The 71,003-nt window shown below is 37.1% G+C and overlaps 5 protein-coding genes across 11 annotated transcripts; 2 read left to right on the forward strand and 3 right to left on the reverse strand.

Moving 5' to 3' along the window:
- Positions 1–4,365: 4,365 nt before the first annotated feature.
- On the reverse strand, positions 4,366–11,910 carry ubfd1 (ubiquitin family domain containing 1). 3 transcript variants are annotated; one of them, XM_039686343.2, is made up of 7 exons: positions 11,755–11,910; positions 10,536–10,817; positions 9,749–9,957; positions 9,558–9,623; positions 6,740–6,845; positions 6,582–6,664; positions 4,366–5,283 (listed from the first exon to the last, which is right to left on the reverse strand). In XM_039686343.2, the coding sequence occupies exons 1-7, from the start codon at positions 11,768–11,770 to the stop codon at positions 5,173–5,175; spliced, it is 873 nt and encodes a 290-aa protein (XP_039542277.1). In that variant the 5' UTR covers positions 11,771–11,910; the 3' UTR covers positions 4,366–5,172. The 3 variants fall into 3 exon arrangements, with proteins under 3 accessions (XP_039542277.1, XP_088984875.1, XP_088984876.1); XM_089128749.1 differs by lacking the exon at positions 11,755–11,910 and adding an exon at positions 11,404–11,539; XM_089128750.1 differs by lacking the exon at positions 11,755–11,910 and adding an exon at positions 11,037–11,174.
- A 997-nt stretch (positions 11,911–12,907) lies between these two features.
- On the forward strand, positions 12,908–22,580 carry LOC120489485 (UNC93-like protein MFSD11). The gene is made up of 14 exons (XM_039686342.2): positions 12,908–13,143; positions 13,574–13,753; positions 15,183–15,238; positions 16,150–16,257; positions 16,342–16,421; positions 16,825–16,921; positions 18,638–18,696; positions 18,864–19,008; positions 19,312–19,361; positions 19,464–19,529; positions 19,615–19,740; positions 19,834–20,008; positions 21,269–21,404; positions 21,935–22,580. The coding sequence occupies exons 2-14, from the start codon at positions 13,664–13,666 to the stop codon at positions 22,085–22,087; spliced, it is 1,341 nt and encodes a 446-aa protein (XP_039542276.1). The 5' UTR covers positions 12,908–13,143; positions 13,574–13,663; the 3' UTR covers positions 22,088–22,580.
- A 6,356-nt stretch (positions 22,581–28,936) lies between these two features.
- Positions 28,937–32,878, reverse strand: il4r.1 (interleukin 4 receptor, tandem duplicate 1). 3 transcript variants are annotated; one of them, XM_089128748.1, is made up of 11 exons: positions 32,750–32,878; positions 32,556–32,609; positions 32,393–32,466; positions 31,849–31,975; positions 31,602–31,756; positions 31,343–31,488; positions 31,100–31,256; positions 30,917–31,010; positions 30,734–30,800; positions 30,546–30,631; positions 28,937–30,453 (listed from the first exon to the last, which is right to left on the reverse strand). In XM_089128748.1, the coding sequence occupies exons 3-11, from the start codon at positions 32,454–32,456 to the stop codon at positions 29,634–29,636; spliced, it is 1,716 nt and encodes a 571-aa protein (XP_088984874.1). In that variant the 5' UTR covers positions 32,457–32,466; positions 32,556–32,609; positions 32,750–32,878; the 3' UTR covers positions 28,937–29,633. The 3 variants fall into 3 exon arrangements, with proteins under 3 accessions (XP_088984874.1, XP_039543156.2, XP_088984873.1); XM_039687222.2 differs by having other exon boundaries at positions 32,556–32,656; positions 32,750–32,854; XM_089128747.1 differs by having other exon boundaries at positions 31,343–31,392; positions 32,750–32,784.
- Positions 32,879–34,410: 1,532 nt separating this feature from the next.
- Positions 34,411–39,290, forward strand: nsmce1 (NSE1 component of SMC5/6 complex). 2 transcript variants are annotated; one of them, XM_089128751.1, is made up of 8 exons: positions 34,411–34,507; positions 35,815–35,956; positions 36,658–36,779; positions 36,945–37,022; positions 37,549–37,695; positions 37,783–37,899; positions 38,292–38,418; positions 38,846–39,290. In XM_089128751.1, exons 2-8 carry the CDS (start codon positions 35,839–35,841, stop codon positions 38,941–38,943), a joined length of 807 nt encoding a protein of 268 aa, XP_088984877.1. In that variant the 5' UTR covers positions 34,411–34,507; positions 35,815–35,838; the 3' UTR covers positions 38,944–39,290. The 2 variants fall into 2 exon arrangements, with proteins under 2 accessions (XP_088984877.1, XP_039543149.2); XM_039687215.2 differs by lacking the exon at positions 34,411–34,507 and adding an exon at positions 34,774–35,266 and having other exon boundaries at positions 35,818–35,956.
- A 1,138-nt stretch (positions 39,291–40,428) lies between these two features.
- kdm8 (lysine (K)-specific demethylase 8) lies at positions 40,429–47,027 on the reverse strand. Of its 2 annotated transcripts, none has more exons than XM_039687214.2 (7): positions 46,311–47,026; positions 45,342–45,514; positions 45,129–45,261; positions 44,982–45,029; positions 42,267–42,416; positions 42,079–42,171; positions 40,429–40,627 (listed from the first exon to the last, which is right to left on the reverse strand). In XM_039687214.2, the coding sequence occupies exons 1-7, from the start codon at positions 46,758–46,760 to the stop codon at positions 40,463–40,465; spliced, it is 1,212 nt and encodes a 403-aa protein (XP_039543148.2). In that variant the 5' UTR covers positions 46,761–47,026; the 3' UTR covers positions 40,429–40,462. The 2 variants fall into 2 exon arrangements, with proteins under 2 accessions (XP_039543148.2, XP_088984878.1); XM_089128752.1 differs by lacking the exon at positions 40,429–40,627 and adding an exon at positions 40,639–41,205 and having other exon boundaries at positions 46,311–47,027.
- Between the last annotated feature and the right edge of the window lie 23,976 nt (positions 47,028–71,003).

The raw sequence follows: 71,003 nt of genomic DNA on the forward strand, positions 1-71,003 counted from the left end.
TTAGTACATCGTTGTTGTGTAAAGGTATGAAAACATGATAAACAAACAAGATTGATTTCAGAAAGTATACAATTTACTTTTTCCGACACAGTTTACCATATCTTTTTTAAACATCAGCTGTCCTGTTATGTAGGGAACACAAAACAGGTACATCTTGTAATTCATGTTTAAGGTATTTTAGGGCAGGTGTCACTTCATTCTATGAAGATTAACCTCACATATTAAACATTCATAACATTACACCTTATATCTAGAAACTGTTATTTAAAAAATAGGTTGCGGTTAGGATGACAACTTGAGCTGACTGTTTGCAGATGACAGGGATGAATTTGCATCTGGTATGAATGGTTCCGTTTCAAAGTAAAAAACGAAACAAAAATAAAAGTAAAATAAAATAAATTGCAAATGATGAACCTCCTTTGAAAGTCGCCCTGGATAAAATGAATTGCATATCAAATGACATAAAATGAATATATGGTATAGAAGAACTAAAGAAAAGTTTGTTTTATTAGAATTTAAAGGTCCCATGAAATGTTCACTTTCTGAGGTTTTTTAACATTAATATGAGTTCTCCTATCTTGAATCTCCTCTGAATGATGTCATACGGAGGAAAGGTTTAGCCTACAATTTGATTATTTCAATGCAGCTTTACAGTAACAGGAAAATAATGCTTCTAAAAAATAAAGTTTGCTTCTCATGTACAGCAGATATAGAAGAAAATATTGTCATAATCTAGCTTAAGTATGTTCAGTGATGGTTTATTTTGTTGTAAAAAAAAAATATTAATTTATTATATTTTTTGCTTCCGATTGATGGTGTAGTCATCAGGCTGGAGGAAGTATGTTATAATTGACAAACTTAAAATGAACAAAGCCATGGGCGGGATAGAAAAATTGCAGAACATTTGAAATACGCAAGTCTATTTCAGTTTTACTTCCTTTATGCTTTTCTGGGTTAACGAAGCATGACATACTTTCTGGATCATGTTATCTGCCTTGCCTGTACCTTTAGTTAAACATAAGACTGGTTTATTAACTACTATAGACCTATTGCACTTGCAAGTACATTATCTAAGGTACTGGAAGGGATCCTTATAGATGGCTTGCAGAATACATAGTGTCAAAAGATAATCAGTATGGTTTTCAATAACATGCATTGAACTGATCTGCATATTTATGCACTTAAAGAAATTGTCCATAGGTACAGATCACGCAATAGCAGTCTTCATGTGTTTGAGGATTGTGAGAACTGCTGAAAAAAATAATTGGTGTGTCACTGCCACGTATTCAGGACATCTACACAGAGCGTTGTGTGCATAGAGCAAATTGTATTATTAAAGACTTTACTCATTTCTCATGTGTCACGTTCATATACTCCTTTACTCTGGTAAAAGATATGAAGTATCAGGGCAAGAACTAGTAGGTTATTAAACAGCTTTTCCCCCACAGCTATTAGACTGCTTAACCAGAGATTATTCATTTTATTTTTAATTCTTTTTAGTGTATTCTAGTATTTAAATTGTGCTACTTTGATTAGTTACTACTGCACTGAATTACTGAATAGTGGATGTGTGAAACACAATTTTTTTTTTTTATTTACACACCATGAAAATGACAAATAAAGGAGTCTGAACCTGTCTTTAGGATACTCTTACCTATTTAGGATACTGCAGTTTTGGTACTCTCACATGTACATGGTATATATATCGAAGGAGCTAAAGGGCTGTTGGACCGGCTGATTGGCGTATAGTCTCATAATAATCATATGCTTTATGCTGATGATTTTGGTGGTACTGTCTCCCTCCAGTGCTGGCCTGCAGAAACTGAATATGCTCTCAATATGGGCTAATGTTTAATAAAAAAATTAACTCAACGAAGAGTATGGTACTGGCAGGTGAACCACTAGGTTGTAAAGAAAGTTAAATATCTGGGACATGTGAAAATAGATGACCTCTGTGATGATGATGTGCAGCGTGAGCGTGGAAAGCTGTATGGGCAGCCAAACATGCTGGCACGTAAATTGCACATGTGCACTCCTAAAACCTATTGCACTCCACTGTATACTACCCACCTGTGGTGTAATTTTAATGAGTTAAAAAATATTTTAGTGAGTAAAAAAAAAAAAAGTGTCTTATAATGATGCACTGAGAATTGTGCTTAAAATTTCAAGGTGGATTAGTGTCAGTGAAATGTATGTACCTACTTTTAACACTGTTTTAAGAATTTTTTATGTTTAAATTAATGTGCAGACTGACAAGGGTCTAAGATTATGATCATTGTGCCCATTGCTGATGTTTCAAAGAGAGACACAAGGTATACATCTTGCTTTTGGAACCATTGGACCCGAAGCCTGTATATGCTTTATAAATGATGCCTCATCCGCATCATTCTTAATTGTTTTGTATTGTTTTACATTTATATATATCTGTGCTGTGTTGTCTCTATGGACCTCTGTGTCTTGAACAAAAGTTGATTGATTGATTCTTCAGGGTCTAAATGAAAAGTTTGTAATATACTTTAATTAAAAATTCTCATTAGTATTGTAAGAAAATACTATACCTCATTTTACCTGGTCAAAAACAGCTGTTTTCAGCATGCCATTTAAGTGCATGTGTCTTTAAATGATAATGAGTTTCACTCACTCCACCCCTCTGTTCTGTGGGGCATTTTGATGCGTGTAGCCTCACAGTATATAATAATACAATAACCATTACGCGTTGTTCATTATAAACGTGGGATGAGAGGCAGAAGAAATACACTGCTTTATTCCTTGAGTAATAACCCTTGCTAAATTTTACTCAAGTACAAGTACAGAGGTCTACTCAAATAAAAGTACTTGAGTATCAAGAGTATAAGAGTACATTTTCTAAATATTGCATAACTACTGCCACAGTGCTTACATTTATGGACAGAAACAGAAAGTTATGAAAAATGTTAATACCTGGGAGAATGTAAAAGGAATTGAAAGTAAAATCAAGTCATATTCATCTTTTTATTATGTTGCTTTTTTTAACATTTAAGAACATTTCTGAAAATTCAGAAAATTGAAATAGTCTTGCGAGGTGGGGCCACTAGTTGGCACATTCCCGGGATGGACCTGCTGCGTCGTCATCCATTGTTTCGTCTCTTATCTAAATCTGACCATGGAGTTTACTTTGGCGGAAAGCTGAAGGTGATTGTTGATAGCCTGTCCATATCAGTGGCGCCTGCACAATCCAATCACGTTTGAGAGGGAAACAACAAATTGAGGGTTTCCAAGAGTTTTCTTTTTTCCATTTAAAAAAAAAAAAAACTGTTGGAACTAAGTTGTTTTTAAAATTTTAGGTTGATAACTCAAAAAATGAGCTTTTAGTGAGATTTTGTTTGGGCGCAGTACCGAACGCTTCCACTAGGGCACAACCAGACTCCATTACTGCCCATATAAGCGCGCCTTGGCAATCGTGGGAGGGGCATCCGACCTTATGATGTCACATGTCGAACGGCTCGATTTGAGATGGGAAAAACATATAAAGGAGATTAAAAAATAAACACTGGATGGATTTTTATCATTATATGATGGTTGTATACATGCACTGACAACATATTTCAGTACAATCAACTTGTAAAAGTGCATGTATCATTATATGATGCCTTTAAACGAAGATCTACACCTGTGATGCATGACGAAAGCAGCAATATGACTTCTAAAACCAAGCACTAAAATGCATATTCAATTTATTTAATAGCAATTGTAATACTACATCTGATAAATGCATTTAATAAGGACCTCTTTTAAGATTTGAGGCAAAACAAATTTGTGATCTGTGAAGGAGAAATGACCAGTTGAAGTAAAACTAATATGCCTCATCATTATATTTCTAGACGTCTGTTATCAACTGAAATTAGGCTTGTCTATGATATGGGGTTATAGAAATATGACTTGGAAAAAAAAGCGAGAACATGACGCTTGCATTTCAAATAAATATATGAACATAAGAAAGTACTTATTAAAGCATAATCCCATTCCAAAGTCTTCTTTTGCTTCATATATTTGCTATCCAGCAGTGTAATGCTTTAATATTAAAAAAAATTGAATGCAGTGAAACTATTTTTCACATATTGCAACAGTACTCATATTCCCATTCATCACTAATAGTTGAGACTGGCACACTTTACCCCTCAGTTACCCGTTCACATACCAAAATGCTCAACTACAGGCAGCTGTATTCTTTCCATATATGACAAATAATAGGTTACTTAAAAACAAAAATTATGTAGCTTACTTGATCTAAATACACACTGTACCGTATTTGCTAAAATGTGTGATTTAGGAGGAATGTTAACATTGAGTTTACATTTTTTTTAAATAAAATGTCAGTATTCAGAGTTCACTGAAATTATTCCTTCCTTTGGGCTTTATTGAAATAAAAATTTGGTTAGCACCGTTTGAAAAAAACAACAACATGCATGATCAAAATAGCCACTCATTAGGCAACTTAGTTGTACGATTGTGTATTAAGGGCATTGCAACACTGTTCTCCCTAATGTTACATCTGATTTGATATATTAAAAAGATATTGCATTCTTCAAAGGATCAATGTGTCGAAAGCACAGAGGCAGAGCATATGTACTCTTGGCTTTAGGGTTGAAATTCTGCAACAAGCCTCGAGCTTAACCACTTGAAATCCAACAATGTTCTTTTAACCTGGATTAAATCCATATTTGAGCATTATACCATTGCTGTTTTACATGTAAACTATAATCTGTGCAATGACAAAAGCTGATTGTAAAATCAACAACTTTGCGAAACGTCGACTTTGGCAAGTTTGCTCGAGTTGTACGGTAAACCGAGGAATACGCTAGATAAAATCTTTCTACTGCATTGATCATTTTCCTTAAATAATTTTTATTTCTTTCAGAATAACTACGAGAAATGTATATGCAAGTTCTGTACAATTTTCTGTTTATGCTTGAGATTGCTCTAAAAAAAAAAAAAAAAAACGAATGATGAAACAGTTTTGAAAAACGGGATGCTGACACTTAGTGCACTTAAAACCCCCAAAATATTGTCCAACAGCAATCCTTCGGTTTGCTCTGGATATACTTCAGAAAAATCAGTTCTTCAGATTATTGTGTTGGCTCCAGTTAATCTTTTGCTCTGAATCCCAATTCTTCAGTGTCTAATAGAGGCACGTTAAAAATACTGCCATTTCCCGAGAACTGTGTCTTTGATTGCATCAACAAACTGTGCAGGCACCCAGTAGACCCAATATTGTGAGGCTTCTGTTGGACCCAGCTGAAATGCCTATGGTGAAGAAAAAAAAATGCTTATAAATATAAATAGTGCCGTGCAAAAATATTCACGCCCTTCTTTTTTTTTCTTTTTTCAAAATTGTTGTTGCTACCTTAAATTACTTTTTTTCCTCCCTATACTACATACACCATAATGACAAGCAAAAAAAAAAAAACTTTTTAAAATGTATTTTACTGACATAAGTACATTGCACAAGTATTTGTACCCTAACTAAGTACTTAGTTGAAGCTCCTTTACAGCCTCAAGACTTTTTGGGTATGATGCGACAAGCGTTGCACATCTGCATTTGCATTTCCTGCCATTCTTCCCCTCATATGCTTTGTCAGGTTGGACAGCTATTTACAGCTTTCTCCAGAGAGGTTTGATTGGGCTCAAGCACAGACTCTGGCTAGGCCACTCAAGGACATTCAGAGTTGTCCGTAAGCATTGACTTGCTGTGTGCTTAAGGTCATTGTCCAGTTGGAAGGTGAACCTTCTGCCCTGTCTGAGGTTCTGAATGCTCAGGACTAGGTTTTCATTAAGGCTCTTTCTATATTTTGCTGTGTTGAGCTTTCCTTCTACCCTGACGAGAAAAACACCCCCACAGCAGGACGCTGCGTTTATCACACTTTACTGTTGGGATGGTATTGTGAAAGTGATGAGCAGTGCCTGGTTTCCTCCATACATGCTTGGAACTGAGGTTCATTAGACCAGATAATCTTGTCCCTCTATTTTTTTTGTGCAAATTCCAAGTGGGTTTTCATGCGTCTCCACCAAGGAGAGGCTTGAGTCTGGCCACTCTGCCATAAGTAGAGCGATAAGTGAAGTGATGTTCGTCCTTCTGTAGATTTCTCCCGTCTCCATATATAGTCATGGAGCTTAACCAGAGTGACCATCAGCTTCTTCATTACCACTCTTTATAAACATTTTCAGCTGTTATACCTTCAATTGAGAGGTGTGTGACTTTCCAAATCCTACCCATTCATCTACACGCAAAAGTGGAATACTCCTGAGCTACATTTCATGTCCCAGAAGAGGGCACAAATGCAATTTTTGTTTTCTTTATTTCTACTAAATTTGTTGTCACAAATCTGTTTTTTGCTTTGTCATTATAGTATATGGAGTGTAGAGTGATGTGAAAAAAATAACTTAGTTTAACAATGCAGGAACATAACAAAATGTGGAAAAAAAGGGGTGTGAATACTTTCGCAAAGCACTGTATATGTAAAATGTTACAAAATCCTGGTTGAAAATGACCAATATAAGGATATAATGCATAGCTTGTTGGAAATGTTGCGATAGACACATACCATCATGTGATAGTCCTCGTGACCCTCTATTGGCTCAGTCACAACATTTTTGATGGAACCCATCGGGATTTTTTCTGTTCTTTCTGCAGGCCAGAAAACATCAAGATCAGCATAAAGCAAGCATAACGAATACATTTTCATTCAAAAGATGAAATCACCCTTTGTTCCGATCCACAACTGATCCTGCTCCAGTTTGAAAGTGAGTCGTACTTTTCCGCCAGATTTGTTGTACATTCCCGATAAAGGCACTGTTGGCAGACGCTCCTGTTTGACAAGTCAGAGATCACTTGGATGTCATTAGCATGCACAAGGAACTTATTCTGTCTCCTTGAAAAGAGCTTTACAGTTCCGGACATGATCATTAAACTGGCATCCTTTGCATTAAAACACACACAGGGGTTGAACAATAAAACTGAGACACTGGCCAATATAGTGTTGGAGGTTTCACGCCTATATATGCTTGAAAAATCTCCACTGATTTTACATTCCATCATTAAAGTTGATGGTTGAGTTAGCAGCGGTAACAGCTGTACATAAACTATAGCAATCCACACAACAGAATGGGACACAGAGTTCAAAAGTGGACAAATTGTTGGTTTGCGTCAAATTGTTGGTTAGCATGATAAATGCTCCAATTCACACAGCAAGACTTGTGACAGAATGGTTTGATGAACATGGAAGTGAAGTTGAACATCTCCCATGGCCTGCACAGTCACCAGATCGAAATATTTTTGACCCTCTTTGGGGAATTTTGGAGGACCAAGTCAGAAAACGTTTTCATCCAACAGTATCAAATTCTGGAATAGGAATGGCTCAAAACCCCTCTGGCCGCTGTGAAGTACTTGTATCCAGATGAATTGTTGCCGTATTGGAGGGCTGAAGGAGGCCCTACACCAGGGGTCTTCAACACGTCGCTCGCGAGCTACCAGTAGCTTGTGGCCTGATTGGAGGTAGCTCGTTCCAAGGGGACATTCACATCGCGTCTTTTGCGTGTTCAAGTTTGTTATTTCAAATGTAGGTGCGCGGCAAGCTAATTGAAGCAACTCCCACATTTTTTCCAGGCGTAGCGAGATGAAAAACAGCTAATTTTCAGAATGCCGCAAGCGCGCAGCAGGTCATGTGACAAGAAACAACCAATCAGCCTCACCCTTTCCATAACAACATTGAAAGCTCAGTCAACATGAAGGATTGGGGTGCACCCAAACACTACGGGGGGGTTTTCTCTTCTCCATAAATAAATCTTGTAGCAGAGCTACCTTGTGGAGAGCGCAGGCATGATTGCATTGCAACAACAGACCACGGCAAAATCGGGCCGAATTTATTACTATTAATAATAAAAGATAAGCTAACGCGCACTGTAAAATATTAGTCCGTTCTTTTTATAAAAAATAATTTCAAGGCTGAAATATGTGAGGTTTATCTACTATAAAATCTTTTTTGTCAAAATTTAATTTGAGCTAGTTAGTAGATAACATGTTGCAAGATAGTCCTTTAAAATCTGGCCATCATTTGTAATATTATTATTTTAATGTTTATGTAAACAGTGCATTTTTGTTATTTGCTGGTTTTCAACATAAAACTTGGTGAATTGATTTTATTGTGTAGTATTAGTACTAGGGATGTTAACCGATGACCGTTTGACCGCATCAAAGTTGTCGTTAAAAAACAAAAAACCAAAAAAAAAAACCATTTGGCACGAGGTCACAGCATTTGGGTTTACGCGCTCACAAGATTTGCGAAAAGTAAAGACTTCAGGCTAAAACACTCGAGGTTAGAGCCATGGCAGACGACAGGATTAAGCGTGGAAAGAAAATAGTGTGTGGGACCATTTCACCTAAAAGAATGACACAGATGTAAGTTGCTGGGCTTAGATTCGGAAATATATTACATCTACATTTCAGTGGTAACAGATAAGTTGATGATCATCATCTTTCTTTATTATTGTTAGCACTAACGTTAACGTTACTTCAAACTAAAGTGGCGACTCTTCGGAGATGACATTTTCTTAAATGAGCCACGGCAATGTTTCAAATGAGCTTCTAACGCTAGACAAACGCCTTTATTTTCAACACGATCACCTTGTACCCAAACCATTTCGAAACTAAAAAGGAGGCATTTGTCCTCCGATTCCGGCGCTGTATGGGGATTTTAAAAAAAGTGACATGAGTAGAAGGGCGGTGCCGGGGCAGTGTGTGTGTGTGTGTGTGTGAGTGGGATGCAGAGCGGCAGAGAGATGCGAAAGAGTTGTGAAATTGCAGGCGCGGCTCAAAATGGCTGTTATTTCAAATAGCGTAGCATATTTTAAACCAATCGCTTCACCGGTTTCAACCGGCTAATGAGGCTCGGTGGTCGGTCAAGAACATTTTTAGTTTTCACCATCCCAAATTAGTACTTTTTGAACAGGATTCTGTGATAACCGTGATCATTTTGGTCACTATAATTATGAAATGTTCATGCTCTAGTTATGATGCACTATAAAATAAACTATAATTGACTTAATAATCGACTATAATTACAGTATAATATGCTAAGTACAAATTTCTATAAATGCATCTCTGTCATTTAAGGGTGACACATACAGGCTTACAAAAACTATTTTAGGTCTAAAACAGTTTGGATTGCTGTTAATATGAGAATTATGAGACATTATTTAAGAGATTTAAGTATTGTATTACATGAGTAGCTCTCGGCCACTTTCATTTTTAAAAAGTAGCTCTCAAGTGAAAAAAGGTTGGAGACCCCTGCCCTACACCATACTAATCAATTATTGTGGTCTGAAAATCTAATTTCAGTTTAATTGTCCAACCCCATACAAATGCCATATGAAATATCACATTTAGTGAGGTCCTAAACTCTGAGACCACAAGTGGAAATTCAGTTTAAAATGTATTGCATTAAAAGTAATTTTTATGGCATGTGTGCTGTAATCTGGTACAATCTAATAATTATATTTTATGTTTCATAGGTTCTGCTTACCTTAGTTCCTTTTACTGATGGCATAACATCATCTGGTTTTCCTTTGTCCAAAACTTTTCTATGTTGCTGAGAAAAAGTATCCAAAAGTACATTTATAAATTATAAGGACATCAGCATAAGTATAAGCATATTAAGTATATACCATTGCAATTTAAATGCTAAATTTCACATTATGCAAACCAGTTTCCCACCTTTTGCCTGCACAATGGCTCCTTTTTGTTCTCCTCAGCTTTAACCTCTTGCTGAATAACTTCTTTCGGTGTATTTACAGCTAGTACATCATTTATTGTAGATCCAACCACCATAATCTTTGCACCATTTGTAACTTTGATTTCTCTAAGCGTCTTGTCCTCTGGTAGCAGTCCTTTGTACATCACTTTCTGCATAGCAGGTGGAAGACCTAATGATAATTAAAAAACTGTATTAGGTATTTAATTTCAAAATCCGATCCTTATATACCATGTTGGTTTTCATATCATACAACATTATAAAGTCAATTTCTTACCATGGCGCATTTTATTGACATGTCACATCTTCCACATTTAAAATCAATATAGTGTTTTATATCATTATGTTCATGTATACTGGAAACTGTCGTCTACTCTTCAATATTGGAAGAATTTCATGGAGACGAGAGTCACATTTTATAATTGTTTTTGTGCCCTCATAACCTCATAATTCATGTGCCCTCATCTTTAATCAAAACGTTCCCTCCATCATGCAGCGTCATCTCTTCTCTGATGATGTGTTTACTGGCGTGAGGGAGGGGCAATCTGTCACTCACTTTAGATCAACCAACAGCAAACCACTAACATCCAATCAATTCCCGGCCTCCATTTTTTCCAGTTCGAGAAGCCGTTTCACTCAGATATACCTCACAATGAGTAGGAAAAGACTGTGGCAACTTATCTTTCATGCTGACTTTAAAACATATATGCTGTAAAACCCACAATTTTCATGATAAGAGAGTTACATTACCAGTGAGAGTGTGAATCTTCTCTTTCAGCTTAGCACCGGTGCCGTCTAAAGGAATTTTAAGATCATATTTGTTTTTGTTCCAAATGATTTTCACTTCCACCATCTCTTTCCCCTCATCACTTTCCTCTCCATTGCTCACAGCCGTGGTCAGAGTTGATGTGCTTTCACCATCGGTAAGAGATGCTTGTTCAGTCCCTGCTACATCTCCATGTCCCGCAGCTTCACACAACACTTCTGGTACCTTCTGCGTGACCTCAGCCTCCATTCCTTCTACCTCACTTCCTGTGGGAACAATTACAGATGAGAGGTCATCAATCAAAAGTTGTTTTGAACAGGAAATTACTGTTTAACAGTAGAGTACTGATGTGACCATGACAAGTTAATGACAATGTCAATTCAAACAGTATAAAAATAAAACAAACAAATCCTCCTGGGACATAAATAAAACACTAATGTTTATAACACTAATGCGAAACCTAGGTAACTATTCAAATCTCACACCATTATTAGCAGGATTTATGCTAGCTTCCTATCCTCTGCCACAGATGCCAGTTTAGATATATTACTTAATAAATATCATAACTAAATTATCTCTTGTATAGATAGTTTGTAAAGCTAATCTATTATCCAGAGTCCAGTCCAGAAAGTCCCAGAAACATCAAGTTAATTCCCCCCTCGTTATTTGAACCCAACTGTTGAACTAAGACCAATAACCGTTCCCATGACGGGCCGAATAACTTAGAGGCTGTGTGTTGTAATCGTACACAACTGACTCAACGGTAACTTAGCCAGCCCGCTGTGCTAATATTCGCAAGCTCACATCAAGACTGTGTCTCAAAAGTCAGCGAGCTGCCTATATAGACATCACCTTTGGTGTCCAATTGAAATGGGCTCGATTGAAACCTTTGTTTAAACGTTGCAAACGCTCCCGTGATTCCCATGATCGAACGTTCTAGAAACGTTTCAAACGCACTCAATTCTTCCCCTGAATGCCATCTAGGTAGACAGTTCAGAAGATTTTGTGACACAGCCGAAGTTTTTGAGATGGCTGTTTGGGCTAATCACAAAATATCTAGCTATTATTAAACCCTGACAAGTTAAAGCAACATCCATTCACTGTAATACAAGTTCCAAATTACTGTAACGGATGTTATACGCATATGAACAACACCGCAAAGACAGGGGAAATGGCATTTAAGTACATTTTCATGCTACCTACCATCCTGCGCCGCCATGATGATTGTGTACAATATGAGGAAAGGCTTCTGGGAAAGAGCGTGCTGTCAGTGAATGAGCTCTGCAGCTTCCCGTAGTGACTTTGCGATTTTAAAATCTGTGGCCGGTTGCATAAACCGCTTAAACTAGTCTTAAAAGTATGGACTGTCACTGTATACAAATTATAAAAAAGACCCATATTTTGCTAGTTGATCAAACTTGTGACACAGTCTTAACACATGTGGCTAAATTTATGCAACGGGCCTGGTGTTGCACCGGGTTTTCTTTTTTTTTTTTTGTAATCATAAATGCAGTGAAAGTTCTGTAATCTTCGACAAACAGTTTCTTCTGACCAAACAAAGTTGTTTTTTGTTGTTGTTGTAGTAAATTATTCATAACTGTTATCCAGTAAACTATAAACTTTCAAATGTTAATGGCTGTATTTCACCCAAGAAACTAGGCTTTTTTTTATTTTTATATATTTTTCTTTTTCACATTATCTGTCACTGTCCTTTTTGGCAATAAATGTAAAAACCCTAGTCTTTAGCAGATGAAATTATGAAACAGTTATGAAAGTGTAAATGTACTTTAAATCAAATGTACTAAATATTTGATCATATATATATATATATATATATATATATATATATATATATATATATATATAACTTTGAAGTTGATAACACAAAAATTGAATTTCGTAGGTAGGAATTTCGAGGTTTGGTTTTAGCGCTGTACTGAAAATAGCCATGTGTCATTTTAATTATGAATTCTCCTAACATTTCTGTCAAATTGTCACTTCTATCACAAAATATGTAACCTTGAATCTAGATATGCGATATGTTTTGATTAAAGTCATTAAAATAAATTTTGTAAATAAAGAAAGATGTCGAATATGTATGAATGTAACTTGTGTGTGTAATGTAAGACTCCTCTAGTGTTATTCTGTAAACTTAGATTTTCATGTATTGCAATTAACTCTCTTTGAATATTGAAAATAATATATTTTTGTCTGTAGAGGTTGAAGTGAAATTTTTTAAAAATAATATTACGACTATTCCAGATGTGACGTTCGATGTGACGTTCGCCTTTTACCGTTCGATGATTTCCAAATAATGGTGATTGACATGCCCTGTGAGGATAGTGCTTATAGATCTACAGTTGATCTACGTGCAAACCTTACCTTGACGGTTTGGCGATCTCTTAGCGCTTACACAATCTACAACCTTTGAAAGAAAAATGTAAACAAGTCAACGGAACTAATAATTTCATTATTGAACATTCTATTCACAAGAATCTATTCTATTGCTGGTTTCAAAGATCGCACGTGACGTATACAGCAGCAGCAACTAAGTTACGTGTTTACAGTAAAGTTTACAGTCTGTGATTTTGGGTAAGTTATTGCAATGTCACAGTGTTATTAACAGACTGTGTAACTAGCACAATGCTGTAGCTAACCTAGAATAACTGGTCGCCCTTAATGATACGTTAAACTGAGAATGTATCAAGTTTAGCTCAACGATGCAACGAAAATGTATTAGGTCATCCGCTTCAGTTCGGTATTCCCTTACATATATAAGTAGGCTATTATAGCAATTATTGTGAAGTAGTTGCCACGGAAACTATCACATGGATTTTGCATTCTAGCTATTTTCATCTCATTCTTGAGGAGGGTCCATAGGGAGGGTCACGAGACGCGTGCACTTCTGTGACCACGAACTTTGTATTCGCAACCGTTTAATGCAATAATACTTATAATGCAATAATACAACATGCTGTAGATTACCAAGTAGCTGCTCAACTTCTATTTCCCCCCCTAACAGTTTCCTGGATGTTGTTTTTATTCACATGGATCAAGAATCACTGACTGAAACTGGCATCTTAGGCTACACGAGGATTTAAATGAGGCGAGGATGGCGGACATTAGGACATACAATGTTGTTGTTTTGGGAATAGGATTTTTGTTCATTTTTACAGCCTTCACCACTTGTGGTAATATCGAAGTAAGTTATCTTGCATTCATACTGCATGATATTAACTATAGTTTAAGATGATTCTACAAAGACATGCTGTGTTAAAACTTGTTTCAGCTTTTGCTCTACGGAAATTTTCGCAGAAAAATGTAGTTTAGCAATAGTGTCTACTAAAATATGGCACATACTATTTATTTTACAACTATACAATGTACTTCAGACAATTCTATCATTTTATTCACACAGTTGTACTGCAGTAAAGAATTTTTGTAAGGCAATTTTTCAGCTTTATTTCAGTATTTTATATTCATTGTGGAAAAAAAAAACGACATTCAATAAAACTGAAAACTATCAGTCCATTGTTGAAGTAAATCCGGGTCAGGCGCATCTCGTGTTTTTGATTTCCCCCATCAGTCAATGAATTATCCTGCATGACTAATAGGAGGAACAAATTCGAATGTCAAGGTGGACTTATGTTAACCACAGTCACTCCACACAGAATAACCCCCAAACTACAGTATGTAACTATGAAAAAGGATGCCTTGCATATTTGAGATTCAACAAATATTCCAAATGTGTTGATAATTCTAGTGCAAAATTAACCATTTCTTAAATATTCACAATGATGCTTCATGTAGCCTACAACTATTTTCAAGTTTTATTATTTTAATACATGCTGTTTTTATTACTTTGTCACTGTCCTGGTCGCAGCAAAGATGGAACTGGATCTTAGTGCTGTAGTCTTTATTAATAATTAACTCAAACTAACTGTAGATAACATGAGTGAGGTATCTCACTATGGGAACGCCTCTGGCCGTGACAGATCCTGGAAGCACCAACGTCTGTCAGTTGTCAGACCAATCACGACAGTGATACAGGAGTCCCATAGTCCCATAACCTCCCTAATGTATACCACTGCCGGTGGGCCCTACTTCATTCTCTGCTTATCTCTTCTCTGTGTACTGCAAGGAGGGAAGTGTGGTGGGATACCTCACTCATGTTATCAGAGAACCGGGGTTACCTAAAGTTCTCTTTCAAACATTTGCTCGGTATCTCACTATGGGATATAGACAACTCCCGTATTGCAGATATGTTATCTGAATCTGAGTGATGTTTGTAAATACAACACAAATAAGAGAGGGCAAATGAACTATACAATACACACAGAACTAACTCAATCAATAACCACAGAATCAAACGGAAAGAACAGATTAGCCAATTAATTTTGAACCAATTAAAAGACTAGAAGTTTATCAAGGAGATTCATACATGAACAGAACAGAGAAACAATAAAAAAAATATATATATATCAACAAATAAACTCAAAACGTCCCAGAAACACAACTTCATATTGATTGACAGACTACATTAAATATAAAAAATACAATGTTTGAAAATTTATTTGTATACTATTTAGGTGAACAGCAAGACATGTATTTGTTTATTTATTTCCTTTTAGCAAACAGTGGTGAAAAGCCTAAACAGCACTAACTTCACTGGAAGTGGGTATCACAGGTAAGATTTATTCCCCGAGTCCTTCCACCTTTTTTAGATTTATGATAGACATATAGCCTAAATATAATACAATTCACTGTAAAGCATCTTTGTTTCAGTATAATTTAACGGCTGTCACTGTACCAAAATTTCATACCAGTAAAATTGTATAGTTCTCGGTATCTATTTCACAAAAACTGTTGAATTAAAGGAGTAGTTCACTTTTAAAAAAACTTTTGCTGATAATTTACTCACCCCCATGTCATCCAAGATATCCATATCATTCTTTTTTCAGTCGAAAAGAAATTAAGGTTTTTGATGAAAACATTCCAGGATTTTTCTCCATATAATGGATTTCAGTGGGAACCAAACAGTTCAAGGTTCAAAAGACAGATTCATTGCAAACTGTTCAAAGGGCTTTAAATGATTTCAGACGATGAATAAGGGTCTTATCAAGCGAAACAATCGCTCATTTAAAAAAAATAACAAAGTTTAAGTTTTATAAGCTCAAATGGTCGTCTTGATCTGTTCTGTGATGCACGTTCGTGACTCTCCTGTTCAAACTCGTTTATCAAAATGAACAAATCTTATTTCGTGTCATTTGGTTCATTCAATGAACGAAATCAACGAGTTGACTCTAAAGATTCATTCATTTTGATTAACTGATTAACACTGTAGGTTGGCAACTTGGAATTGTATAAATATTTTCAATTTTAGTTAGTTGAACACTTCTGGAGTTTGTAATTGTTACAATCAAATGCATGAGAGATATGCAGATTAGTTACTAATTTATTATAAGAGTAGATGCTAAAATGTCACATTTTCCAATGTCAGAAACAGAAGGTGCTTGCTACACAAAACATGAAGAACTTAATTTAAGAGCAAAATAAACTCTGATATATAAAATCTTCCACTTTTTTTTCTTTTCACAGCCTTGGAATAATATATGGAGTTTTTTCCTTCTGTAATGTGCTAGCTCCCACTATCGTTGCAATAATTGGACCACGGTTTGCAATGTTTTTCAGTGGGATTCTTTATAGGCAAGTATCACAGATGTTTTTGTGACTGTACATAAGTAATTGTGCAACAATTGTCTGTATTGTTTACTTCTGTGTGTTTTTCAGTGGGTATATAGCTGTATTCATCATTCCATCCACATGGTCCCTTTATTTTACATCAGTGGTAATTGGCATTGGAGCAGCCAGTAAGTAGATATTTGAAACACACAATCATATACGTTGTATATGTTTATAAAGAAATAAATGGTTTTGGCAAAAAGCTGACAATTGACTGGAACATCTTTATGCGTCTGAGTCTTTTATGTACAGTAAATACTTCTACAGCTGATGAGATTCTACATGTTTTAATGTAGAGGCCATTTCTGTCATAAAATAAATGACAGAATGGCATTTTTGGTCAATCAATCATTCTCTGTCAAAATGAATCAAATGTGATGATTTAATTGATAGTTAAAGGTTTTTATCATTCATTTTTTAAGAGGATATTTATATTATATTAAGTAGTGCAAAATTCCTCATATTAGCTCTCAATTCATTTAAATATAATCCAATGTAATATAATGCAACCTGCCCCTTTTCTATCCACAGTGCTTTGGACAGCCCAAGGGCACTTTCTAGTTGAGAACTCGGATGCTGACACCATCAACAGGAACACGGGAGTGTTTTGGGCTTTACTGCAGTGCAGGTACCAGAAACGATAGCAGCAAACGTTTACAGAGAGCTCAGCCTGATTCACAGTTGTCCAACAATGATTCTTCACACTAACATATTACTCTCAATCAGGTGTGATTATCAACAGTGAACTAACATGGAATATTAAAGGCCAGGTTCATTAAACGGGGCAATTTATCATTAAAAACCGCAATCACATTAAAGTGTTGATGGGAATGTGAAGTTCTGTGAGTAAAGTTCTACAAATTAAAGAACACAGAGCTCATTTCCATTATGACCAATGCAGGCAAATGATATGTTTTAGATAATGTGTTCCTCTGGCATTCAAATTACGTAACCATGGAACACATAGCACGTGCGTGGGGGGGATATGCATATCGTGGCCACAAATTAACAGTTTGTTCCCACAACTTAAGCCGGGTGCACACCTCACAATTTATAATAGTCCTTTACGACTGTTGCGCGTCAGATTGTATAAACTTGTATAAACTCATATTGATGGATCTCAGTCGTCTTTAAACGGCAGTCAAGACGCGTTAAAAACAGAAGAAAACGTACTCGGTTACTAACGTAGAAGAGGGAACGTGGGAAAACCTCTTTTCTGCAAGATGTTGAAGCCAAAAAATTATCCTTAATTTTGTATTATTGTAAAACGCGCTGCAGCAGTGTACAGATCTAGGCAGGCGAGCTCGCGTGCCCATTGGCTGTCCGGCAGCAACTGCAGCAGCCTATCGAGAGAGACCCTTTCATGACACCAGTCCAATGAGTGCGTCACGTCCCGCCAAGACGGGCGTGGCCTGGGCCTATAATACCGCTCGAAGGCTGATACAATCTGGTTTTTCATCGAAAAAGCGAACCAAAACATGTTGCACGCATGGCAAGAAACAAAGTACTCGTTCCTTCTTCTAGAGAGAACCGAGGTTACGTAACCGAGTATGTTCTCTTCACGAGGTTCTTTCGTTCTGCGTAATATCTTACGCTAGGGCTGTCAACTTTAGTCGTTTAGTCGACTAATCGGTCGATGCCGTCTTGGTCGACTGACATTCTTATTGATTCCTACCTGTGGCTGGCTGTGCTGCTGCTTCGCGCTCAGTAAGGTTTGCTGTATTCATTCAGTTAGAACGCTGCTTTTTTTGGCTTTAGTCGACAAAATGTCCAAGAAATCTAAATCTTTTGTTTGGCTGCATTTTAAAACAAAGACAACAAGACTGTGGAGGGAGGCGACGGCGTTGAAATGGTGGTGAGCAAACAAAAACAATCTTTAGCGTTAATTTCGATATTAGTTTTTTTTTGAAAAGAAAAGTGAAAAAAAACAAAAAAACAGGTGGTGTGTGGAGCAAGTGTTGGTTTGTTTTTGTCTCACTAATTGCATCATCAGGTTCTGCGCTTTGAATTGGTTTTTGATTTGACGTTATCGCATGAGACGTCACCTTACAGGACTGTGCATCAAATCTTCTGATACTGCCAGAATTTCACCTGAGACATGTTAATTGGAGATGTCATACTAGCGATCAAAGACTGGCCTAGGATCAGAGGAATCTTTTAGGATTCCCAATTTTGCCCCTGCCCCTCGGAGGTCTGTGCATGCCACTGTCTTTTGGTTTAACTGAATAAAGAAAGCCATATTGGAATAGTTATGCAAACGTACTAACCAAATCAGCAATACCAATTGTATTATGAATACTATATAATTGGATTACCCATATGAAAATTTGTGTTTTCTTTCCAGTATGTTGTTTGGCAATCTATACGTTTATTTTGATTGGAAAGGAAAAACTGAAATTTCAGGTAACATCATATTTGATTGTTTATGCTAATCAGCACTCATTTAATCACTACTAAACGCAATATATCCTGTCTATTTACTTACTCTCAAATGACAATATTTCAAAATTAGATTTTTTTTTCTTCCAATTTTGTCCATTTTTGTTTTTGTTTCTATCACTTTATTGCAGACAAAGACAGGAAGATCATGTTTACGGCTCTGCTGGTTATCTCTGCACTCGGGACACTAAGTTTTCTTGCCTTGAGGAAGGTCTGTCAGGAGGAAGAGGCTCTGTCTGAAGAGGAGGGTCAGTCTCTGTTATCGGCAAGATTAATGTAAGTTATGTACCGAAATTATGAATGATCTCTTACACAGATCCAACAATACGAATTCTGGCCAGATATTAAGATTAATACTTGTCCTGCTGATATTTGTACCCACCACAATAATAAGGTACATATTATGATATTCCACATTTTAACCAAAAATATTAGCATTTTTTGCATCTCCATGATAACCCAGGCTATAAACACAAGCAATAGACAAAAAAAACTATAAAACACAAAAATGGTGATACTGATTGTTTTTGATTTTTCATTGGAAGCTTATATATTTTGTTGTGTAATGTTGTATTTTAGATATACACAAAGAGCAACGTCTGCTGTAACGGAAGCTAAAACAGAGTTTAGTAAGTTGGCTTAATTCCCTATTTGTAATTATTATGAAATCGGGCTATTGTTGTAGTGGTTCATCAGTTATAATTGATTTTCTTTTGTCTGTTTTCTTTCAGAGACGATTGTGGAACTCTTCAAAACAAAAACCATAATGTTATTAAGTTTCTGCATGGCATACAGTGGTAAAGACATCACTAAAGGAAACATCCGTTAATTTGAGGATTTGAGAATGATGAAAATGTTTTGAGTCCTGTCATCTCATTGAAGGTTTGGAGCTGTCATTTTACAGTGGCGTTTATGGAACCTGCATTGGAGCTACGACACACTTTGGCGATGCAGCAAAAGGCTTAATCGGCATTTCAGGCATTGTGGTGGGAATCGGAGAAATAATTGGTAAGTCCCTTTCAGTTTTGGTATTATGGTCATCCAATCCCAATATACTTTTATAAGACTGAAGCTTGATTAGATGTTGTCTTTTGTCTGCAGGGGGAGGATTGTTTGGACTTGTATTGAAAAATAACCGTTTCAGACGCACTTCAGTTGTCTTCTTAGGGATGGTTGTGCACTTTGTGGCCTTCTACTTGATATTCCTCAACATACCAGATGATGCACCTGTGGTTTTTCAAACAAGCTCACAGCACAAGCCATATCTGGTGCCAAGGTATAACAATACGTAATAATATAAGTGGTGTGATATTTCCCTCAAACCAGTTCTGTGGAAATCCTGCCCTGCAGCCAATTTCATTGGTGGGATGGGCAACTCCGGTCCTTCAGGGCCACTGTCCTGCAGAGTTCACTTCCAACCCTTGTTAAAAACACCTGAACAAGCTAATCAATGTTTTCAGGATTACGAAAAAAACATTTTTGTCAGGGTTAGAGCTAAAGTCTGCAGGACAGTGGCCCTCAAGGACCGAAGTTGCCCATTCCTGGGTTAAGGTTAGGGTGAAAGATAAGGTTATCAAAGTGTTGGGCGTACTGCTGTGCATGGCATAAAACAGCTGTGGAAATAGTGTTAGAGTGTCTGAATGGTTGTTTGCTCTCTGCCTTTTTTAGCAGCACGGGATGCCAAATCCTCTAAAATGTCCTTCTTCAGACCATTGACTTTCAGTAAGATTTTGTTTGGGCACAGTATCAAAAGTTTCCACTGGAAGAAATTTGTTGGTTTCCAATGTGGTAATTTTGACCACAAATAGTGTAAGTGTGACTTTTTTTTTTAGGACTATTTAACCTTTCAAATCATGTCCATAAAGTTAACATAGGAAGTGTGAAAACCTTTACTAAGTTTTGTACCATTATGATGTAGTAAAAAAAATAAAAAGTATGTTTACTGTACGAGGTAAAAAAAAAAAAAACTTTACATTTACATTTTTTAGAGAAATTATTTGGTAGTCAGAGGTGGGGTGGGGTTAGCTTTTGGTGTAGCATTGTGAAGGCAATCAGCAGTGTAATTGACACGACCAATGAAACAATAAGAAATGGCTGCTGGGCAAAATTTGCTCTGAACTTGTTTTTTTTTTTTGGGGGGGGGGGATGCATATAAGTGAAATCTACAACACAGTGTTGATAAGCTGAGATTTTGACATACCACATTTCCTTCTCTCCCCTTTTCCTTTCCCCTCCGTATTCTACATATCCCTTTTTTTCTGTTGTTTATATGTGGACAGTTGTCATGGCATCTGTATGTATATAGTTCGATATGTTCCTGGTATGGTAAATAAAATATAAAAATTTGATCACAAAAAAACAAAAACAAAGCAGTGTTGCCAAGATCATGGGTTTGATTCCCATAGAATGAATGAAATGATAAAAATTGATACCTTGAATGCAATTTAAGCTGCTTTAGATGATCTGCTGAGCTACATTTTTTTCCTAAATAGTGCAGTGTTGCATAGTTGATGGTGAACTTTATTCTCTCTTGTAGTGTGTCCATAGCCCTGCTGTGTAGCTTCTTGCTGGGTCTTGGGGACAGCTGTTTCAACACTCAACTCTACAGCATTCTGGGACGGGCATATGCTGAGCAGAGTGCACCAGCCTTTGCTATCTTTAAATTCATACAGGTAAAGAGTCAGTTTTGACATCACAGGAACGAATTAAAAAATATTTTTTATAATATTGTTGTAATTAACAATATTACTGTTTTTACTGTATTTTTGATCACACAAATTCAACCTTGTTGAACATTCTTTCAAAAACATTTAAAAATCTTACCAACTCCAAAGCTGCGTGTGTGAATTTATATAAATAAATACAATACATAAATAAAAAAACACATGAATCAAAACTGAATCAAATTTACACACACATATGTTTGTGCATCTACTGTATGCATTTATGTGCATCTAATCGTTAGATTAATGCCTAGCCGTCATTCTACTTCCATGGAAGATGGTATTTGATATGATTGTACGGTAGTCTGATGATAATACAAGGTATTTTGAGCATTTGAAGACTGCTGGTTTACGTCAGAGGAATATCTGATTAGTATTAGGGGATTGGACTTGTAAAATCTGTTTAAGTGAATATATGCCTTATATTTCTTAATGAATAAAATGCATTCAGTAAGGTGAATTGGCTGTTTCTCTCTCAGTCTATTTTTGCAGCTGTGGCGTTCTTCTACAGTGGTTATATACTGCTGACGTGGCAGCTCCTCGTTATGGTCATCATGGGCTTCATAGGAACGCTGTGTTTTTTCATGGTGGAGAGGATGGAGAATATGTCAGCTGATACACTGGAGTATTAGATTGGAGCCTCAACCAGGACACATTTCAGTAAGCGTTGTACTACTTGCACTATTTGTTTGTTGTAATTAAGATTTAATTAGTAGGATAAGCACTACTTGGGAGTTATGAGAAGGTGCCTTTTGTGTTTGTATTTTTTTTTTTGGAGTTTTGCGACATTAAAATATATATGGAATTAATATTATTACTTTTAATTTCTCTATGTAAATGCTTTGGTAAAATATTGTTTGTTGAAATTGCATTGCGATATCCCAAATATGTAATGGAATTGTATTATGATAAAATTATACTTCAAAACGATATTACATTAAAGGTGCACTCAGGTTTTGTTTCTGTTTCTAGATGAAACTAGTATTTAACTGGTCATGCGATTTCAGCTTTGCCGCCCTCATGAGGTGATGTGTATTATGTGTAAAACAAAAACATATAATGAGGAAAAAATTATGAGTGCACCTTTTAAGATATATATATATATATATATATATATATATATATATATATATATATATATATATATATATATATATATATTGAAATGCCACACAAAGAGGAGCTATATAATTTCAGTTTAGTTTAAGGTGCCCTAGAATGTGAAATTGAATTTATTTTGGCATAGTTAAATAACAAGGTTTGTTCAGTACATGGACATGACATACAGTGAGTCTCAAACACCATTGTTTTATACTTATTACTTAATTCTCGTTTTTGAAAAACACCCCTGTAAAATAGGCGAATCTCCACATAACACCGACTGTGACGTAACAGTCGGTATCATTAATATGTATGACTCCAAATATTTGCATATGCCAGCCCATGTTCAGTGACAGGCGGGACTGCGCAGCCAAAGCATGGCCGTTGCTCAGTGTTCGGATGTACACATGAACACTAAAGTATTTTTAGTTCCTTAATCCGAGCCTCTGAAGAAACGATGGGTTAATTTCATTTTCTCTGGATATTTCCAAACATTTCACCGACGACTGTTTCCTCAACTTGGGCCAAGATCTGGCCTCGGATCGAGCTACCAAGCAATACTTTGTGATGTTTAATTGTTCATGTTCAGACATCTTTCTCTCAAAATCGTTCAATACTGTTTATGCATCAGTAAGTCAAGCCAGTGACTAAAATATCAACTTCACATCGTTTCTTTTAGTAGGATGAAAAAAAAAAAACTTTTTTAAATTGTGAATAAATTACATACGGAAAGCGATTAAAGAACAATCTTTCCACACAGCGCGAGTTTATCTGGACACTTGCCAAACTCGTTATGAATTCAATGACGCACGTTACACAAGCTCTTACCGTATTTACATGATCGTATCTGCATTGGTGAAAGCATTAAAGAAAGCAGAAACTGCGGATCTTCATTCTCGCGATCGACAGACTGTCCTCTGCTTGCTTAATGCTCATCACGGCTACATTTTATGTGATGGGAAGAGATCTAAATACTTCAAAAACATCTCACGATTCGTTAATCTCGATCGCTGTAATTGTAAAAACGTATAATACCTGTAGTAAAAGTATTCGAGAGAGTCTCACATGTAATACATAGCTATTTCATATGCAAGCATGTCAGCCAATCACAGCAGTGGGCGGTTCCACTGAATCCCACAGCAGGCACGCCCCTTCAAACAGAGCTTTCAAATCAGAGGCTAAAATCAGGCTTGGAAAAATGCCTTTTATTTCTAAATTATGACTTTTTGATCTAAAAACCATACTAACATTATAAGGGCAACCCAGGAAACATTATAAAATAATTAAAAAAAAACCTTTAAGAAAGCATTTCTCTCAGGGTCCTGCTGATGACATGAGCTAATGACATGCCAATCCAATTTATTCTCTAAAATGATTTTACACTGTATGTACACTGTCTGTTCTTCTTTATTGTGAAACTTTTAACTTTAACTGTACAGTCATTACCAGGAAACCATACCAGATAAGCTGGTTTAGATAACGAAAGTATTACCCATAGTTATTTGACCATTGACCTGAGGATTTTGTCAAAAAACAGACCGAACCGGTTTAAATAAGAATCTTTACACACAGCGGTCTTAAAGACACAAGTCTTCTTGACACACACACACACACATATATATATATATATATATATATGTCTTGTTATGACACAGCTGTTTGTTGGGAAGCGAAGACCAGGAGACTTGTTTGTATCTTAAGCAGGATTATTTATGGAGAACACAAGCTGTCGGTATCTGCAGTCATCAAGTCTGACTATGCAGTATACATTGTAGTTTATATACATTCCAAGGAGGAGGAATTTACTGTACAGAGAGGTGGCATGTAAATGAAGTTCATGAGCAAGTTTCCCAGCCCCGATCTCATAAGCATAAGTGTCATTCAAATGCATCGATGTTAATCCAATCAGATTCATTTAACTTATAATAGAGAGAACAGGCAGAATTCGTATGCTTAACAGCTGATATCATCATCATCATAACCTTATATGCTAAATTCAATTTACTCTACCTTAGTTTTTCATTTTATGTTATATAAGGACATAAGATCAGCAGATCTTAAACAGATAAGAAAATTTGTAATCCCACAGTTGTAAACCAATATTGTGTTGTTTATAAAGTAATGTATGTTATCTTTACAGGTCTATTGTATTTCGAGCTGTATTTGATTTGTTTTAATGTTTGTTCCGCAAAATGTGCATCTTTGGATGTTTGGATGACGTTACTTCATGTCTTTACTACACACTAGCCAATCAGCCTACATTTCATTAGATTGTAGATATGCAATAATTTATGTGTCATTGATAGGATAAGGATTTGTTTTAGATTTGGTCTCAGACAAAAGTCTGATTTTTGAATTTGTCAAATGACAATCAACATGAAACATTCTAACCTTTTTGGCTTATTTGATGCTTTTAACATTTCAATAAATAAAAAAACTAAATGTGTTCATTTGTGGTCATTTATTTCTATTTACGTGGTCATATTCACTGACCAATAGGTTGTTGTAGTATATTTATATTACCTATAAGTATGTATTATTTGCGTCAATATTTTAGTTTCAGTGCTCATAATTTAGTAATTATTACTACATCTCTGCATTTCACATCATTATCATGAATTGAGACTTATGCTTATTAACTCTGCCTGAGAAAAGGTATTGTGATGAAGCCTTTCACTTTGTGAAAAAAAAGATTAGGTAATTAGTTATTTTTATAGTTATCAAATCATCTTTTATTTTATTTTCTGAAGTTTTGATGTGCCTGGGTTGCTGGTAAAAAGTAATCAATGGCAGATGCTAATATAAATTAAATATTCCATCATCGCTGATAAGTGAGGCTTATCACTTAAATGGTTATACAGGACCTCTTCAAGCACTTAAGACATCGTGCAACCTCTTATTGTTGCCATGGCCCCCTGAAGGGTCGTCTTCGCCATGGCCGCCCGAAGGGTCGTCACCATGGCCGCCCGAAGGGTCGTCTCCACCATGGCCGCCCGAAGGGCTGTCGCCATGGCCACCCGATGTGTCGTCTCCGCCATGGCCACCCGAAGGGTCATCTCCACCATTGCCGCCCGAAGGGTTGTCGCCATGGCCACCCAAAGGGTCGTCTTCGCCATGGCCGCCCGAAGGGTTGGTGCCATGACCACCCGAAGGGTCGTCTCCCCCATGGCCGCCCGAAGGGTCGTCTCCGCCATGGCCGCCCGAAGGGTTGTCGCCATGGCCGCCTGAAGGGTCGCCTCCGCCATGGCCCCCTGAAGGGTCGTCTTCACCATGGCCACCCGAAGGGTCGTCTCCGCCATGGCCGCCCGAAGGGTTGTCGCCATGGCCACCCGAAGGGTCGTCTCCGCCATGGCCGCCCGAAGGGTCGACTCCGCCATGGCCGCCCGAAGGGTTGTCGCCATGCCCCCCCGAAGGGTCGTCTCCGCCATGGCCGCCCAAAGGGTCGTCTCCGCCATGCCCCCCGAAGGGTCGTCTCCGCCATGGCCGCACGAAGGGTCGTCTCCGCCATGGCCGCCCGAAGGGTCTTCTCAACCATGGCCGCCCAAAGAGCCGTCTCCACCCTTTTTGTGCTTGAATGTACTTGGCCCCTGAATGTAATGTGGCACTTTAATGGCCCGTTTAAATAAATCCTAGAACCGCCACTGATTTTGTTGTTGAAGATGTCGAAATGCTTAAACAGAACTATAAGGCTCATTCAATAAATAAATTATACACATTCTGTAGAAATGTCTGATGTCATTTCAGGTCGTTTCATAAATGAGAATGCAAGTTAATGACCCGTAGATAGCACTGCAATTGTCCAAATGACTAATCTACAACATTTTTCTTTCGCTTGACAAGAACAACATTTAACATGCCAAATGTCCACAATTGTTTTTCATCTTTTACAGTTGGACCATTAGCTCTATATTGTTATACACAGTCTAATTCTTACTGCTTTAAAGCTGCAATACCTACGATTTAGATGCCGCTAGAGGGCGCTACATTCAAAACAACAACAACGGCTTTGCTTGATGACGACGTGGAGGAACGCGGAATGATGGGAACTGTTGTTTTCAACTCCACCGTGGATAAATCAGTCAGACGGGAATCGAAAATTAGTTGTCATGGATGAGGTAAAGTTTGATTTCTATAAACGTTGCGTTTAATGACATGCTTGTTTTTCATTAAACTGAAATAACCGCAAGAAAAGTCAGGTTTAAAAGTAAATTACTTACTGTACGAGTCACTGGACGAAGCTATGGTGGAGGGTTTGAAGGGGCAGGTCTCTTGCAAGGAGTTGACGTGGCTGGTCCTCCTTGGTAACTTTATAAAAATAAAAAATCAATTTAATGTACATTTCACACATCTTTTCATGTCGTGTAAGTATTCAACCACAGCTACAGTTTCACAAAATTAACGTTAAGGGGGTCGCACACCGGACGAGAAGCTGCAGCGCCGCGTCGCGCCACATTCCGGCAGCGCCATTCGGCGTCTGTCCGCGGCGCCCAGCAACAACGCCTCAGGACCGTGTTCAAAATCCTGCTGCGCCACAGAGCGCCATTTACATAGTTTTATATAAAATTTTGATTATTTTTGTCTCAAATCGTTGCTAATGGATCCTGACTTCGCCCTTTGCTGCAATATGCATTTAGTTTTGCAGTCATTTAGGCTACAGAAATCAGCTGCTGATGTTATTAGATTTTTCAGGTGAGATTCTCAATTCATTCAGTGAACGGATGCTCTGAGGTAAAGTTTTCAGAATGCAAACTCAGCGATTGTATTTAATTGTACAGTACAATCATAACATAGAACAGACATTATCTTCATGTCATTTAACATAACAATATTGCTGGCCATACAAGAGTGCGCGTCCGGTGTTCGATAACGTTACTGTAGAGTTGTCCTAAACGTGGCGCGACGCTTCTCGTCCGGTGTGTGACCCCCTTTACAGCCAACAGTTCACATTCCCAGAATAAATGAAAAGAATAATTGCGCGAATCAAGCTGACGTTTGTTGCTTGATAGACGCTAACGCACAACTACAACTACCGCATTTGTCCAGGACTACACGTAGTACGAGCGGAAACCGAGGTAAGCGGATATGACGCGATTGACTGGCGACTCCCAGCTCACCCCTGCTCATACGCCCCGTTTCCTTGGTTAAAATCTCAATTTTCTCGCGATTTAAACATTGTTTGAAACATTTGGAATATTGTGAGTTATCATCATAACTAAATAAATAACACTAGCCTTGTGATTTTGGGATATTTGAATGCAAAAATCTTAGGTATTCCACCTTTAAGAGAAATGTCCCATGTTTAGACATACTTCAGTGAAGCAGTCTTTATAAGAATGTGTAAATGTCTCGACATGCGCAGGTCTATGACGTGTTTTCCATGGGAAAAAAAAATAATGGAGCTTCCTGGTTAACACAGAGCAGCATAAAACGAAAGCCCCAACAAAACCTGTTGAAATTACCCACTGACAGACTCAAGTGTTAGCCTATTACACAGACTCTGTTTCACCATTCTGAGGTTTTAGTTTAGAGAACTATAAACACAGTGTATTTTATTGAGAATGTTTAGAATGCTTTAGTTTGTGTGGTATCATGGTGTAGGCAGTTTTATAGAAATTGTGGATGAGACTTTTAGTTTGGTTTGTTCTATGAAAGGCCTGAGACAAAATTAAAAAAAATAATAATAATAGAAATCCAAATAAAACATTTCAGAAAAACGTTCAATGAACGAAGTATAACATGACTTTTGCCCGTTTACTCTACCCCCCCCCCCCCCCACTAACCCCAATGCATGCTTTAGAAGCCAATAAGCAAAAAAACATAATGTTTGACTGTTTAACGTGGGCCTATAAGCTGAATGATATTGAATCATTGTACAGAAATGCTATTGTGACACTGATCATAGGTGCAAAAATGACAGTTTTAGGCATGAGATGTGACTGAGAGTGGAAAAACATAGTCTTCGCTATCCGTGCGCAGGTGTATGACGTGTTTTCCATGGAAAAAAAAAATAATGTAGCTTCCTGGTTAACACAGATCAGCATAAAACAAAAGCCCAGACAAAACCTGTTCAAATTCCCCACTGACAGACTCAAGTGTTAGCCAATTTCCCACACTCAGTTTCATCATTCTGAGGTTTTAATTTAGAGAAGTATAAACATAGCAGTGTATTTACATAGCTCTTACTGAGAATTGTCTGAGTGCTTTTAGTTTGTATAGTAGAGCACAATGGTGTAGGCAGATTTATAGACTACATAAAAAACATAATTAAGTATCTATAATTTGTTTGACAGCATAGTTATGAAATGTCCAAGCTCTTTTCCTGTTGAAGATTAAGGAATAAAAACATAACAGTGTCATCTAAATATATCATATTTACAGACTTCAGACTAGCATATTTTTTATTTGTAGAAAATATAAAAATACAATTTATTTCACAGACTCAGATATCAAATATACCGGTAGGTTTAGAAATGTCTTTACATTTTGAAATGAAAAAAAAAAAGTTGAATAATAAACAAACATGATGCGAATGGCAAGAAAAGTAATACGTCGTCATGTTTTCAAAGAGTATTAAGGCAAAGCGCTTCTTATTGTTTCTATGTCGCAAATTCTATACAAACATGTAGTTATTAAAAGTAAAGTTTCCTATAACTGGTGATACTTTCAAAGGAATTATTCGTTGGAATTGTACAGATGAATAAGCAAATATCTACCATTTGTTTTAACAGCACAGAATGATAAGAACCGTCTTGGCCTTGTTATCAAGCCTTTAAAATTTGCATTTGCAAATGTGACTCGGTGTCGCATTTACCATTGCGTGTGTAATTGTGATCAATAACAAAGAAAAATGAACATGAAGAATAATCATGCATTACCTCTTCGAGCATTGAAGCACTTTTCAAAGTCTTCATGTAGAAACAGTGAAACCTAAATGCAAGGTCTTGGCTTTTTTGAGTGTACATAAACAATGAACATTTGCATAGATCTTATACTGGTCATATTTCTTTGTAACTGTTGCTTTGTAACTTTGCATGTTACATATAAAAAACAAAATTCAGTGCTTCAGTTATAGCACAGCTAATACGACTGATATGAAGTGTCTATTTCAATTTTGGTTGAAAAAAGCAAAGAGGGCCACAAACTTTGCTTCTCTAATGATGTGGGATCTAGGCCGGTGCTGTTGGAGGATTTCAGCGCTCCACATTCTTTAAGTGCTTGTTCGGTTCTGATGCTCGTGCTCAACTGTCCTTTTGTGCCCTTTGTTAAGCCTTCCAAAGCCTGATACCCACCATCACTTGGTGCGACGCTGCCACCATCGACAAACAGAGAAGGATATACTGGATTTTTACTAATGATGAGATTTTTCAATAACTTTTCCTCAGAATCAACATCGTTTGAAAGGTTCAAACTAACATCCGCATCATTTCCCTGGTTCACACCGCTGTTGAAGGGCTGATATCCATCTTCCAAAACATCATTAATGGGAACGTTAAACTGGCTCTTGTTCATATCAACACTCGTAGAGGAGTTTTCAAAGCTAGAAATGTCAGATTGACAGGAATGAACCAGGAAAGATGAATTATCATTGGTCGATGTCAAATACGTCATGTTGCTGAAAACCGATGACCCAGAGCAGTTGCCCGAATCTCTTTTAGCACGGTTGTGATCTCCTGAGTAACTGAAATCAAAACCCTCGACTTGCTGATTGCTGGGTGTTTTGTTGGCTGAGAGAAAGGATATGAAATCCTTCTCCCGGGCACGTTCGACACGTGATAAGACGTTGCAATTCTCCTTGTCACTACCAGAATCAAAACCAGCCTGGCCATAATCGTCTGCCCCTGACTCAAAACTGTGGGAACTTTTCTCATTGTTTGTATCAACTGATAATGTGGAGATCCTGTAGAGAGACAAACATGTTGAGGCGTTATTAATCAGAACTAGAGCGATGCTAGTCTGTCATGTGTTTCGGACGTTTTTGGGAAAACTTACAACTTCTTTTTGTCCTCAAAGTCCAGTGTTGGAATCTCTACATGGATCGAGGAGAAGTCCATAATGGAAGGAGGCAAAATATGACCCTATTAATCAAAAATAAAAATACAAAATAGGGTAAGAAAAGGGTATCTACATAAATGATGTAATATTATGATTATTGGTGCCTATTTGTATCTTTCTCCAACCTTCTCTTCTCCAATATTGGCATCTATTTTTGGCTTGGAGATCTTGTCCCACCAATTCATCTTCACCCTGTAGCGTGGAAGTAAATTGTGTCAAAAACTAAATTTGTGGAGGATGCACAAAGGAATACTGTAGCAAAAATGCCAAATGGAGAATGATGGCGAGACACAAAACAGAGATCTTACCTCAAAACACAGATGAAGGTAGTACAAATGATGACGATTAAAACAACACATAGAACCGGAACCATCGTTTTGAGTAATTCATTTGGAGATGAGGCTGTGGAGCACATATAGATTGATCAGGATTATTGAAGAGCATTAAAACACACACATTCATAACTATGAGAACAGAACACATTGACTTACAGCTGGTGAACTCAACTGGTGCGCTCTGGTCACTCAGTATCTCGTGATTGTTATAATCTGTGCTCATTCTTGCTGTCAGAATGTAGTTGGTGTTTGGCTGGAGATTTCTGTCCACAATCTCATAGAATCCCACAGAGTTTTGCTTATTCATGGACATCTGTATGGATGAAGTGTTTATTTTATTTCTTTATGATACATCTATATGTGAACATGCATAAATTCATTTCATATCATCTCCCTTACGGTTTCATTTTCTCCTTCAGGCCTATACGTCAGATGTATTTCCAAATTATCTGAAAAAAATGTTTTCTCATACTTGTCATCCCAAGTTATTTTAAAATCTCCATTTTTAGTCTTCTGCACTGATACGACTGGGGTTTTTGGTTTGACTGGAGAGAATGAAAATCACATATTTGTAGATGTGTCAGATAAGGCCAGAACACCTTTTTTTTTAAATTTCAGAATATTTAAAAGTATGAAAAAGCATAACAATTATACTCACTGAAGTCCATTGTCACAAATGTTTTGCTTAATAAAACATTTGTTCCATTCACAAGTGTAGTAGAGAATTCCTCTGTTAAAACAAACCCATCGACTTTAATTTTGCATTCACAGTCGGCACTGTGATGACTTCTCTCAAAGGTGCATGTTTGTAACCTGCAATATAAGAGTAAATAGTGTCAGTTGATTGCTAAATGAACAGTAAATCATTTTAGTTATATTTATAGAGGAGTTGAACAAATACATACGCATCTATTCCACTATTTCTGATGTTGAGTTTGTATCCAGAGCAATTTATGAGGCCGTCAAACCAGAAACTGCATTTCATTTCTGTCTCATAGTCATTGAAACACTTCAAGTCCTTCTCTGTGGGTTCTACAGAGATTTATGAGATGGAAAATAAAAGAAGTCACTATCAGAAATGACCAAGGTACAAGTTGTTTTGTTAAAGTAAAAGTTGTTTTTGACAGTAAAACACTGCATAAAAAAAACATAAAAGTGGTGTCATCTGAATCAGTTTTTAATAATTCGTATTCGTTATAAAACATTGATCCACATCAGCTTGTCATCAACGATTAAATATACTCAGCAGAAGGGAACGCCACTAACTTAAAACGGTGTAGGCTATAGAGCTAAACATTTGGAAACAATTGTGAGAGTGACACACACACACACACACACACACACACACATGAAAGCAGAACAGATAGCTACACAAGGGGATATAATAAAATCACAAAGTGACAAATAGGGCAAGAACAAGAGTTCATGCTTAGCTAAATAAACATTTACCGTAACAAAGTGTTTGGCAGATGAGTGTGAGGATGATCTGACAAAGAAGAAATGTGGAAAACATCCTGTACTTCCTATAAGCATATAATATCATTAATCTTTAAACAATTACATACAAAATGTAAAAAATATGATATCCAGACAAAATATAGTTTTCTCATACCTTTTGACTGTAACTATAGGACAGTTCGTTGCTGCGTTCGCAGAGTAAAAGAAACTAAAAGAAAAAATAGAAAATAAAAGAAACCGAATTTAACGACCACTCTGTAGACAAATTAAACATATGATGTCAGTCACAGACGCATAAAAACAACATACGACGAACAGTTTAAACCGTGTAAATGCTGCTCTACCCACCATAAGCTTCCCTTTTCGCCCACACAACATGGAAGTGGACCTTTCCAGGAACACACGCACGCAGACAGTAAACTTTTGCTGTTCCACCACAGTCCCGCCCCGCGCGCGACCGAGCTGTTCCTGAATCCTGACTGCGCGCTCACGCTCACCTTTCTCTAGGCTCTGCTCAAGCTCAAGGATAGGAAAACTAAGGAGAAAACAAACATACCGCCCGTCAGAAATAAACAGGATTAGTCTTCGTTATAACGTGTTGTTTATTAGGTACATTTTGCCAATAAACACAAAGGAAATTGTTATGCAAGACTGTCAAAAAAGGGAAGCGCAAAATGAAATTGCATTCCAGATAAACAATGCAATTGATTTCAGTTCCTGTACCGTTTTTTATTATTATTTATTTATTATAATTTATTTGTTTACCTCTCTGCAACACAGTTTCAGGGGGGCAGATTTATTTTCAAATCTTTAAAAACAGAAACAATGGTAGCTTATGGTTGTATTGAATGTGATTTTGCCGAGTTACAGTAAGAACGGGTCTTTCAACCCTGCCTGACTCCTCATGCGCGCACTCACTTGTGACATTAGGGACGCCATATGGTTGCAAACGGCACGACAGTATTTCACATTTAGATACAAAGTCCATTATGTAAATACTAGTAGTCATCGGCAGATTTGGCACGAGTTTAACAGTACAACATGGCCTGCTGGCAATATTCCAGCAAACACAAAGCTTTTTAAAACGTAGTTGTGTTTGCTTTTTTATAATCACATAAACCAACCATGACAGCAACACTCCCAGACAGACAGCAACATAGTTCAGCCCACATCTGGTACGCATGGAATCCACACAGATTTCGACATGTTGCTGTCTGGGCTACATAATGTCATAACCTCACCATGACAAAACATATGTGTTTTGGCTTTTATCTGTTTCTGTTTTAGATCGTAATGTGGCTCGATCCTATTCCATTTGCTCAAGGAGTTTATGCCACCTTCTGATTAATGGGTGTTTGTAAATTTGTTTGCAAACAAATTTTGTTTTGTAGGTTGTAAATGTAGGCTAGATTTGTTTGCAACTTTACAATGATGTATGTGTCTTATGTTCAAAACGAATCAAATGCATGCCATATTAATATTGGTCAGTTTTGATGCACGTGGGATCCTATTTTAGTTGTCTTTCTGCTAGAAGATTATTTGTCCGAATAATATAAATTAATCTGAAAATAGTGCTTTTGAGTTGTGTGAAACAGTCTTGCCATGTACGAACAGTCTTCCAATTAATATGTCCCTCTTCATTGTTATTGTTTTAAATGTGGATTGACATTTCAAAGATGATTTTCAGGGTTAAAAAGTGATCATTGCGAAATCAATTCCTACTGAACACAGATTTTTTTTTTTAACTTTAAACAAACATGTCCTTAAAAGGTCATGCTTACCATTTTTGTCAAATATAATGAAAGCTTTACATAAAACTGTACATTTTTTTATATTTATGTATTTCAGAAGTAGCATGCAATTGTCACTAAATTATTATGATTTATATTAACTTAAAATATGATAATATCGGCTGATATAATAATATGATATAATAATATAATTTAATATCGGGATGATAGACGATTTTTTCCCTAAAAAGTGTGCAGGATGCAGTGTGCACTGCGTAGGGAACTTAAGTCACGTGATCGGAAGTGTTTGTAGTCGGACCCCGCGAATGTTGCACGCAAAGTGGACATCTCGGCGGCACAACTTTCAATTTGAAAACGAGATATATCCAGCTGCAGACCCGCAGCACCACCAGTTTCAGAACCCCAGCGCCAGAACCGGAAGTGAAGGAGGGGCGGAATTATTATTATTGCATTATAATTATTTTAGCAAGCATGTAAGGACAAACCGGGCCTTGAGTTCCTCATTTGATACATTGTAAGTTAAATTTAAACAAAATTGTTTAAACCTCCAATGATTGTCTTGTTTTATATCTTTCAAAGCTTTATATACAAAGTTACTCCTTCATAAAAACCAAAAAACAAAGGTCTTATCTTCCTAAATCTACACGTAAACTGCTTAGCTAAAATTATTAAACTGTTATACATTAAAATAGAGTCTGGTTGAACCAGGCTACATTAAAATGCCCATAAGTTTCAAGTATTATTTTTTTCACCATCATGATCAGGAAGTAACTCGTAATACAATGAAACGAATAACTGAAACTGTGTTCAATTATTTTACACAAAATCAATGTTTTAAAATGCTTATTGTACAGTAATGTATAGCATCATAACATACGTAGAGAGTAGGACGTTTCTTGTTCAATAAAAGCTGTTTCATGTGTAAAATACCCTCCAAATTACGTTAGGTGGCGTTATTAGGTTTCAAATCTAAGCTCCGCCCCTCAATTACGTTCCTGGCGCTGGTGTTGGTTAGAATCGAACGCCGCCCCTCACTTTCGGTTCTGGCGCTGGGGTTCTGAAACTGGTGGTGCTGCGGGTCTACTCTGCAGCTGGATACTATAGTTGAAAACAGGTATGTGAGGAGGAGATCAACACTCGAGAGCTATAACTGTTAAATATAAATCTGTCTCGTTCAGACTACGATGTCGTTTTTTGAATGTCCGGACAAACGCATGCTTGATTTGACGTAGCATGTCGCGCATCTTCGTGGCTTGCAGTAATTTTGTACATTCGTGCTGGAAGACATGTATATTAATGTATATTACCACAAATCCTTGTTCGCACTAACACTAAAGAATTGGTCGAAAGACTGTTGTTATTTGTTGACATCTAAACGTTATAATACGGTGTAGCTACAAGCTAGAACAGAATAATAACGATGATACCTAAAGATGAAGTCAAATAAATCTTAAAATGACCACCTGTGTACCATTACCGTGGGAACATCATCATATTTGAACTATTGTTTAGTTGATCTCAAGTAACGTTATTGTCTAGGTAGTATATAACGGTTCTCCAAATGTAATTGTCATATAACGTTAAGTATATCATCTTACCTAACTGAGCCTAACTCACGTTTTGCAGGTTTGAGAAATTGTGTTCATCAAGATATGTGTTTTCCAGCTCAAGAGGACATTAAGCGGAATGTCCCGAGCAATGGGAGACAGTCACAGGCGCTTCTTGCAGACCATGATGAGCAATGGCATCATCAGTGCATCTCAGGCTGAAGCACTACACAAACACTGCTGTGAGACCCATGGAGGTACGAAGAAAATTCAATTCAAATTTATTTGTATAGCGCTTTTCACAATACATATTGTTTCAAAGCGCAGCTTTACAGAAAGTGCTTTTCAGAAATTACATTTTTAGTTAACCATGTATTAATTTAGGGCATAATAACATATTGTCGGCATCAAATGCGAGAACGCCCTTCCCACCTTTAGTGGACTTAGATATCCTAGGAATGACCAGAAGCTTCAAATTTAGTGATCTTAAAGAATGCGGTGGGTTGTAGGGCGATAGAAGGTCCATTAAACCATTTAGGGCTTTATAGGTCAGTAGTAATACTTGTAATTGATACGAAACTAAATAGGTAACCAGTGTAGAGATGATAAAATCGGTGTTATATGATCATATTTTCTTGACCCAGTAAGAACTCTAGCAGCTACATTTTGGACTAACTGTAGCTTGTCTTGTTTATTACGGATGCAGGACAACCAGCTAATAAAGCATTACAGTAATCTAGTCTCGAGGTCATGAATGCATGAACTAACATTTCTGCATCAGAAACAGATAGCATGTTACGTAGCTTAGCAATGTGGACAAACTCTTTTGGATCATTTGTTTATCATTTCATTTTTATTCTGCACTAAAGGCAAAATTATTATTTTGTTGATGTTGTTGTTTGTATATAGTAGTATATAAGTGTCCTGTTTGAATTATGCATCTTTCTTGCTTTTCTAGCGCACTATGTGGCAGACAGATTAGATGATTTCATTAATGTCATCAACTCTCAGCTTCAGCCCTTGTTCATGTACATCAGGAAAGGCATGTCTGAAGAAAATGGACTGGAGTATTATGCCTTGGTTGGTTGAGTCTAATCGATATACGCATCTTCTTAATTCATGTGTTTGATGTTATATTTGATTTATGCATTAATATAATGATATTAGTGTTATAATAAACTTGTGTTTTGGCAATGTAGTATATTATATTATCAAAACAGAAATGACGTTTCATCTGTTATTCAGGTAAACATGACCGATACAGAGATAACAAGAATGGCGTCTGATTATGCAGATAATGAACTGGAATTATTCCGAAAAACGGTATGTTTAATCACATTTTATTTATATATATATATTTTTTGGATCCCTCTGACCTGCAAGACATTCGTTATGTATATTAAATCTCAAACAAAGGCATCAGAAAACAATCAAAGAAAGCCATATTTGCTTCTTAAATTTAGCACATGATGCACTGGCTAATACATAATTAACTAAAACATAACAACAACGATGTACTAAAATGGAAAAGCTTTTGCTTTTGAAAATGCACAAACATGCATAAAATTTCCTTTATATTCATAACATATGTCATGTCATGATTATTAAGGTGTCATGTTAGTCTTATGCACACCCCTTCAAGTAAAGTGTTACCAAAAATTATTTCTGAGCAGTAAATCAGAATTGAGCGTTTGGGGGTTGAATAATTATGACATTAAAAAAATCCAATAACCGATCCTTACTAAAACCTGTTGGTTTGTTTATATATATATATATATATATATATATATATATATATATATATATATTTATATATATATTTATCTCCTGCCGTTGTTTCTTCTGTCAGATGGATCTGATTGTGGACTCTGAGAGCGGCTCTGCTTCCTCCACTGATATTTTAAACTGTGCCGACAGCCTCCGAACAAAGAAACTGAAGAAAAAAGAAACCGAGCATGTCTTGAATAAATTTGTCCAGGACAAATGGTTAAATGAGGTATACATTTTCAGATATATTTAAGTATTTTAAATACCTCACTACCCTCAAAAGCAATTAATTGCTGTTTTTGTTCTGCTACTTTAGAAAGACGGTGAATACACTCTTAGTGTCCGCTGCGTTGTGGAGATGGAACAGTATATGCGCACAATCTATCAGGATCTCATCAAAGTGTGTCATGTGTGCCACAACATTGCCCTGCAGGTATACATACACACACATACGAGTAAAAGTCATGAACTTTTTTTTTTTTCTTGTGATCAATATTTTTTATTTTAAGTTAATATACCAGAGACAAATCAAGGCTCACTGAACTATATACAAACAGATGCCATGAGAACTCTCCACATATAAGAATATATATATATATATATATAAATAAAAGTCATGAACTTTCAATTATTGAGGAAATCCAGCTTTAGAACTCATTTGATGTGAAGGGCTCGTGTATCTTGCTTAATATCCGAGTAGTTGAATTTTCTGTTAGTTATGTATTCAAATAGTTTTTTTTCCATAGAATTGACTGGGGTTGGCTGACTTTTATGGCATTTTCAGACATGGGAAACTGCAAACAAAATGTTTTCTTTTATATTCAGTGCCAAATGTGTGAAAACCCAGCATGTGGAATCAAGGTGCACCTCCCGTGTGCTGCTAGATATTTCAGAGCACGCAGTGACCCTCATTGCCCAGCATGCAATGATTTCTGGCCTCACGAGATTCCAGGTGAGCTGTTGTTATTAAAGAGATAGTTCACCCAAAAATCTCAATTCTGTGATCATTTACTCATCCTCAAGCTGTTCCAAACCTGTATGCATTTCTTTCTTCTGTTGAACACAAACGAAGATATTTTGAAGAATGTTGATGACAGGTGGTGGACCCCATTGACTTCCATAGTAGGAAAAAAAATATTAAGTTAGCCATTGGCTACCATCAAATGTGTGGTTACTGGCATTCTTCAAAATATGTTCAACAGAAAAAAGAAACTCATACAGGTTTAGAACAACTTGAGGGTGAGTGAATGATAGAATTTAAATTTTTGGGTAAACCAACCCCAATTGCTCCATCGATCTTATATTATAACTGCAGAGTTGTTTACTCCAGAAGGTTTCAAATATCAAAATTGTCATGCCTTTTTCATTCCTATCTGCAGAAATGCAGCGTTTCCAGTCACAGAGTTCACAAAATCCACCTTCATCATCCAGAGAGAACACTGCACCCATACCGTCCCGGCGCTCGAGGAGGTCATAGTCTCAAATCCTGCTGATCCATCGCTTCAGCTGTTTTGGTTTATTTCAAGTGCTTCCTTGTAAGAGTCTAAGATTGTTTTTTACATGTATTGTTATTGAATAAGTTTGTTTCTCAATTCCACTTCTTTTGTTGTTCGAATTTGAATTCTAGATCAAATTGTTTATGCAAATAAACTAATGTTTCTTTTTTTTGCTCTTATAGAAATGTTTGCTGTAGAATTTGAGCACATTTGTTGTATGGTTGCCAAGATAAAAAGTTTTTTTTTTTGAGAAGCATATTGTTCTTTCAATCCAATACCCTTTTTAGAAGGGAAGTTGATCAAAAATTAAATTGCTTAATAAATACAATCTTTACTAAAAAATGACTTCAAGTTATTTGCAAAGTTGTAAATATGGTAATTCAATTTAGTAATACTTCCTGTGACCACTGAACCGAACGAAAATCAAGACCAGTAGTTCAAACTGATAAAATATATAGCTTGACAAAATATCAGAAGGGTTTGTTTTTTAAATCAAAATGAAGGCTTTTTATGACCTATTTCAACACCTGCTAATATTAAACCATAAAATAACAGTACATTTCAAACTACAATTTACAGTTAAAATATATAGGTTTTGACAAAGAAAATATTTTAGAAAATGCTAAACCTCACATTTCAGTTGCAAAACCATTTTTAAGAAAATAGATGAGTTAAAATTATAAATATTATCTATATTTAAAGTGAATATAAATATATGAATATAAATATAAACCCAAAAGGTCTAGAATGAATTGTCATTGCATTAAATGTTGGATGCATTGCAAAAAAATAAATCTTTCTCAGTATTTTTCTTTCCAATTCAAATGTGCATCTTGAAATCAATATATATACAATGTACTTCAAATATACAGATGTAAAGACGAGTCTGGAAAAAATCAAACAAAATTGAGTTTATGCTTAAAACAAGAACAAATATCTGCCATAATTCTGAAAACTTTCATTTGAATTAAGCAGATTTTTAGGAATGTTTAGAAATTTGTACTTGGGGAAAAAAAAGACACAACTACTGAGGAAGAACATCACTTTTTTTGCAATACAATCAGTATTTTGTCAAACGAATTAAAAAGTAGCCTAATGGACAGCTGTTAGAGAACATTATTGATGTATTGTTTGTTTTCATTTAAATTTTTTTTTTACTTTGTCTAAAAATGTCTTTAAAGAAAAAACTTAAATTTACCTTCATAAAACCTGCAGAAACCCTGTATAAGACTTTTCTTATACCATTTAGGACATTAGATTTATTAAAACTGAATTTCAGACTTTAAGGACCTGCAGCGACTCTCACTTTCAATAAAAAAATCCTGTAATGCTTAAAAAGTAATTCTTTTTGGGATGTTATTATTGAAATGTAAGTGATCAAATTAAAATGATCATACTTCACATTCCTCCAAAAAGTGATTATATATTTTGCATTTGTACAAATAAAGACGTTTCAATACAACAAACACTGAGCATGCCAATTTATTCTGTACAAATCATTCAGGACCACCAAAAACTGACAGAAAAGCTGAGCTCAAGAGAGCGCACATAATGCCAGTGCTGCAGAGGGATGAAGAGCACATCTCCAGGCCTGAGAACACACTCCTGATAGGAGGCTCTAGAGAAGTCAGGGAACTTCACCAGGTCTGGATTCTCCACCTCCACCTGGTGGTGGTAAAGCAAACTGGTTCATTGCTTGCTAGTCTTGCAGCGCATAATCAGATTTACTTCCAGCTCCACCATCTTTTGCAGTATTTATGTATTTGTCTATTCATGCAGCAGCATATCTTGCATACTGCTCACAGCATTGTGTTTTTGTATCTATTAGCAGTGGCAAGTCCATACCTGCTCTGCATCAGCAATAATCAACAGCAGTTTAGCAGACCAGACTCATTTATAAAGCGTGCGTTCGCACACACAAAAAGGGGCTGGAAACGTACACACACCAGTTTCCACGCAAAGGTTGTGATCTGTATAAAACAAACTTGACGGGAGAATGTGCGCACCTTTACGCCGTGTGTACGCACGTTCTGGAGACACCGATGGTGAACTGGAGTTAAATGTCTTTTTGGTCACTTTTAGACCGAAAATCTAAAGAAAATTATAGCCTGAAGGCTGCAGAAAGATAATAGCCTACAAATATAATTTCACTCACCCCAAGCCAGTATCCATCTCTTCTTAAATGTCCGCGCAGCAAGCGCGTTGGGCTGTTTAGTGAAACTGACGCACATATAGCCTATAATCTAACGGCAGATGAATTAAAATCGTAAATCTTCACGAGTCCTAATAAATACAGTGCATGTTCTCAATAACAGTTTAAATAATTGAAAGAATGATTTAAACTATGTTTTACTTCTGATATAAACATTTAGATTAAATATGCCATTCTCATTAATGGAGTTAAACACTTAAACTACACGAAATCATTACTGAGAAGTTACAAAAAATATATATATATTCAATAAATAGAGATAATTGCTAATCATGATAATAGCAGATTGTCTGAGAAAATAGTTCCATGCAAATATTGCACAACCATGTCTATCTGCTTCCATTAAAAATATAAATTAATTAAAAATACGATTTGGCCAGTGGGAAAGAATGAGGAAATCTTTTTCTGGAATGTATTTTACACTATTTGATTTATTAATTCAAAAACAAGACAAGGAAATAGGCTACTAAAAAAATAATAATAATTTATTGTGACACAGCACATCTTTATTTCATATTTTCCTAACGTGGATGAATAATCATATGCAAATGAGCCTATGCATATTTAAACTAGGCGTTGTAAACTCCATATATGGTTATTTCGGGGAGGAGACACACGTGTGCACAATCTTCGGCTGACTGGGATTTATAAAGTGAATATTTCGCAGGTTCTGGTGTATGAACGGTTTTATAAATCTGAATATTATTTTAGCGTACGCCATTTTTGGCTTACACACAGTTTTATAAATGAGACCCCTGGTCTGCCAAGACCAAATACATTAACATTACCACATTCAATAACATACTAAAACTAATCCAAGAGTTGTCGTTATTGAAATGACTGGTAATGTACAACAACTAGGGCTATGTACAGGAAACTTCAGCTGTCAAAGTAGATGCGCTACCTGACTGGTGTTGTGGAGTAGCTGTGACTGGTGTGGATAGAGATATTTTGTTTCATCTAGGCTGTAGAGCCGGATGTATTTCCTTCCAACCACCTGACATTCAAAAACAAAAGCAGAACGCAATGAAACAGAGGGAATCAAAAGCCTTGCTATTCAAATGCCCAAAGAACCATTTGTCTCATTTTTACCTGTGCCAAAAAATTCTGTTGAGGATCCTGATGGAGAGGAGACACAGTCCCTCCAGGCCCAAACCAGGCATTAATTGTTATGTCATCCTCATCTCCTTCTCCAAGACAACAATAGTCTGGGATACGAATATCTTCTTTTAGCTCTGGAACCTATCAGAATGAATATCAGCCAAAGTTACTGCTATTGCGAGAAGACTGCCATAGAACAACCTAAAATTACGGAGTTCCCTTTACATTCGCTTTGACATTACGTTTATTAACGAAGGAAAACCCCTTCCTCCAAATACTACTGAAACGCAATGTCTCGTTCCCTCATCTCAGGGAACCAAGGTTACATTACATTATTACTACATTGTCATGTAGTGTGTAATATAACCATTCCCGAATGTAAAATGTGTGCATGATAAATGGAGATGTCTCCTAAAAGAAATAACTGATTTAGAATTGCCTGAAACGAGTCGTCTGTAATTCCATTCTTGCTGCTTGAAACATACGTAGGATTGTAACAAATTTACATAATGCCAGTCTATGGTCTTCATTTGCTGCTCACCAACATCTACTTTGTTCCTCCCTCAAACACTGTAGTTGTAGCTGAGCCCTGGAAGAGTTTGTTTTGTTTTGTCGACATGAATTAATGCGGTAAAACCAATGCCATCATTACTGATTGTAACAAGGGGTGCTTCTCAATACTCATTGATTCTTCCTCATTTATTCGCTCCTACGTCCTCCAGCCCGTGACCCAGAAACTGATCAGTGAAAGCCATTTTAAAGCCACACTATGTAACTTTACGCCACTAGAGGTCGCTTATTCCAAACAAAGGTGTAGTTTGTTTGCAATAAGCGACAGTGACCATTGGCGACAGAATGTGAGCGTGTCAAGCGTCAAAAGTTGAGAAATTTCAACTTTATGCAAATGAGAACCGATTTGCCGATAAAATAATTTTATTTTGAAATGCGCTATATTTGGCTCTAACGCAGCCAAATCTGTCAGAACTCACCACCATCGGTTCAAAATATCGGTTATCGTCTATTTGATCTGTAATAATTGCTGAAAATCACATATCGGTCGACCTCTAGCAAAAATGGTACTCACGATAAATCAAGAAAAAGAGAATTAAACAAAAAGACTGTTGAGCTGTATAACAATGATTAGTTTTCTGTCAATGAATATATCCAAACAGTCGCTCGCCTGTTTAACAAAACGCATAATATACTAAAGCGTCTTTAGTATTAACGCAGGTATGATTTCATTGATATGCGACGCACGGACATGGTCCGCGTCCTGGATTAAACTGATTTAACATTCTTAGAAACATTTGGGATAGTGTAAGTACACAAATCAACAAAATATATAACATTGTTATAGTAATTTTTGGATATTTACGACATCTCAATTCTCTAATTCCACCGCGAGGAACGAATAATGGGGAAGCTTACTTTCTGAAAGTGACATGATCCCATTCATTTCAATGGAGCGCTGGCGACCTCCGGCGATACGAGTGACAGTGACCATTAGCGACAGAATGTGGGCGTGTCATGCGACAAAATTTGAAAAATTTCAACTTTATGCAAATGAGAGGCGATTTTCGCGAGCGACAACCAATAGGAAAGAAGACTTGCAGTGGAGCTCACCCGTCATTGTCTCGACTGCAGGCAAGACCGAAGAGTTGGAGGACGATTTCATTGTTTTATATGATTTAACTGTAACCACATACATGGATAATACAATTATGCATTGAAAAGAAACTGTCGACAGTCAGAGTGAGTTTAATTCAAGCATTTAACGTTATGGTTGGAGTGTTGCAATTTTATGATGCACGTTTAGTACTGCCGCAGTTCATTTTACAATTTCCTGAGGACAAGAAAATGGATTATTTGTCAAATTCGAATGACGTTTTAATCATTTATGACAGTATGAGTGAGTTTAATTTGTTGATTGATCGATCGTTAATCTAGTAAAGGATTTAATCCACTGAACTGTGCTGTGGTAATATAAAAACACACTCCCAACAGCATACGGTTTCTTTTTAGCCTTAAAAGTCATTTATTCCAAGTCAAATTAAAATTATATAGTTGTATACATCACTTGTGATGGTATTTTATATGGATACGGCCAGACGTGCAGTCTACCAATAACATCAGAGCGACAGCACTACGAACGCCCACAAGCGACTTCACAGTACAGAGCCTAGCAGCATACAGCAACAAAGTGGCTGGCGGTGTGAACGGGGCTTGAAGAGTCATGAGATAGGATACACAGGTGTATATTTCCCTTGCATCCTAAGGCGGTGTGGCTAAGACATGATGAAAGGAAGCGAGGATGCACAAACAACAAATGAGAAGCACTCACTGTGCATCAAGCACTGAGGAAGCCTCTGAGATTCATATATGGTAATGACTGTTTCGTTTCCAACACTCGCTGTAAGAGTTAGATCACAACAGACTGAGCCATCTAACAAATCAGAGCAGCCTCTCAAAAAGGAACCGAATCATTTATCGAACCTTTTAAGACACTGAGAAAAAGAGGAGTAATTTATATTAATTTAGGTAATTTATATTACAGCAAAATGAAAGTGTTTGACCTTTTGCATGTAAACGTAATATTGGAGACCTCCAAAACAAAATAAACCTTTGAAAAAGCACAATAGTGGCACTTTAATATGAGAAAGTTAAAGGTGAAGTATCTAGTTTCTACCAAATAGAATTTCAACTGACCTGATCAAACAACTGATGCTGAGCCAGATATCCCACTCCATTCTCCGCCTATGAGAAAATAACCAAAAATAATAATGACAGTCAACTTTACCACTTCTCTAGGTAAAATATTAAAATCATGTCTCTTGCAATGACATTTTGCCTTACGGTTCCTATAATGTAGCGGTCTATGAAGTCATTCACTGTAACAAGCTTTTGTGACCACTCTTCGTCAGTGTACTTGGATCCCACTTCGATAGGGACCGTCCGGCAGCCAGCGACAGTTCTTAAGTAGTCTATGCTTAGATAAAGAGAGAGCAGTATGGTAGTGTACAGATGTTTTAAAGGAAAAAAATCTAAAAATGCATATTTTATCAGTACCTCCATGGATGCTCAGTGAAGGCCGGCCAGTGGTCAGTAATTCCCTCTATAATCACAGGCCGTTGAGGATCCAGAAAATCTGATCTGAAGCGCTCCAGGGATGGGCACTGAACCCTTGGCACTTCTTGAGCAGGGTTTATTACAGGCTCGGACACACAGTCCGGTTTCATTTTCTGTTTTAGAAAAGCTTTATTAGTGAATAGAGTATGGCTGAATAATGTAACATTGATACAAGCCAAAGAATTACAAAGCATTAGAACAAGGTTTCTAAAGTAGCATGACGTGATGTAGCCAAATAGTTCTGGAATATTCTTTATTATTATTATACGGTTGCAGACCAAACCCTATTGAAAACATCAGAGGGCAAAAAGTATTTCATTTTTAGAAGTTAAATATATCATGAATGTATCATTGTAAAATGTAATATATATCTAAATCTAAATTTTTAATTATAGCTGAAATTTGACACAAGTTATTATGATTATACAAGGAACTCCAAGACTGCCATAACTTCATAGATGCTTTGTTGATAAATCTAAAACTATTGTTTTATTCTCGTTAATTGAAATGAAAGCTAGAATAAAATAAAATATTAATATAAATATGAAATGAGAAAAATTACATAGATTATTTAATGGGAAATTATAAATATTGCCTCAGAAACTAACTGAAATAAAACAAGTTTAAGTACTACATAGGCTACAATTACTAAAAATGAAAAAGAAAATTCAAAGTTAAACAAAAATATAAAAAAACGAATAAAAATAAGACAAAAACACATCAATAAAAGCGAATTCAAAGCATTAATACATACTAAAATAACACTGTCAAGACACATATCGTACTTGAGTAACCCCCCCTAAACATTTTAAGAAACCGTTCACGGTGGGAAAGCAAGTAAGAATAAAACAAGTACTATCTGTAAACAAGCTGTCACAAATTATTTCCCTTCGGGAAAGATGATTTCACCTTTGAACAGGGTTCTCCACTCCTCTCTTTGCTTGGGCTCTTCATTTTCAATCTTAAAATACCAACAAGTCTTTGCAGAATGTTGTCAATGATAGCTGCTCCCATTATCAAACTCATGTCACATGTCTTAATGGCCTCCTGGATGTTGTATTGTGATGGATTAGTATGACACAAACTTAAGACTTTGAATAAGCAGCCGTAAGAATAAACTCTCCTCCACTCCTTGTCCACATCTCTCCAGGTTCCAGTGTTCAGCTTCTCCCAGGAATAATCTAGAATGACTTGGGCTCTTTCAGCTGAAACTGGGCAATCTGGTGCACGGTACAGCTGATCTCTGGCCAGCTCGAGAACTGCCAACACACTGGATTCAATCTTTTCACTAAATTCAAGAGGGAATTCCGACACGGTCGGAGGCAAAACAGCGCGAACACCAGGCCAGATTGAATCCATTATCGGAAGACAATTTTGCAGATCACCTGTAATTGATTTCTAATGGATGATCTGGTGAAAAGTGACCATAAAATGAGTTCCCATGCTTGGGAGAGAAACAACTGGGCTAACTTACTGCTCGTGGTATATATTACACGTCATATTTATTACAACAAACAATTGACAGCGTTTTAAAATGTTAAAAGCTAGCGTCACTTACATGATAAATCTGTGCTTTATGTCAAAACAATTTCGTGCAAGCAGCGTGCTCGGATTTAGAAATGTCCGGCTAGAAACACACCGAGTAGAAACAACGTTCCGCTCAGTGTCGCCGGGTACCAGAATCAAGCTCTTCCCATTGGAAGCTGCAGCGAAGCCCCGCCCACTAAATTTGGCGAGGTGGAGCTGGAGCTCCAGAAAAGGGGGAGCTTGAGCTCTAGCTCCTCCCATTTGGCTCTGCATCGAGCACCATCTCAATCAAATTGATCGAACAAGAGTCAAACGTACAGAATACAGCTATTAATCTAGGCCAACAACTTTTTTTACACGACCTGGAAATTACTGCCAAATGATTTGAAACAAAAAACCAACCATGCATTAACCATGCTTGCATTTGAATGCATTGTAGTTTCAGTTTTAGCATTTTTATTGGCTGAAAATCAACATGGTTGTTTATTTTAGCTGTTAATATTTCAATTCAAACACATTTTCATTTTTTTTTTTAAATTCAATGTCCCATGTTCACGTTTCAGATTTCAATATTCTGTATTTAAAATTAAAACAAATATTCAACAGGCAATTTTCGGTCCATTTTATTTCGCTTTTACAAATTCACTTCCACTAATGGGCTCTATGCACGGCGGTATTTCCAGTGAAGGTGTAAGGATGCTCGATAACTTTGATTGTTGATGATTTGATGATTGACAAATTATACTGTCACTTGATGAAGACATTGAAGATCTTAAAGATTAAGTTTTATAGCAGCATAGCAGTGGCAAAGTATATGAAGCACATTGGGTTCACCGGCATCAAAATAAACCCAGAACACATAACATAATGCATTGGAAAATAATTAGGAATAATTGGGCTCTCACAATGTGCATCAGTGATATTAGCATATTGTCTGTTTTAATAACTCAAAAAGCAACAATCAGTAGACAAAATAATATATGTGTGTGTGTGTGTGTGTGTGTGTGTGTGTGTGCTTTTTATTATTTATTTTAATTGTGTCCATTTTCTCAGTGTGGAAATCCTTTATCCACATGTGTGAATCCAACAGACAATATCTAAAAAAAAGGGTTCTGTAATGTCTCATAGGGTTCTTTACTCAACTCCAAAGGACATTTTATGCTAAAAAAAAAGGTTCAATAATGACAAAAAAGAACACTTTTGGCACAAAGGTTCTTTAAAGGCTATTATTCACATATTACATTATTCTGCAACATTTTGTAGTTGTTATTAAGTTATTGTTTGTTAAACTGTTGTAACTAAATATCACATTTTAATCATGCAGATTTTTGGAGGATAAAAACTGAAATGGCACTCTTCATGTGATATTGATTATATACATTTTATAATCACCATATCTCGAATTTGGTGATCATTCACATGCATTGAATTTTTGGGGTTCCAAATACGTAGCGCTTTAGAACCTTTTAAGGTTCTATTATATATAGAACCTTTTCTTCTAAGAGTGAAAGTGCAAATGTGTGCATATATTTGTCTTTTATCATAAAACAATTCTACTTTATATCAGCATCTGTGTCCGGCAAGGTGTGAATGGCTTCTTTATTTCCATTTAACATTGCCAAATAGGTTTCTAAACTGCTTATTTTCTTAAACAAATGACAAAAGCCCATCTTTCTGTCTTGCTTTGTGTCCCATTTTCCCAGATGCAAAACACACAACTTCCGAATCTTCCCTTCTATTCTCCAAACAATGTCTGGCAATGTGACCATTCTATCCAAATGCATGACAGACAAAGCTTTGATGAGGTCTCTCATTGTCTTGACCATTTCTAGTAATGTGACCAGCTTTAACACATACAGGGGTTGGACAATGAAACTGAAACACTGGCCAATGTTGGAGGTTTCACATCTATATGCCTGGCGCGGCCAATCTTCAGAGTGAAGCACGGGTGGATCAGTGATGGTTTGAGCTCCAATATCATGACAATCCTGATTGTATTTGATGGACACGACACTGCCGAGGACTACCAAACCCTTCTGGAGGATCATGAGCACCTGATGCTCAAACCGTGTATCAGCATGATCATGCACCAACACAAACAGCAAGACTTGTGACAGAAGGGTTTGATGAAGATGAAAGTGACGTTGAACATCTCCCATGGTCTGACAGTCACCAGATCTGAATATTATTGAGGTGTTTTGGAGGAGCGAGTCCACCAGCATCATATAGTGACCTGGACACTGTTCTGGAAGAGGAACGGCTCATAATCCCTCTGGTCACTGTGAAGGACTTCTATCTGTCAATTGGTGCTGTATTTGGATGCAAAATGAGGCCCTCACCATTCTAACAAATTATTGTGTAGTAAAACCAGGTGTTTCAGTTTTTTTGTCCAACCCCTGTACATAGCAAAGAATAACACCTTCTGAATTTACTCAAATCTTCTTGGTCTATGATGAAAACTATTAAATAATCTAGAACATTTTCTCCCACCAAAGGCAGCAACTGAAGTCTAGAGTTGTCAGCTTTCATTTGACTATTTTGCATTAGCATTATTGTTGTAAACTGTGTCATTTTACCAATAATGTCATTGTATTCAGAGAGTGGTGTCACAAGCATTGTCACAGTCAGACCGGGTGAGTGGGTCAGATTTGTTAATCAAGGCAGACATGAAACCGACATCATTCTTAGTAATATCAGGATTGCCACTGAAAGTTTTATACGTCTCAAATAATCGTTCAGAAAACACTGCTGGATGCTCCCCTTTCCTCATGTGCGTCTCAGATATCTCAATTAAATGACATCACACCTAAGACTTCAAGCAGTGCCTTTTCCCTCTCTGGCTTATCAGCAGTTCTGTGGTTTACTTTCTAATCTTTTCTTGATATCTAATTTAACATTCGGTGACTAATGGTCTAAATAGTTAAACGATTGAAGTTAATTGGTCACTAACAAAACAACAACTATCAGCAGTCAGTTCTCTAATCCACACACACGGGAACCCAGACTACCCTCTCCCCCAGCCAGTAACCTTCTCTCCTCCTTCTCTCCTCTAACCGAGGAAGAAGTATCTAATTTACTCCTCTCCAGTCAACCTACCACCTGACCTCTAGACCCCATCCCCTCACACCTTCTACAAGCCATCTCTTCCACACTTCTACCAGATCTCACACACATTATCAACTCTTCCTTACAAACTGGCATTGTTCCTACAGCATTTAAGCAGGCTCGGGTTACTCCACTGCTTAAAAAAATCAACGCTAAACACATCACTCTTGATCTTGCCCACCCTTATCTGGAATGCAGATTTCCTGACAGCATTCACAACTGAAAACTCATCTCTTCCGTGAGCACTTATTATAATAATAAATAAATAAAAACATATTTTTTAAATCCTTACTTGCCTGGTTTATGCTTCTCTGAGCAATGTTTGAACTTTGTATTTTGAGCATAGAAGTCCTCAGATGTAAGTCGCTTAGGATAAAAGCGCCTGCTAAATGACTAAATGATTGTAGTATTGAAAATTTGCAAGGCTGCAATTCCCCTGACTGGCCACTGTTTGTCGCCATTTTGTCAGCGTTTATTGCCCTCCAGGAATCCATGGTAGTCATGTGACTGCAAAGTATGAATATCTTACTGCCGTTTTTTCTCAGTTGTGCCATTCTTTATCATAAACTGACAGATTATTTAAGCATGCTATTGTTAGTTTTAAGAAGTGCAATCTTAGAAGTGTAAACTCCTAACAGTGTTCATAGCCTATATTATATATTTTTTTATAGGCTAATATTGTAGAACTTTTTATTTATTTATTTATTTATCTGAGGTCAGTTTTCCATATGTAAAATGGGCGTTTACGAGGTATCTCAGTCATGGCCTTTTGTTAACCCGGTGTTATTTTGTAAAATACAAAAATCTATTAAATAATTCATTCAGTTACAGCTATCATGAGGTGCACTGTGGAGAGCTAAACAATGATCTGAAACCATAAGCCTCAATAAATATTGACATTTCCCAGGAAAAAAAAAGTTGCACACAATATAACAAAAACAATGACTATTATCTCTGTGTTCACGTTACCTTCTGCTGCTGAGTCAACAGGCATGTTTACAAACTAGGCCAGTGGATTGGATGTTGGACATGTAATACAGCTGTCTCTTTTAGATCAGTGTAATATGGAGGAAATATTGACCGCTAGAATTGGGAAGGACACTCTTTGATGCGATAATCCATTTTGTGTGCTACTTAAATGACAGCATTTGTTTGGTTTTTAATTTACCCTTGATTTCTCCCATGGCCATTGAGCAGACTGTTCTGTGGAAAAGAGCCAGCTGTTGAAGAATCAGATGTTTGCAAAGCTAGATGATCTGTGAAGGAGTGTGTTTAGAGGGGCACAGGGAGGGTTTACATGAGATTTTAATAGTGGTGAACACTGCAGTGGTTACCTTCTGTGTATATATGTGTGTGTCTGTTTGTTGTTGAAAACGTAAGGCAGAGAAACTCAATTCACATGAATTAAAAATGCAGTATGTCCCCTATAAAAAACTTTGTTACATTTAGAATCAGACATTTTAATGGTTTTTCCCCACCACAAATTTTAACAAGGTAGCATTTAATTGAGCAAAAGTCATTGTAAATTCTTAATACTGTTTAATATATATATATATATATATATATATATATATATATATATATATTTAAATATATAGGCCTATACTGTATTTTAAAATTTTATCTTCAAGTATTTTAAAATTCAAATTTTAACAGTGACGGCAAAGTCCATTTTACAATATCCATTACAAAACATTTTCAGTCTGATCACTCTAATGTGCTAATTTGGTTCCTTCTTTATAATTAGCACAGATAAAAATATGGTTTAATGAAGTATGAAAATTACAGAATGACCTGTTTCAGCTGGTGATGTAGTTTTTTTTAGCAAGTCAAATGTCGGTTTTAAAAATGACCTGTGAAATCTCATTTGTTAACCTTACTTAAAGGTGGCATATGTAATAATTGAGGTAAAAATATCCAAAAAATGAGCTACACGCATCAAAAGAATGAGAAGAAATAAGTGCAATGATGTAATTAAAAAACTGGCAAGTTATAGTGCTGCCGAGATATAAACCTAAATTAGCATGCTAAATTACTAGCCCCGGCCCGGCAGGTGTCGTAATACCAGTTCCGGCCATGGGAGGCGGTATGCGGCCGGGCAACGTTACCACCAGCCAAACTGCACTACACGAGTGAGTCGCGCTCGCGCCGGCTTGTGTGTACTTAAACATGATGTCAGTCGTGTGGAAATACAGCCCACTACTACATTTCAGTTCAGGGAAGAGTTCAAAAAATGATTGGTTGACTTTATGCATGAGGAATACATTTTGGTAAGTTGTAGCATACTGTATGTTCACGTGCGCTAGGGATCTGTGGTGTAACATGTACAAGCGCCAAAACGGTATTTATTGTTTGAATTGCATAATAAAATTGACAGAATCTGAGAGCTTAACTAACCTGCTTGCTAAGTGTTAATTGCATGTGTCTCACGGTGAATTCATGAGAGCTGGCAGCAGCGAATGCTGTCAGTCAAATTAATTCAAACTAACAATAAAAGTGTAATATGAACAAAACGAATACCATAAACTTAAAATAATAGCCTGCAGGCTTTTATTTTCCCATATCGTCGAAATGCAACAGCTTGTTTTTGAGACAGGCGTCTATGAGTCGGTCTTCATCATTTAGTGTTGAGATGTTGTTCATTTAGTCTCTGATCTCTAGAAATCTCCAAATGCTCCATGTGAAACTGCGGTCTTCCGACCTTTTACTATCGTGTCAAATGATTTGAATAATATGCAGAGAAAGAGAGCAAAACAGCGCTCGTTTGTGTTGTTTGAAGACGTGAGTGCGTGCGGCACAACACATTTTCTGGAGGTATACTGCCCCCATCTGTTATGGAATATGGAATATTTTTTGATTTTTAGTTCCAGATGGCACCTTTAACAATCAATAACCAATCTCCTTAACATTTTCAAGTAAATGATCTCATCATTAAACTTACTAACACCTGAGTCCTATTGTTTACTCATTTTGCAAGTTGAGTACTTGCGAAAGATTTAAGTCCACTGACCTCAAACATAACAGTTTACTTAACAAGCTTGTTCACATTACTAGACAAATATGTGGAAACTGATTGCCTTAAATTTATCAAGCATGTTTTACTCAAAGTTGTAAGTTGTTAATACAAAGGCATACAAAAGAGTAAGAAAACACCGGACCATTTTATTTCAAACTGTAAAAACTGTTCAAATACTTTGCATATTTGAAATGTAATTTCTTCAGTCTATTACTCATCAGTCTATTGTTCTGTTGAGAGAAGAAGACCGTTACATACAAAAGAAGAAAGCAATCTTGATCTAACTAACACAGAAAGAAATGTGGTTGGCAGATGCATATTTAAATGGATTGATGAATCCGCATTTATTTGAAAAAAATTAATAGTCATCAGTAACACAAAAAGCATTTATATACTGTAAGCAATAAATAAATAAAAAAACATAAAAAAACAACTAATGCACATTGTGATTCCAAACTTTTGAACATTATACACTATTCAAAACCATTTTGGATCAGTGCATGCTTTAAAAAACAACAACCTTTATTCAGCATAAACACATTAAAGCAGCATTATGTTATTTTTGAAATTTTGCTCTCGGGGTCCCCCTAGAGTTGGGAAACAGTATTGTCTTCCACGACTGGCATAAAATCTGTCATAGTTACACTAGGGAATACAGGTGTGCATTCGTTGACAAGTGATACCCCCGAACTCTGCAGAAGGAAGGAGGTCTCACATCTTGGACAGACTCCAGTGTTGCGTGTAAAATGTCTTCATCCCAGGTGCATTGGAATATATTTCAGCATGTCATATGAATATAGTTTCGTGGGCTTTATTTTTTTCAAATGTCGATCGCGTAGCTCACGTTTACAAGCCAGCGTCTTTATAGTAACGTTAGCCTATTGGCTACTGTTTTACATGGATATGCTAATTCAATTCAATGTTTCACTCTCAGAAAAAAGGTACAAAAGCTGTCACTGGGGCTGTATACCTTTTCAAAAGGTAAACTTTTGTCTATTTCAGGTGCTAATATGTACATTTTATGTGCTAATATATACATTTCAGGTGCTAATATGTACATTTTAGGTGCTAATATGTCCATATCATGAGCTAATATGGCTATTTCAGGTGCTAATATGTACATTTTAGGAGGTAATATGTATATTTTAGGTGCTAATATGTAGATTTCAGGTGTTAATATGCATATTTTAGTGTTAATATGTACATTTTAGGTGTTAATATGTACATTTTAGGTGTTAATATGTACATTTTAGGTGCTAATATGTAATTTCAGGTGCTAATATGTACATTTCAGGAGCTAATATGTACATTTTAGGTGCTAATATGTACCACTAATTTACCAATATGCAGTCTTTGGGTACAAAAGTGTACCTTTTGAAAAGGTACAGCCCCAGTGACAGCTTTTGTACCTTTTTTCTGAGAGTGTTGTTGGTAGATAATAGCCATGTTGTCAATATTATAATATTAAGCCACCATAGATGAATCTGCAAATTTGAAAAATCGATTTGCATTACAGAAAAATAAGTAACAAATATGACTATCAGCCTGCAGACATAGGATAGGTTTTTGCATAAGCTTTTGCAAGTTTATATTTTCAGTGTAGATATTTCTGCCAGATTAAATCAAATAATGTGTCGACATTCATATTAATGAGGAAGTGAGCAGAATGCGGCATTGGTGAGTGATGAAATGGTCATGGGCAGCATTTTTGAGAAAAAAAATGCATTGCATAACAATTCAATTGCCGACCCATGTGACCTCATTTGTGCTTGGTGTTGGGGTCTGTAGTAAACATGAGTCGTACTGTGGAGCAGACACTTGTTCAGCCCTGGTTAGGAGGTGGCTGGATTTTCTCTGCTGGAGATGAGTTGTATTATTCAAATGTGGCTCACACTGCGGGGAGTAAGGGGGCGGGGAGGGAATGTGTTGAAGGTCGAGGGCCTGATGATGATGATGATGATGCCCATCCGTAGGCTGTCAGCACTCACATCACCTGCTGGCTGTTTTCCCAAGCACACTTCAGCACTTCACCTTCCTCATGCCTTAGCCTCATCCGGCAGGCCAGGCCAGGGTTCAGCCTCCTGGAGTGGAGTGGTTGGCTCAAAATCTTTACTGAAGATGAGAATATTTCATAAAAAGAGGTTTTTGCAATAAGCTTGAAGAGGTCATTAATGGAATAAATGTTGGAGACATTATTATTGCTCTATTCAGCATGTAGTGCGATGGAAAAATTCAAGTGTGCTGTTATAAATTCAGGGTTTATGTAGCAAGTCTGTTCTAATTTATCATTTTTATATGTATCAAATATTTCTGCACTGGATTTTGTAGACGTGTGTGAGGTACACAAGCAATCGAGAGAATATGGGGAATGCATCTGTATTTGTATGTATCGTTCCTAACCTTAACCTATAACCATTAAACCATAAAAATTTCACGGTTGTTCCCATTGTAGGTTACAGTAGTTGCAGAGAACAACGGAGGAACTGAGGAAATGCTCCTCTTGCTCTGTTCTGTGACGCACGTTCGTGACTCTCCTGTTCGAACTCGTTCATCAAAATGAAAAAATCTTTTTCCAAAACAAATCTTTGATCATTTCAGCTTATAAAACTTAAACTTTGTTATTTTTTTTTTTTAAAAATGAGTGATCGTTTCGCTTGATAAGACCCTTATTCATCGTCTGGAATCGTTTAAAGCCCTTTGAACAGTTTGCAGTTTGTACTGAAACTGTCTTTTGGACCTTGAACCGTTTGGTTCCCATTGAAGTTCATTATATGGAGAAAAAATGCTGGAATGTTTTCATCAAAAACCTTAATTTCTTTTCGACTGAAGAAAGAAAGACATGGACATCTCGGATGACATGGGGGTGAGTAAATTATCAGCAAAAGTTTTTTTCAAAAGTGAACCATTTTTATTTGGATGTTGAGTCTTCTGAAAACTGCATCTGAAGTTGTATGATCCTTCCCTGACATGTGACTTGTTGTTTTAGTATTTATCTAAATGTTTTAATCAAATATAATATGTATATGTACTAATGTAACTATTCCAGTTTATTACTTTTTTAAACGAGTGCATTTGAATTAGAATGATAAACTATACTTAATTCAGTGGAAAAAAAAAACATGCTTTGCTTTTGCCTGATGTTTATAAGGTAGTCCCGGGATTTCACTCATGGGTTGTGAAAGAAAGTCAGTAAGCCAGGAGATGATCTTTGTGTTTGTAATCAATTTAAGGTTAATCCCGGCACGACACCTATTTGGCCTCTACTGTGCCAATGCAGCAAGCGACAGCATTAGCAGCATTAGCACTGCTGCCAGGCTCTTTTCCAGGGCATCAGGGCAATGTGAAGTGTCACAGTAAACAGCACCTTCCCAGGGGCTCACAATACCAAGTCACCAAGCCACCCGAGTGGGGAAGTAATCGCCTCCATTATGCTCTAGGTGCTTCGGAAAAAAAAAAGCGAAAGAGGAAAAAAAGGCAAACAGCCTTGCAGTTGTGTTGCCGCAGATCTGAATCCAATTAAACACTGTTTAGTTCTACATAAGCCGCCAGTCATAGCCTGTTGACTCATGAAATTAATGCATTATTGTGGCACAAAAGAAACCAGTGCACTAGAATGCACAGCATTCCCTCAGGCTGCATTTCAGACAAATTGACATAGCATAAAATACCTGGCAGAGATGTTAACACCAAAGTGCACACTCAATGACAAAACACAACACCAGGATATCGATAATCCTAATCACGTGCCAGAATTGACTTTTTCTTTTTCATTTTTCTGTCCCTCGATTGTCTAGTCCCCTATAAGAAGATCAATATGCTTACTGTTCCCCCCCCCCCTTTTTTTTAGATGTTTGATGGAATCCATCCCACTATGTTGGGATGCATCCCTGTGCTCCTTCCACTCTGCAGCCTGTCAATGTAAATAATGACCACTGCAGTGCCCCTGTGCATCTTGAAGGCAATTTATGAATGCGTAAAAACTATTAAAGGTTAAGGGTTGCAAACTTCTACGGTTGTTCCTATAATGGACATGGGAGATGCCCTGTGGTGGTGACAAATGAAGGTCCTAAAGTTAAACGCACTGTGAAATAACAAAAAGGAAAGCTTTAAATGAGTAAACAGCATTCATAAACCTCGTCCTCTTAACAACAGTAGTCTGATAAACTTCCTAAGCAAGGCCTTTTGCAAGGAATTTTCTTTTCTACAAATAGCTATCCACTTAATTGTTTAAAGGGGTCATGAACTGGCTTTTTAAATTCTATTATATTGTTGTCTGAGGTCAACTTATGACGTTCACTTGGTTTTTGCATTCAAAAACATCTAAATGAATAAGTAATAGGCTATTTTGTACCCTAGTTTTGAGCTTAGCTCAAAAACGCTCGTTTTTTATGGGCGTCTCGCACTGAAGACTTGGAAGTAAACACCCACTGCTGTGAATGGAGAACAGTTTTGCATATTATAATGAGTTTCAACTCACCCGTCGGTGCACGAGGGGGAAATTGTTTTGAAAACGTCCAATGTTGTAAAATGGCAGCCGGAATGATTCGCCCATACATGTTCGACTCAGAGTCCGTGTGTTGCACAATTCCTGAGAACGTACAACATTTATAACAAAGAATATCAGAATACCAAAGTGCAGTAAATGATAAAACTATTTGTCAAGTCACCTTTATTTATATAGTGCTTTATAAAATACAGATTGTTTCAAAGCAGCTTTATAGTGAAAACAGGAAAATAATGCAATCATGCGAACAGTGGCAGTTCTCTGGTCAACGAATAAACAAATGTTGTGATTATGATTCAGGCTGCATTACAAGTCAGAAATTAGATTGTGGATCAGTAGGATTCAAATATTCATCCATTATCTTTTGCTTGAAGAACGGATTCATCACACCGGTATGTGAAGCTGGTCATGGTTCTGTGCGGAGGACTTTGTGGTCTTTAGTAAGGATCTGTCCTGATGCCTACCATGTCGACGAGGCCTTCACATGGGATTGTCTGGTTGACATTCAGGGATGCGATGGGGTCATGTCTAGGCGCAGGTCCACCATCAATGGCCCGGATCTGGCTGACTACGATAACCTCGGGATAAGGACGAGACAGACTATTATTAGAGTAGATGCCATTCTTATTACAATGTAATACGGTTGACCCAATTTATGGAGCCATTTGTGTAACCAACCAGTCTGTTGTATCATTATGAGAATTAAAATAGTATAATAACAAATACCAGTTTACAACATCAAGCAGCATAACAGATAAGCGGATGACGCCCGCGTTTGCGTTAGGTGGATAAGGTGGATAAACCAAGATTTGTTAGGTTTCATTAAACCAAGTTCACACTACAGGATTTTAAGCCCGATTTAAGCCTGATTTGCAAATCGTTGAGCTCGCCCGACAGGTCAGGGTGTTATCGCGTGCAAATCGCGGGGGATTAGCGGACGAAGAACGCTTGCCAATCTATTAGTATGAAAGAGCCAACAACACATCAAAGACGGTCGCTGACGCCTCAACTGTCGTACGACTCAACCTCAGTGATGTCATGAACTCCAGCCAATCAGAGCAAGGCATGGGTTGGGGTCACCGGGTAAATCTTAGTTTTTACTTTTTTTGCATTTTTTTTCCCTCAGAGCAAATCATCGCGCAAGCAGTTTAAAGCACTAGTTTCTGTCTGACGTCCATATTTGCGTGTTGTGTTCTTCTCTTCTTCGCTGGGTATTGACGCACGCGCTGTTTTGCGTCATTTCCGGTTCGTCTTATCGCGTGATTTTTTTGTGACAAAACGTGTTTTGTTGACAAGATGGAATCGTTGGGTGACAGAGTTGTTTGTCAGCTCGTATAGTGCGCTACCTCCTGTTGCGGCTCAATCACGTTGTGTCGTGTGAACAGCTCAACAACTTGAACACTCCTGATTTCACAGATTGCAAGTCATGTAGTGCGAACCGCACAGTTTAGCCCGACGTTTTAAAATCATGTAGTGTGAATAAGGCATTAGTAGTTAGCCCATGCTGGTAGATGTTGTAATTATAATTATGGGGCAAAAACTAGTTTTTCCATGAAAAACTGACCGTAGTTTTGCCAGATGGTCTTAATTCTGCGAGATACAAGGATCCGTGGCTCTACACTCTCAGAAAAAAAGGTACAAAAGCTGTCACTGGGGCTGTACCTTTTCAAAAGTTACACTTTTGTACCCAAACACTTCATATTGGTACCTTAGTGGCATACCTGCCAACTTTTGAGTTTTTCTTGGCGTGAGATCTGTTGACGGGGGGGGGGGGGGGGATTATTAAGGGAGATTTGTAACTAATTTGCGGTATTACTAGTGGATCACGAGTGGCCCAACACAACAGATAGATCAATAGATAAACTCATCTTTCAGGCTGTTGACCGACCCATAGCTGTCAACATCAAAGGGAGATTTCCCGGGAACCATCCCCAAAATAAGGTGTTTGTTACCTCACGATTCTTACTCACAAACTTTAAAAATAAAGCACTAATCAAAAAGTCTAAAGAGTTTAGAACTAGCCCACATATGTGTGAGAAAGAGCACTGTGTCATTAAAAAAAATACCATAGAGAATGTTTAAATACTACGATCAGCTTACGAGGGAAACGGGGAGGCTGCTTCTGCTGGAGATGATTGGGAGAGGTCTCTGCACCTTGAGGTCTCTGCGCGCGCTGACATGGAGTAAAGTTATGGAAAGCCTTGTTTATACTCGACGCGTCTGCACGAGCGCGGTAAAAATGACGTGGGTGACGTTGGGTGCGCAAGACCGGCAAGACCTCACTTCGAGCTGTGTGCAAAGCTTGTGTTGCAGCTATGTAGTGGTACCAATATTTTAGCACCTAAAATGTATATAGTAACACCTAAATGGACACATTAGCACCTAAAGTACATATATTAGCACCTAAAATGTACATATTAGCACCTAAAACGGACACATTAGCTCCTAGTAAAATGTACATATTAGCACCTAAAAGGTACATATTAGGACCTAAAATGGACATAATAGCTCCTGAAATGTACATATCAACACCTAATATGTACATATTAACACCTAAAATTTACTTATTAGCACCTAAAATGTACATATTAACACCTATAATGTACACAATGGCACCTAAAATGTACATATTAGCAACTGAAATTAGCTTCTGATATGGACATATTAGCACCTAAAATGTACATATTAGCACCTGAAATGTATATATTAGAACATAAAATTTACATATTAGCACCTGAAATGTATATATTAGAACATAAAATGTACATATTAGCACCTGAAATGTACATATTAGCAACTAAAATGGACAAAAGTTTACCTTTTGAAAAGGTTCAGCCCCAGTGACAGCTTTTGTACCATTTTTCTGAGAGTGCACCATTGGAAAAAATCATAACGGCTAACTTGAATTGAAGTCATTGCATTTTGTTTTGTTCAGAGTTTTTGTTGCGACAGCCAATTACTGTTTGTGGATACCATCGAAATAAATGAAAAGTGCCGTAAACCGAATCACACCTGTCGCTCAATTTTCTGTGCCAACTTTTTTTTTATGTGGATTTTTTAAATGAATCCTTCTTTTCTTATATCACTGTCCAAATATATGATGAAAACGAAATGAATTGCCATGCGGGTCTCCAATGGGCTATATGCACGCATAAGTTCCGCATTTGACGTAAGGATGCTCGTCCATTTCCGGTTGTGTAGATTAAAGCGGAGGAAAACCGGAGAAAACTGGATTATGGCAGAGTCTTCAATATTTACTGTCCTCCCGTCTTTGAAACGAAACGTACATACGTTTAGATGTAATTTTATATATAGTTATGTTTATTTAATATAATTTTAAAAAGAAGCATAAACACAACGAGGGGTGTCTGTTTTATCTGTTTTTGTGACTAACGTTTCATTAGTATAACCATGGAGTATAAAATTCAATATAAATTCTCGGTATTGCATTGGACTCTATGATCGGCGGAAGTTATCGAGCATCCTTAATCCTTCACCGGAAATAACGCCGTGCATAGAGCCCATTGCTAATGCTGCATAAACAGGAATGCTAACAGATAGCTCTCTCCAGACCTCCTTGGTATAAACAGGCTTCTCCTCCCCGATACCTCACTAAACCGTGCCCCAAGGTGCATTGTGTTAGGATAAAGGCCTCTTTTTGCTGTTGCATGGGGCACTTTTGCAAATCCAGCTAAGCAGGTGCTCAGTTTCAGTAGCTTAATGTATGTTGAGTGTCTGAATGCCACACCGGAGCGCAGGCAGTCCTGTCTGAATCACTTTGGATCAAATTAATTCAACCAGGTGTGCCCCCACACTGCTGGGGTGCAGGTGACACCTGCTACATTCCTTTAATTAGAGGTAAAACAGCTGTTTCTGGATAGACCTATGGAATAAACCCCATCCACCCACGCTCCCATCGGAACGTCTCTTTTGAATCAAGATGCATGGAGTATAAGCGACATTTGACTCGCCATCGTGAGAGGGACACGCGCAGGACACTCATGCATACTAAGGGAAGATCTAGGACATTTCCAAGTGGTAAATGTTTTCACCGTTCCTGAGACTTGGGTTCTCAGTTCTATTGAAGTCTCATCAGTGTCAAATCAGAAGTTTCAGGTTTTGAAATAGGCTAGAGAAGGACAATGATTCAGATGATTCGGCTCTGAATAAACGTGGAGGTGAGATTGAGAGTGATAGTTTGACAGGTTGTATAGCTGACTGCATAGAAAGCCATGAATAGCCACTGACTCAGAGTGACTGGACTGTGGCCAGTCCTAATGGCAGAGCAACAGGGGGATTTCATTCACACTCAGAGTAACAGCAGGGGAAATCCCATGAGACACCAAGGGGAAGGAATGGTTTAAGAGAGCTTGGATGGTGCTTCGCAGTGACAGAGTGCTTTCTGTATGGAGTCCAGGTCTCTTGTGAGGGTCAGTAAGCTTTAATGGGTGACATAAGGCCAAGATGAATGTTTGGTGTGAAAGTTCGGGGTGATAAACATTTTCGTTTGAATGAATGGTTGTTGACATGTCTATTTTGCACTGCGAATAAAGCTGGCTAACCTCACATTTAAGATATAGGTCACGTGGCCAGACCGCTGTTCCTACGACTTGGTGGCGTTCAAGAACAGTCTTTTATCAAGCGACTGAATATCAGAGGGAACGGCTCTTCTTGTCTGTCCTCTTGTATTTGGTGTTGTTAGACAAACATTATAGCGAATGGAAATATCTGAATGAGGAGGGGCAAAATTAAAACTATGATTCACTCTCTGACAGTAGGTGGCAGTATTTGAAAACACACAGTAACAGTCTATGGTAAATATGGTTTGAATAATTTTTTTTCCCTCAGTGACTTGCAAGTATCAGAAATGCATTTAAAAATTGTGACAAATTGCATGCGAAAATTGGATCGAACTTTTGTGTTGGTGTGAACAGACAATAGAACTGTGTAGGGCATCACCGAGCCGTTACTTGCCCTTATTGTGGTTAGAATGAGTTTTAAAGGGATAGTTCACTTTGAAATTAATTTTTGATATGTTTTATATTACCTCAAGGGCATCCAAGATGTAGGTGTCTTAGTTTCTACAGTATTTTCAATTTTGATATTTTTAGGTCAAACCGTTCTTGTCTGTCAGTCATATAATGGAGGTCTATGGGGTCCACCTCAAAGAGCATGCACAGAGAAGTCCAAATTAAACATGATTTAATGACCCGTAAATGTAAGTACACATTGATGGCCTAAGACACAAAACGAGCGGTTTGTGTGAGAAAATGAACAGTAGACACCTACATTTTGGATGCCCTTGAGGTAAGCTAAAACATACCAAAAATTAATTTCCAAGTGAACTATCCTTTTAAGCTTTGAATTCTTCTATCATTATGTACCAACCAGTTGTGGGACATAATATTTGCTCTCTCAAGAAATTAATTGTCCTCAGCAGCATATCTACATGCACAGTTATTTCCTGGCAGTGAGAACAATGAGTTATTATAATAGGCTATAGCTTGTTTCTAATAAGTCGGTTCTTTTTCCTGTTTTCAATTTTGGTGGAAATGTAATGATCTGCTTTCATTTTCATTGTGGTAAATGAACTGATTCTTTGCTGTGGAATGCAATATGATATCAATAATGAGAAACAAAAACAAAGCTTTTTTCTCTTTTTTTCAAAGGGTGGATTTAGGACAAAACTGTTAATGGAGTTTGGTGCAACTCTCAACACGATACACATATGCGACCAGCAGAGGGCAGTAGTGTGGCAGCAATGCCACCAGACCCTGTGGCTCAGCACTGCATTAGCAAATGTGAGCAGAATGGAAAACGATCTCCCATTTTACTCACATGCTCATGGCTTGTGGGTCCTTATCATCTTTACATGTATGAAGTCTATTTCCAACTATTTAATTTCCTGTCACACTGAATCTAGTGACGGTGAACATCACCCACTGATGGATAAGTAAACATATACGAAATGGCACGTGAGGTTCAATAAACCCCTTTCAAAAGAATACCTTCGAGAAATTCAGACATATAATGGCAAAATAAAATTGTATAGAATATGTGTAGTGACCTGAAAATGAACATCTTCTCTCTTACAACATCACTACAACTAGTATGACATGTATTTCCAAATCATCAAAATGGTTGTATATAATGCATTGCACATTATGTCACAAAACAACATACAGCATTATTTTTTTTTTCTATTGTGTCCATCTATCTGTCGTGAACGCAACCACGTGGATTAACATGAGCAACACAATCTATCACGTTTTCCATGCATCTTTTTCCTTCTACTTGATCAGAACATATACTGTACATGAAATTGACAACACAATATGACAGCAGACTGATCACATGACCTCAACTCACTGCCTGCTGCATCAAGTCTCTCCACATTTGCTTAACTTTTCTACACTTTAGTCGCCAGCACTGTAAAAAAACATTGTTGGTTTAACTTAAAAAATTAAGTAACCTGGTTGCCTTAAAATTTCAAGTTCATTGAAATAGAAAAATTGAGTTAATACAATGAAAGAGATTGATTTAATCACCAGAAACTCAAAATATTGTGTTATCTGAACTACATAAATTATTTAAGTTGGTTTGACTAAAGAAAAAATGTGATTACAAATCATGAAAAGATTTTTTTTTACAGTGAGCTCTCGTTAAAATGAGCAAGTTTAGGGCGTTCTGTCTCTGCCTTGTGAACAAGTCTTTATACTGTAGTATTCTCTGCACATGAAGCTGCGATTGATGTAACATAATATATATATATATATCCTCTTTTTATAGCGTATATCTGAGTGAAACTGCTTTTTGAACAAGACAAACTGTAGGGCGGGACTTTGTCCATGGGGAATTGATTGGATGGTTGTGGTTAGCTATTGCTGTGATTTCCCGCCCTCACGCCATGATCACATGATCAGAGAAGACAAGCAATGTCGCTGCAAGAGGAGAGGGAAGTTATTCATGTGAAAGATTACATGAAGTTAAAATAATGACGTGCAAGAAAAAACGTCTCAGGTTACGACTGTAACCTATGTTCCCTGAGAATAGGGAACGAGACAATACGGCATTGACGCTTTAGGGAAAATGACGTGTTGTTGAGTTCCCTTCGAAAGGGAACTGCAATAATACAGAGACTTTAACAGAGACATTATTAACAGAGCGTAATGCGCCACACCGTTGCTCCACTTCAGTTCAACAGAATTCACAAATAACGGCAACATTCATTATACGCGCGTACGTCCCACGAGGCTTTGTTATGTAACTCCGACTGAGCCAGCAGTTGCCTACATTCCCTCACAGAGAACCCCTTTTCTAGTGAACACCTGGCATGAGGACTGCAAAAGATGGCTTGTGGCAGTTTGCGAACAAACAAAACCTTTTGGGTGTGTGGGCGTATGACCTTGGGACACATGCCCAATTTCCAACTGGGTCAGCAGTTACCTTCACTCTTCTCCAGCACAAGAATCACATGCCCTGGGTGGATGCCTTTCCTGTCTTTAGGCTGCACGTGGGAGGGGAAGCGTTTGTGCTTGTTTGCCGTGGGAGTGAGAGATTGATAATTCTTCTGGCACCTGTGACCTGCCTCGCTTTCTGCCGCTGCCAGCTGCCTGGTCACATCACAGCCACACGAGGAAGATGCCCTGTGACAGAACAGTCAAGTTTTACAGCAAACACTGTTCTAGGCCACTTATTCGACTCAGTGTTTCTGAAAACCTCTTCAGTCGTGCGACGTTATTGTGGATGTAGGTGCAATTCCGGCTGTCATGAGTTCTGCCGGTTGAAGCCGAGTCTCGTTTGGACCCCAAGCGCAGTTGAATGTTATTAGTTGTGCCTGACTCATGTGTCAGTACACTGCGGAATAATGGCGCTAGTCCCGCTGGATCATTTGAATGCTGCTCATGGTGTCGTACGCCCAAACACGCCTCTCCATGTATCATGTTCTTAGATGCTCACTGAAGTGTGAGCATCTATGGTTGATTGATTGACTGATTTGATTGACTGCACACAGCGGTTTAAATAGTTGTTACAGGCTTTGCGTTGTGCGGAATTGTAATGTTCGATGTGTAACTTTCACACAAACATGTTTCAAAATCTTATGATGTAAAAAAAGGAGTATTGTTGTACTTATTCACTGATTCTCTTTCTAGAATGGGGAAGCTAAATCCCAACAAGTGAAGTTAGGCTTACTCAGATGAGGAAACTGATTGCCTTAAGTAGAATAATTTCACAGATCTCATTAAACTTAAATGGTTTGTACGGAGCCCCTAAGGGGACATAAAAAGAAAGAAATCATTAATACAAACTGTTGAATTTTTTAGAATCTTGCTACATAGCAAAACACTGCAAACATATTTTTTAAAGTATAATTTCAAACTGCTATAGGCAAATTGCTGAGGTGATAGGGATTTTAACATATCTAATGACCAGTCTAGCCATTAAATACTTTATTGATAAGTAATTGGTACAGTAAACAAGTGTCTCTGGAACCGTGTATAATGGATTATGAGTATGCACATCGAAAGAAATCAAATGCATGACTTATAAGAAATTATTAAATTTAACCATAACTGTTCTTATAATGCAGTCTGAATGAGTCTTTAAAAAATATTTTATAAATGGAGATAAAATTCATTATAAGCATGGTCTTAGAAAGTGTTACCAAAAAGGGTTCTGAAAGTGATTCCAATGATTTCATTCCTCTGTGTCTGTTCTCATAAAATGTAGTTATAATTATCGTTATAGTTGTGTATGGGCCTTTAAAGTTGGGGGAAATAATTGCAGTCAACTGTAAAAATGAATACGCTTTTTCTAATCAATAAAATTGTGGCAACAGATTTCAAGCAATATAATTAATAAAATTGAACAATTTAGAACGGAGTAATAATTAATCAAATTATTCCTTAAAAGTTAACCATTTAAAATGAGTAAAGTTAACACAGTCTCATCATACGTCATCACTATACGCCAACATCCGCCGTTTTAGGGTCCCCTTAAACATCAGTTACATGACGATCATGGGACGTCATACAACTGACGCTTTACCTTTAACGGTTTTGGCGGATGTTGACGTATGGTCAAAAGACGTCCCAAGACGTCAGTTATATGACGTCTTGCGATGAGACTGTGCTGGTAAAGTTTACACCATAAAATGAAACAAAAATATCTGAATAACAGACAGACGTCAAAGATGAATGAAGAACTCTTTATTTTATATTGCCGACATGAAACCTGATGTTGACAAGCAGAATCACGGAAGGAAAAAAACGTAATTTTAAAACAAACCTAAAACAAACACTGATCACCATAATGGTGACTAAAGTGTACGTTTTTTTTAAGTTTTACTGATTTGAAATGGTTAACTTTTAAGGAATTAATTTGATTAATCATTACTCAATTCTAATATGTTGAATTGAATTAATAAAATTGCTTGTAATCTGTTGCCACAATTTTTTTAATTAGATAAAGCGCGTTCATTATTCACAGTGCATTCCATATAAGCAAATTGCCCTGTGTAGGTTTTGTTTCTATTAATATACAAATTCAGTCTTCGTAAACTGCGCCACTGTTCTTGGTATTAATGAACTTGCAAACAGTTGCAGTTTTGATTGTTTAAATAAAATTCAAAAATAGTAGATAGATGTTTCTTGGGCAAGTTTTGAATTGGATCACATGCATTTTATTGTATAGAATCATATAAAACTTAAAATAATATTTTTTGGGGGATTAGATTATATGAACAAGGTTGAAGATGAAAATGATTATTTTTTTAACCATTCACATGAGTATAATTACTAGTTTTACAAATGTATATGCTAATTTTGTGGTAATTATATGCTAATGTATATGCTACAAATGTAAATACCTTGAGTTTTGCATAGGGACAATCACATACATTTGACACTTTTTTTAACAACCATAACTGTGCTAGTGTTTTGAAATCCCAGAAGCATTGTGCCGATAGATTGTTTATTCTGAACTAACATTCCCAGGCATTGGATGTCTTGAAGTCCAATGCAAGCAGTCAAACTTTTCTACTTTTATATCCACAAGGCTTACAAATACCATTGTGTTTCGAGCTATGGGAATAAGGGAAAGTCAGAAATGAAGCTGAAGAACTGTAAGTGAACTGGTTGAAGGATCACATTTCCCCATAAGCTCCTTATACCTTCAACCTCACAGCTCTGGGATTTAATTGTTTTCTATTATCTGCCGAGTAAAGTTCCCATGGGCACTGTGTGCTGTCAGTCAATGCAATAGTTAGCTGACTGATTCTTTGACATGTCTGGTGTGACAAATTTATATACATTCTTCCATGCTAATAGTGCGTTTTAATATCTAAAACGATGGAATCGCTTAAGTTTAAACTGAACAATTTTTCTCTTGGAAACACGCGAATGGTCTTAAACGTCAGCTAGCTCATGGATCAGACCAGTTTACAGTGTGTATGTGATCCCCTTAGGTAGCTAATTGGTATTTGTATGTAGAGTGTGGTTTAAGCACACATACATTTTTCATACATTTGGATATACTCTGAAGCATACACTATTAACATATTGACATCTAAAATGTAAGCATTTTATGTAAGAAAATGGCTATGTTTTCAAATCCCTTTGGGTTCATATCACATTAATGGAATTAATGTGTAGATTTTATTGGGCTTAATCAATTGGGCTAAATTAAGATGATTTAAATGTGTTATTTAAAATATGTACAGTTATTTAATGTGTTTACCTAATTTTCAGCTCATATTCTCAACGCATTCTCATCCCAAGGCGTCATATACTGATGCTTTTGCCAATGCGTATACATCCAAATCCAGCCCATTCTCACCCCCAAGGCGTCACCTAACTGACCTTGGGAACACCTTGGGAAGCATTTTGACCATGCTTCAATATCTGACGCTTTAGGCACCCTTTAGCGTCAGTTAGATGACGCCCTAGGATCGCGTGTAACCCTACCCCCACCACAGACCTAAACCTACCCGTATCATCTAACTGACGCTTTTCCTTTAGAGTCAGTTAGATGACTCCGTAGGATAGCGTCATGTAGGCTAACTGACGCTAAAGGGCCAAATATTGATGCATGGTCAAAAGGTGACTCCTTGGGGTGAGAATGCATTGTCCAAAGCACGTGGCACTCTTTAGCATCACTATAACACACTTCGGTTATGGGTAGGTTAAGGTCTGGGGTAGTGTTAGGGTTAGACCACTAGGAGGCGCCTTCTGGCCCTTTATATCTGCGTCTCATATTGACGCTAAAGTGTGTCATGCGTTGGATGTATACGCGTTGGCAAAAGCATCAGTATATGACGCCTTGGGATGAGAACGCGCTATTCTATACGTTTCTATATGTTTCAAGTTTTAAAGATTGATTGTTAAAAATGTATTCAAGTTCTTTCATCATTTTATAATTATTTAATTTGTATTCTCAAACATATCAATGCAACATTGGACTAAACTATATTTATAATTTAAATATCAGCTTTTTATGCTTTTGAAGTGTCAAATTTGTGAATTCTTTAAAATTTTAGATGTTGTTCGTAACTTTATACAAGGAATTGGGTTGCCACAGCATGTCTTGAGATCTATACTGTAGAATAATATGCTGGTAAAAATGAATATAAGAGTTAATAAGATAATCATATGGATGTATAAGCCAGTGTTATATACCAACACATTCTCGTCCCGAAAAGTCATATAACTGACGTCTTGGGACGTATTTTGACCATACGTCAATATCCGCCTTTTTAGGGCCCCCTTAAACGTCGGTAGATGGCGATCCCGTGCCGTCATACAACTGACGCTTTACCTTTAACGTCAGTTAGGTGACGGGTTAGGTGGGTCACTAAAATGAAAACCATGAAAAGATTTTCATTACTTGAAATAACTTAGTTTTATTTATTAAAATAGTTTTATTTCATCTAGTTGCCATGACAAAATTTCAACGTTTTGTTCAGTCTAAACTGAAATACTTAAATAACAAATACAACTTAATCAAAATGATAGTCATATTTTTTAAAGAAAGAAAGTTTACACAAAACTGCCAAAACTAATTTTAAAATCGAATTCAAAATATGAACAAAAACTACAATAGTCAGCTATATCAAAGATACTAAAATAACACTGGTATAAACAACAATCACTGCACATTTATACACTCCATAAAAGTAATGCCTCACCAGCCACGTCATCTCAAGTGAACCGGTTTTTGATGATGCGTGAACCTTGTCATTTCTTCCATTGTCGATATACTGTTAAACTGGAACATGGGCCTGAAAACTGTCACGATTAAACTCCTCCAGCTATTCTGAATGCAGAAAATGTGTTTTACTTTCGACAGCTACTGAAAACAAAACAGCAGTGATTTACAATGCTCTACTTGGACAGTTACTATCATCTGAATCTACAGCCGCCGTCTCAGTATACGTGCCAAAGACTATTGTCTTTAAACCTCGACGACAGCACATCTCAAAAAGAAACATGACTCCATTCTGTCTTTGCAAGCACATCAAAGACACTTATCAAAGGAGCTCTTGCGCACCTTCTCAGAGAAACAATGGAAATTAGGCAACAGGCACCAGGAGTATTACAGCGAATACTTAAGATGCCGTGTCAGTGTCCCCCCCCTCCCCCTCCCCCCAGTTAAATCGCAAATGACTGTGTCTTCTGTTATTAAAACATCAAAATTCCGGTCAAGCCGCAAATATATTACTGATTAATAATTCTTGTTCGTGGTGAAGTGAATTTGGCTTGTCGAATGTTTTTTTCTGTACAGTAATGCCGCATTAAAAGCGATTCAATTCCACAGTGGATGAACTCCATGTTCCTATTTCACACCCTGTTTGACGGTGTTAATGGCAGAATAGGTTTCCTGAACTTTGTGTACCATCCCAGCTTGTCCTCAGGCATCCGAATGCCGTCACACACTCAGGGACACGATGACTGCCCTACCTGTGCAATGGAAACTCTTCCTTATTGGCTGACTCTCCCTTCTTGCCTTCATTAAAGCACAGTCATACATCTTCCACGCGCATCTGTGGTGCACAGGGAGCTATGCCTTCATCCAGAGAAGCTCTCTGACATATACACTGTATCATCTATGGCATGCTATCAGCACTGGGCTAACCTTTCTAATGCTGATTTAGAGGGAGATCTAAAGGGCTGGGGAAGATGCGTCCCCCTGCTGAACAAAAGAGCCCGTTGAGATCTCTGTTCTCTGTGAGGTGCACTACGGACCATCAAGGACAAGACTCCTCCACCTTCCCTGCACTGTTGCTAGAAGAAATCCAGCCTCTAAGGGCCTTGATCAATTAGTCAATTTCTCAACTGTGCCCTATACAATTAGTGCCGTAATTCGCTGTGCTGCTGCTTACTATCAAGATATGCTTATGTAACGGTTCAAAGTAGAGAAATCAAGGGTGTAGGGTTGGTTTTTACATTAGAAG

The sequence above is a fragment of the Pimephales promelas genome, chromosome 3 (genome assembly GCF_988280905.1).
Source record: "Pimephales promelas chromosome 3, fPimPro1.hap1.1, whole genome shotgun sequence".
Lineage (NCBI taxonomy): Eukaryota > Metazoa > Chordata > Actinopteri > Cypriniformes > Leuciscidae > Pimephales > Pimephales promelas.

What these genes read in the sequence shown, in the direction of transcription:
- nsmce1 (XM_089128751.1), top strand. Translation starts at nt 35,839, where the DNA reads ATGTCCCGAGCAATGGGAGACAGTCACAGGCGCTTCTTGCAGACCATG. An exon ending in GACTGGAGTATTATGCCTTG is followed by an intron (nt 36,780 to 36,944) that starts GTTGGTTGAGTC and finishes TCTGTTATTCAG; the next exon opens with GTAAACATGACCGATACAGA. An exon ending in AGGACAAATGGTTAAATGAG is followed by an intron (nt 37,696 to 37,782) that starts GTATACATTTTC and finishes CTGCTACTTTAG; the next exon opens with AAAGACGGTGAATACACTCT.
- il4r.1 (XM_089128748.1), bottom strand. Translation starts at nt 32,456, where the DNA reads ATGTTTTCCACATTTCTTCTTTGTCAGATCATCCTCACACTCATCTGC. An exon ending in ACCAGTTGAGTTCACCAGCT is followed by an intron (nt 31,011 to 31,099) that starts GTAAGTCAATGT and finishes TGTGCTCCACAG; the next exon opens with CCTCATCTCCAAATGAATTA. An exon ending in CCAATATTGGAGAAGAGAAG is followed by an intron (nt 30,632 to 30,733) that starts GTTGGAGAAAGA and finishes TTTGATTAATAG; the next exon opens with GGTCATATTTTGCCTCCTTC.
- kdm8 (XM_039687214.2), bottom strand. Translation starts at nt 46,760, where the DNA reads ATGGATTCAATCTGGCCTGGTGTTCGCGCTGTTTTGCCTCCGACCGTG. An exon ending in ACCGCTACATTATAGGAACC is followed by an intron (nt 45,030 to 45,128) that starts GTAAGGCAAAAT and finishes ATTTTCTCATAG; the next exon opens with GCGGAGAATGGAGTGGGATA. An exon ending in TACTCCACAACACCAGTCAG is followed by an intron (nt 40,628 to 42,078) that starts GTAGCGCATCTA and finishes TACCACCACCAG; the next exon opens with GTGGAGGTGGAGAATCCAGA.
- LOC120489485 (XM_039686342.2), top strand. Translation starts at nt 13,664, where the DNA reads ATGGCGGACATTAGGACATACAATGTTGTTGTTTTGGGAATAGGATTT. An exon ending in AAGCCATATCTGGTGCCAAG is followed by an intron (nt 20,009 to 21,268) that starts GTATAACAATAC and finishes TCTCTCTTGTAG; the next exon opens with TGTGTCCATAGCCCTGCTGT. An exon ending in CTATCTTTAAATTCATACAG is followed by an intron (nt 21,405 to 21,934) that starts GTAAAGAGTCAG and finishes TTTCTCTCTCAG; the next exon opens with TCTATTTTTGCAGCTGTGGC.
- ubfd1 (XM_089128749.1), bottom strand. Translation starts at nt 11,476, where the DNA reads ATGGGAATCACGGGAGCGTTTGCAACGTTTAAACAAAGGTTTCAATCG. An exon ending in ATTTCAATTGGACACCAAAG is followed by an intron (nt 10,818 to 11,403) that starts GTGATGTCTATA and finishes TTGTTCCCACAG; the next exon opens with GAAGTGAGGTAGAAGGAATG. An exon ending in GAAGATTCACACTCTCACTG is followed by an intron (nt 9,958 to 10,535) that starts GTAATGTAACTC and finishes AATTATCATTAG; the next exon opens with GTCTTCCACCTGCTATGCAG.